Source organism: Helicoverpa zea, chromosome 1, assembly GCF_022581195.2.
Source record: "Helicoverpa zea isolate HzStark_Cry1AcR chromosome 1, ilHelZeax1.1, whole genome shotgun sequence".
Taxonomy (NCBI): domain Eukaryota; kingdom Metazoa; phylum Arthropoda; class Insecta; order Lepidoptera; family Noctuidae; genus Helicoverpa; species Helicoverpa zea.
This window is the reverse complement of record NC_061452.1, coordinates 9,279,176-9,351,264: the sequence shown is the minus strand read 5'-3', so window position 1 is coordinate 9,351,264 and position 72,089 is coordinate 9,279,176. Positions and strand designations below refer to the sequence as shown.

The window sequence follows — 72,089 nt, the reverse complement described above, 5'->3', positions numbered from 1 at the left end:
TATTGGAAAGATTTACCAAAAGAAAATCAAGTTGCTCTTATGTCACAGGCTTTATTTTATTCTGACATGGGAAGTCATTTTACAGGACGCGCGCGAGTGAAACCTCGAAACGGTTTGTATACACGTATGTATAGAACTGAAGTTCAAGAGAGACAACATTTTTGGAGCATACACATAGTAGTAACAAATAGAAAGCTTATACACTGTAGGAATAAATGTAGCGACTCTGAAACGAGTGGGCCGTATGTGTTCTAAAGCCCACCGACTGCACACTTTAACACCACAATATATTGTTGTCCAGTTTAGACGCAGCAATGCATCACAGAATAGAAACAAAACGTATGCTTTGCTTTGCGTGCCAGTTTCATATTCTTTTCATAAAGTTATTCTATGTTTGAGAATGTGTGGTTTGGAGACAGCAGTCCAGTTTTGCTAGTAGAACTTACTTCTTATTGTTATTTGTTCCTCTCTCTTGGCATACATAAAATTATTCACATCTTCATTGATAATATAATACATTAAAATTCACTCTTCATTCCATATTTTTATTCGTTATGGGGAACTTTTAGCATCAAAATCAAAAAGTGTACCATTATATTAAGTTTTAGATAGTAAAAGAATACGCAAAGAATACTTTTCCTACCTAATTTGAATACCAAGATTGATATTTGCCTTTACATTTGCTATACCATCTATCACGCACTCACTGAACTATTTGCCGAAAGGGCTTCTCCATAAAAATGTGATTGGTAAACGACAAAAACCAAGGGAATATGAAATGAGCCTCCAATTGGGAATTTTGGTCGAACTCAAAGTTTTATGAGTTCGCCTCTTCCAACTTTTATTGCTCCAAGCTTTTTATTTTAATTTGCTCATAATATAAAAAAAAGTTTTGATGTGTGCTTGTGTTCGAAATTTGAAATTAATCGACAAATATTGCTTGAGTTTCGTCTGTTATTTTCTTCGATCTTAAACATCTGTGTAGCAGTTGATTAAGCGGTGAGTGTTTAATTTTCGAAGACTATTTGTATTGCCGATGACGTTTTAGACTCTTTGTGGTTCATAAAATGGACATAGTGGGTTTCTCAATCTTCCTCCTGTATGAAAATAATATAACACTATTTATAACTTATCTATAAATAAACATTATTCGTTAGCCCTTCGAGACACATGTCTACATAACCTATTTAGAGTTCCTAAGGGAAAGTTGATACAATAGTAAGAAAAAGATAGTATCTACCTTTGTAAGAAAAATTTCATATTACACGTGTAGGACGCTAGAAGCTGTAGGCAGCGATTCTTTGTAAGACAATAGCAAATTGTATGAAGCTTATGTTCTCATCATGCAAACTAATTTACATTGCAGGCTGAGAGAACACAATAGACGCAGTTTTAAGATATTTGTAGGTAAGACTGAAACTTGTCTTCAGTTTTTATGGCTCGTTTAAGAAATGTAAGCTATATTTTTTCTTTTTGTATCCATGTACATTTTCCAACTTAACAAACTTGTCTTATCAGAGGTTGGTCTAATCTTAGAAGTTCATTAATAAATCGCGCTAACAAAAGTACCCTGAAATCGGCTATTCGTAATAATATAGAAGCTTATGAAACCTGTCAATCTATCGGTAATCTTTACTATGTTATAAAGCTAAAGTCTGCTTGCTTGAACGCGCTAATCACAGTAAATAGGTACCGATAAGATTTATCAAGGAAAGCTTCTACTTAGACTACTTTCTACCAGGGTGCGCGAGTAGCTCCTACGGGACCACTGTGACTACTTGAGATCATCAACACATCAGCCCATTTCCTCTAACTTCTGAATGTAGGCCGCGCCCAACGAACGCCAGCCATCACCGATTGCTATCACAGAACTAAAATAGCAGTCAGTACAATAAATAAGTTACAAAATTAATAATAATAATAAGCCCCGCAGGGCATCTGAGGCGGATGACGGGGAGTAGCGACCCCGCGGGGCTATATATCCGAGTGCTCCAGGGAGAGTATACTGTCCCCCACCTCCGGCTTGCCGGAGTGAAGCATGACGGGGGATAGGTCTCCCGCCTCTTGGCTTGCCTTCATCGGCCGGTCAGAGTGGAGTCGCTAGAGCAAGGTTAGTCCTGCTCGGAGGGTAGGTGCCTCGTGGTAAGTGGCGAGTGGGCCGGTGATGCTGGACCCACAGGGAGCGCGTGATCTGCGTTTAAAGTCCGCCGAGGTATCCTCACCCTTCTCAGCCGCTCATGTCCCTGTTGCCCTCTTGTTGCTTTTCAGTGACTGATTCCCGGGGGCCCAGTAAGTGAGTTGGCAAGTCTCCACCTGCCATTTTAACATGTATTTAATACATTGTCATCGGCAGGTGCCATAGTTCCCGTAGTTTCCCCATTCCTAGTCCATTAGCATCCCATCACAATAGCCTAAGTAGTTTTCATCCATAGTTAGCAATAGTTTAGCACAGAACCGGGGATTGTCCTTGGGTACATTTCTATAGTGTATACAGGGATAATCGTCGGTTTTGTGTTACCATTTCATTAAAGTTGTCTCAAAAGGGCTTCAGCGTGTTGGCTTCGGCCCCACGTTCGCCTTCCAAAAATCCGGGACTCTGTAGTCCCGAGGTCAGAAAGAGACATACAAATAATAATAATACCTGTTGCCCCCTTGTTGCGATTTAGCGACTGATTCCCGGGGGCCCAGTAAGTGAGTTGGCGAGTCTCCACCTGCCATTTTTACGTGTATTTATTACATTGTTATCGGCAGGTGCCATAGTTCCTGTAGTTTCCCCATTCCTAGTCCACTAGCATCCCATCACAATAGCCCAAGTAGTTTTCATCCATAGTTAGCAATAGTTTAGCACAGAACCGGGGATTGTCCTTGGGTACATTTCTATAGTGTATACAGGGATAATCGTCGGTTTTGTGTCACCATTTCATTAAAGTTGTCTCAAAAGGGCTTCAGCGTGTTGGCTTCGGCCCCACGTTCGCCTCCCAAAAATCCGGGACTCTATAGTCCCGAGGTCTGGTAGAGACATACAAGATAATAATAATAACCCCCCCGTGGGGCCACCTTGACGTGGTGGGGGGGCTTAGAGGAGGCATGAGCATTTAATATAGAGGTCGTAACACCTAGACCCAACCCTGGAATAAGGCCAGGAGGTACAAACTTAAAAGTCGCTAACACCTTGACGAACCCTTCCAACAAACGGTCCCAAACCAACCCCTCCAATATGGAAACCAGATCTAAAAAGAAACGTATAGGGCCGCTGCCCGGGGGCGATCGCCGGGGCACACCTGGAGCTGACGCTGGGTGTCTCAGCATGCGATCCGTCAGTGGTGAGGAGTTGAGCAGGCGGACTCCCACCATTCAATATGCTACAGCCGATGAAGAAGTAGATAGGATAAATAGCCCAATAGAACCATTCAGTCCAAGCACCGCTTCTTATGTCCCTTCACTATCGTCTTCCCCTTCCACAATTAGTTTAAACGAAAATACAGTCCTTCAACAACATGTATCATCTGATACGCCTACGCCTGAGGATGTTGTGCAGGAGGCACTCGCCACTGAACCTGCACCCGCCCCAGGCACAAACCGTGCGCGAAAACGGTGGTCAGAAGAAATGAATAAATTCATCTGGCGCACGTACTTAATAGCTACCAAACTAAAAACTAATAACATTTATCTTCAACAGCTTCACGCTGAATTCTCTCTGAAATTCCCTTATATGCAAGCGTCTAGACAAAGACTAGGCGACCAATGCAGGGCTATTATAAGAAATAAATTACTGTCACAAGAAATACTAGACCAAATAAAAGACGAAGTCACCATCTATTTACATCAAAACCACACAGAACCAAATACACAAACACACACTAACACTCAACAACCCAGTGGGCAGAGACGAAGATGGACCACACAACAAAATGAATCAATAATTAGAAACTACTACAAAATAACTGAAATAGAACAAAATAGATCAGCTTATCGTCAGCCCCTTCATCAAGCAGTTATAACAGAACACCCGGAATTAAACGGAGTATCAGAACAGAGAATTTCTGACCAACTCCGCGTGATATTTGCGCGTTGACGACCTCTGTGGCGCAAAGGTCACCAAGCCGGACTGCCGAACCTGAGGTCCCGGGTTCGATTCCCGGTTCGGTCGATATTTGTGTGATGAGCATGCTTGTTGGCCGTGGTCTGGGTGTTACTATATGTATTTATAAATATGTATATATGTAGCTATATGTAGTTTATCAGTTGTGTTAGCACCCATAACACAAGTTAATAAATAACTTACCATGGGGCTAACCGACCGTGTGTGAAAAGGTGTCGCGACATTATTTATTTATTAATTTATTTATAATTAATAATAAAATGATACCAGATCACAGGCTAGACGAAATACGAAATGAAGTAGCGGAAGCTATTAATGTATACAACACCGAAAATCCTCCAGTACAATCACAACACATAGCACAGTCAGAAGATATAGAAGACATACAGTCACAGTCACTACACAACACATCTTTACATTCACTAAATCAAACAAGTCTAACCCTTACTCAGAATCTCGAACCAGAGTCTCATCAAAATCAGTTACCCAATACCCACGAAATTGAAAACATTAGTGATCAGTTTAAAAACGCACTTGACAGGTTTCGTGATATAAATCCTACCGACCGACCTTACATACCAAAACAAAAAACTTCTAAAAAACTAGCCCAAATCGTAGACTTTATCAATAGAAGCATACTACCCGAATATATCACAGCAGACCAAAATTTCGAAATGACACATACCATTACCTACTGCGCAGCCTATACAGCTGCTGTCTGCAACGGGGCTAAAATTAGAGATTCTTATGTTCTACTTAATCCAACACAAAAAAGAATACCTGCATGGCAGAAGAGACTCGAAAAGAAGATAGATGCTTTGAGGAGAGATATAAGTAGAATGACAGAATATGCAAAAGGTACTAGGAGCAATAGGCTAATCTTATTAATAGACACTATAAAGAACAAATATCGAATACACTCACAACATGAAGAGCCGAATCTGAGTAATGAAGACTTTCTCGACACACTTAAACAGAAACTAAACGCAGCTTCGAGTAGGTTAAAAAGATACGTTACATGTACATTAAGAAAAAAGCAAAATTCTTTGTTTGTAAACAACGAAAAAATATTTTATAGGACCCTATCAACTAACACACAAAACAATACAAGCAGAAACACACAAGAGGTGCTAACGCCATCGGCGGATGAACTACATAGGTTTTGGTCAGGGATCTGGTCCGAACCTGTACGACACAATGCTGATGCGGAATGGCTGGACGCAGACGCTGAAATAGTTGACACAATAATACCGATGCAATTCGAGCACATACCAATAGATGTTTTCGTGGGAGTGCTTAATAAAGCTCATAATTGGAAGGCACCCGGTAGTGATCGAATACACAACTATTGGTATAAAAAATTCACCAGGTTACACCCACAACTTCACAACCACATTAACAATTTTCTACAGACACCAAATTCTATGCCACATTTCGTCACACAAGGTTTAACTTACATGATACCGAAGGATCTTAACGACTCCCAAAACCCAGCAAAGTACCGTCCAATCACTTGCCTACAGACAATATACAAGATACTCACAGGATGCATTGCAGAAGTCTTACATAAACACATCACAACAGACAATAATATTCTTGCAGAGGAGCAAAAAGGATGTCGCAAGCGCAGTCAGGGTTGTAAAGAACAGTTAATAGTAGATTCAATAGCAATGAAAATAGCCATTTCTAAGAAGAAGAATATAAATACAATGTATATAGATTATAGGAAAGCATTCGATTCAGTTCCACACAGCTGGCTTCTTAATGTTCTACAACGATATAAAATACACCCGCAAATAATCCATTTCCTTGAAATCTCAATGCAAAATTGGTCCACAACATTAAAAACAATCGGACCCACGACTACTACTACAAGTGAAATTCCGATACGCAGAGGCATCTTCCAAGGGGACGCACTTAGCCCCCTATGGTTTTGCCTTGCATTAAATCCGCTCTCCCATATGCTGAACAAGTCAAAACTCGGTTACACTATTGAAGCACCACACAAACACACAATTCTCACTCACCTCATGTATATGGACGACATAAAACTTTACAGTGACACTACACACTCGCTTCATCGTCTTGCAGACATCACACAGTCTTTCTCGAATGACATACATATGGAATTCGGAATAGACAAATGCAAAACCTTCTCTGTCAGTAACGGTAAAGTCGTCCAAAATAATTACACCCTAGATTCAGGCAACGTAATTGAACCCCTAGAACCACATGCATCATACAAATATTTAGGATTTCAGCAAGCTAGACAAATCAATCAGAAAGAGACCAAAGTAAACCTGAAAAAGAATTTTAAACACCGTCTTAATATTATATGCCGATCACAATTAAATTCACGCAATGCTTCGAAAGCAATCAATAGTTACGCTATTCCTGTCCTTACGTACTCCTTTGGGATAATAAATTGGTCCCAAAGTGACCTAATTAGTTTGCAACGCACCATAAACACAACCCTGACAAGCCACCGAAAGCATCACCCAAGATCCTGTGTGCAAAGAATGACTTTACCGAGACGTGAAGGCGGACGGGGTATTATAGACATAGTCAATCTGCATAACAAACAAATAACAAATCTCAGACAATATTTCTACCACCATTCACAACAATCAACGCTACACGACGTTGTAACATTAACAGACAATCACCTAACTCCACTCAATTTAGCAAACCGAAACCCACAAAAAAAAGAGAAGATTACGGACGTTAAAGAAAAGATTGCCGCTTGGAAGCAGAAGTCTCTACACGGACGGCACTACCACGATCTGCAGCAACCACATGTCGACAAACAAGCGTCGAACGCCTGGCTGCAGCGTGGCGAGCTATTCCCTGAGACTGAGGCTTTCATGATGGCAATCCAGGACCAAGTCATCGATACCCGCAACTACCAGAAGCATATAATGCGGGTCCCTAACCTTCTCACAGACACGTGTCGACGCTGCCACTCAACCCCCGAAACCATACAACATATCACGTCTGCCTGCAGATCACTGGCACAGACTGACTACAAACACCGACATGACCAGGTAGCATCCATAGTACACCAGCACCTTGCACATAAACTTAAATTCATAGAAAGGAAAACTGCATATTACAAATACAAACCGAGCACAACATTCGAAAACAATAGCCACAGACTATATTGGGACAGGACCATCATTACCGACAAGACTATACACTTCAACAGACCCGACATTACATTATTTGATAAAAATAACAAAAACGCTTACCTTATAGATATAGCCATCCCAAATACCCATAACGTCCAACCCACAATAGCCGATAAACTAACAAAGTACCAAGATTTAGCAATAGAACTCAAACGTCAATGGCAGGCACAAACTATACATATAGTCCCGATAGTCATATCATCAACGGAGGTTGTGCCAAAGAGCCTTAAACGCAGCCTAGACCTACTACAGATCCCACAATACATAACCCAAACAATCCAGAAAGCCGTTATACTTAACACATGCCGAATCACGAGAAAATTTCTCACTACATCTTCTGTTTCATCTACCTACTGTATCACCTAAACCCCTGATCACGCTTGGCTAAGGCCCGTGTGACCAGATTCTTCTACCCCCACCAGGGAGAATAAAAAATATAACAAGAAATAATAATAATAAAATGTAGGTTTGTGCAGGCACTATAAAATTAATTCAAATGTGTTGTGGACAACTTAAATTGTTCGATAAATCACTTAGTGAACACTTTAGTACTGCGGAGGGGAGTTTAATAGGCAAAGCGTTAATTCGTCTGTAATATAACCGTAATCAAAACTGAAACTATTCCAAGGGGGTTTGTTATTGTGTGAGATGCTCGTGAAGTAGATGTGAAAGACGATAGTGGAAATAAATATTTTTGGCAACAACTTGAAATATACCATTGATGAAACGTCATCTTAGCAATGGTGTAGGTATTGAAATAAGGTCCATATTGGTTTGGTGACTGAGAAGGAAATAATTATTAATTATTTTCTTTTCCTTTTATTATTTATTTGTTTTTCTCCTCAGCCATGATATCTGTATCGGATACTTACCTACCTGGCATTCTATCATTCTACCGTTTTCTACCGGTTCCCGTAAATTGAAATCTTCCTGAATTACAATAAAAAATGCTGTAAAATACTCAATTTTATATTCCACCCACAAAACATCAAAGATTGACCCCGAAGAGGGACCTTACTTCCGCAAGAAATAAGATATTCTCCAGTACCTAATCCCATCTCTTTAAATATTATTTCAGCTGCGCGTTATTATGATACCCCCTATAAATGAGGAAATGGGGTATGTTATTCTACGACCCACATTCAGTATTTACCTGTGTAGTGAAATTGTAATACGATCACCATCATTTACTCATTGAGTATGGTATCCTTGTTACAACCTTTTTTGTGGTAAGCGTAAATCTATGGTAGAGGCAGGGAGGTTTATCGCCAGCTAATGTTATTTTACGCCCCATTCCTTGAAGAAAAACGTAAGTCCCAATTACCCATAAAACGTATTTACATCCCAGTGAAATGTGTACGATGATAACCTATTCGATGCTTTATCATCAATGTCTATTAACAAAGTTGGTCGTTAATTATGTAGAGATTAACTATTAGACAACATAAGTATTTTTCTTGTTAACGATATATCGGGTGTGTCGTTCATAATCACATTAAATGAAATGCGTTAATATACTGGTTAATATATGTCCATTAACACAAAGAAAAAAGAAAAATACGTAAAAATAAAAAAATGAATTTTTCAAACAAAGTAAATAGAATAAAAATGTGCGAAAATTATAGTTCGGCCATTCAGAGAATGCGTTCCTGACACGTCGCGATTGAACTGACGACGTAACTTTGCAATGGCGTTGCAGTTACGATAAAAATATTTTTGCTGGTTGTTTACCGTTTTAACAATTGAGGAGCATTAAAACAACATTATTATATCAATAATCAATGAATGTTATTACGTCGTCAGTTCAATCGCGACGTGTCAGGAACGCATTCTCTGAATGGCCGAACTATAGAACACCATATAAAAGTCAGTCATTACAAACAACTGTAATTCTCCCTTGAAAACTGACAGCTGTCAACTGATCAAAACATTGATACTCCTAACTTTATCTCTGCTTTACACATGATGTTGTAAATTATAATACGAAAAATGACTCCTGTGGCTAAACCACTAAATGGATTAGGTTATTTTTTTTACAATTCGCCATAGAATATCATAAAGTATATGCGATAGAATTTAATGTGATTGTGAACGACACACCCGATATACCTAAATCAAGAATTATAGTGGAGGGAAACTGTACTTCCTAATAAACAGATGTTACACATTATGCCTTAACTTAGCTTTGTATATAAATACACATTGTATATAAATACATACCCATAAATATGAAGCACATAATGTTATTGTGCGTCGTGACATATCTCAACGTCACAAATGTGGTTTCCACACATGTGAGCCTTAACAAGTGGGTTTCAGGTTGAACCAAACATCCTCACGGTAGATTAAAATCACTGTAAATATTGTCACCGACATCCGTATTGGCACACGGTCCCACAATAGCGTATCAATTGAACTAGACCCGAGACTAGCGTGCTGAGAGAATTTATAAAATCCACTAGAAATGTCACACAGTTCAGTGTAGAATGTGAAAATATTTGTAAACGGATCATAAAGTGAATGTTTTATTATTTAAATGGAGCGTAAAAGTTAATCCTTAGTAATTTGAGCGCATCACAATCTTCATTTGGTTTAGTAATTCGGGCGGGCCCGAGCGGCGGGACAATTAGCATCTGCGCTTGACGTCACAAGTGAAAATAAAGCGCTGCGTGCGCTTTATTGCCCGGAACCAAATACAGTGTTAGACAGTATACATTTTTATTTCGTTGTAAACACGTGTTATGCAACTTCGCTTCATAAAATGTATACGAAATGTTATATTTTGAAGTTTACTGGTTGTAAAATGAAGTTGATGTTGTTTGACTTTCATATCATTTGCATTGATTTCTATTATGATGTGGGGGAGCTGTATATCGCTGTAATCATAAGTGCCTTGATGATTGTGTTACAATGTAATGATTTTTATGTAATTAGTTATTAAATAAGCAAAAAAAAAACAAACAAAAATACAATTACCTAACTACAGTTTTCATGTTTACATAATTACCTATAGTAAAATCATTCAATCTAAAAACAAAGATCTTGAAGATTCAAAAATTATTATTAGAACTGTGCCGTAATCCGATGACGGCTGAAAGGTAGGATAGCGTCCATAATTACATAATGTCAAGATCTTGTCTCTTGAAAATGAGTTATCCGTCTTGACGGGGAGGAACGTGGTGGTCAAACATTTACAACTTTGACGTTCTATCAGAGTAGTAGAAACTTTATAATTGAAAACTTAACTAAGAGCTTTATGGAGATTTATCGTGACATGGAATATTGATTTGAATGCTTTGATCGTAACAATTATAGTTCGGCCATTCAGAGAATGCGTTCCTGACACGTCGCGATTGAACTGACGACGTAACTTTGCAATGGCGTTGCAGTTACGATAAAAATATTTTTGCTGGTTGTTTACCGTTTTAACAATTGAGGAGCATTAAAACAACATTATTATATCAATAATCAATGAATGTAGTTACGTCGTCAGTTCAATCGCGACGTGTCAGGAACGCATTCTCTGAATGGCCGAACTATAGGGAGTTATAAGACCATTATCTAGCTTAGACAGTTGACTGTTGGCTAGAGTAATCGGAGCAATCTGATTGGTTGAATCAATCGCTGTGTAGTAATCGAGATGTGTCGTTTTGCATTTAGAAAACAGACTTCTTATTTCCAATTTTATAACAGCCGCCTTTACAAAACACTCGGAAACAATGCATACGAGTAATAATGTTGTATCTATTCATAAAGTTTCCTTTATAGCTTTGCGTTACACTTCGAACTTTTCTTTTATTCTTATGTTTTTGATTACGACATGCAAATACGCCGTGCCTCGTTAAAACATAATTCTATGCCGCATTTTGTAAATGGATGCGGAAGGAGTACTTTTTGGATCTCTTTGTGGGAATCGTAAATGTAGATATTTAATTCGACATGGTTCTGAACCATGGGTAAGAGAATAAAAGGAATCTCTTCCGTGTATGGGAAAATAGGCAGCTGATACGATACTCATGTATGTTGAGTATGTAATACAGAGTGTTTTTCTATGGCAGCTGGACTCGTCAACAAAGAGTAATAGGTTGCCATGGTAACGTGTGGTTAAATAAGGAAATCGGGTAACAATGGGGTACGGAAAATATTTTATTGAAAAACACAATTATAAATATGTACGAAGAGATTTTGAAACATTTACATTTTCTTATGTTACTGAATCTCCAGTGGTTGACAACTAGATTTTAGACTTCAATTAGATATTCAATTTTAAAGTAAATAAATGTACAAAGGGTTCGTGTAAAATTGAATTATTTTCTAAACTAAATATTAAAATTTGCTTCTTTGAGGCGCAATACACTATTATTACTACCAAACTCGAGTATTAGTGAAGAAAAATATTGGATCACTTATGAGACGAGGCTTTGTCCTCGTTTATCTTGTCTGTCTGTCTGACACGTGTTTACCATTGCTTCAGAAAGACGTTATGATTGATTGTATGTTTATGAGCTTATAGATCCATTATTTTTTATATTACATGCAAATATTTGGTATTTTTTATTGTACAAAAATGCAGAAATTAAGTATTAATTTTTTAATAAAGATTTTACTTTACCCTAGTGTTTTTAAGTGTTATGGTAACTGGCATCCTGATATTATGTAGGTACTGTACTAGATATAAGATAGATCAAATATCATATATAGATCAAAGTCATTGTTATGGTACAAAATGGATGGAATTACGAGATTTAGTCAATATTTTGAAACAAACTTTTTTCCCCTGTTTTTTATTGGTTCTATGCGAAATGGCAGCCATATTTAGGGCAAAATGTGGTTTCGAGTGGTGCTTTGGCACCAGTAGTAAGCTCGCTTTATCCGTTAGGGATTTTAGGAGTGTCATTGAGACTGTGAATTTTTAATTCTCTATTTGGAAAGTTTTTTTTTCTCTTTGTGCCTAACATTGTGGCTTTTATTTACAAAGTTAAGTTACTTTATGGTCATTGTTTTATAACGGGCATTTTTGTATTGGTAGTACCACGGATGACAGAATTCGTGTGTGGAGTTTTGTTATTGTAAACAAATGTCAATTTTATTGGAACTGTGTAACTGATTGCGTTCAAATTCAATCATTTCACATGATTGTAGTGGCTGTTTGCAGAAGCCTTTTTAATTTTTATTTCAACGTGTGAACAGTGAAGTAAATGTTTGTCATAGTGCTTTATAACTCGTTAACCGTGAAGCAACTTCATATTCAAGCCTGAATGTGATTTGTTTGGGGACGATTGGAAGACGATACCTACTGTCGGTATATCTGGAATATTATGAGATGAGCGTGTGAATGTTTTTTTAAAATAAAATATTAAAACGGATGTTACTGGCTACTGACCGTTTATGTTCATTAAATTATTAAATATCAATGGTTTTGATATATTTTTATTCTTTGTTCACAGGTGCTTTGTGTTGCGACGAAGAATACAGACTGGTGCGACACCTGATGACGCGGTATGACGCCTCTGTGAGGCCCGTAGAGAACTCCTCACAACCTCTCCTCGTCACCTTCGGAGTGTCACTGCATCATATCATCGATGTGGTTCGTACATCAGTATAATATTTATTAAAATAAATAAAATATTATTAAGTCCTAGCTTAAAGTCGTGTTCAGAAAGAAAATTGGTTAGCTACCTACCAACACTTATCGACGCGAGTCTATTTTGTAATAGTTACATTTTCTCCTCCCTTTGAATCTGCTTGCTATATTGAACTGTTAACTGAATGGACCATCGGCGCCGGCTACCCGATTTCTTTCTTTCTGTATACGGCGTTACAAGAGTAGAAACAGGCTCACATCCTGCTCCTAAGATACATAAAAGAATTGTCCCCTTATCTGTACTCGTTCAAAGAAATTCAACGTGTTATTTATATACTTAAAGTTCTTTGTGCAAAAGCATTGAAAGAAATCCTTAATATACGAACTGTCTTGAATTGCTTAAAGTTTGAAAACTGCTAAGAGGTTCTAGGTGTAACCGATAATTATCTATGGATCATCATATACTATTTATATTCATATTAACTCTTCTCGTTTCTTGCTAAAAATATTTTTGAAGCGTTAAAAAGACTGACAAAGCAAATGTCTCGAGCAAGATTAGAAAACTAAGATGAGAATCTGCCCACAAAATATTCTTGAAAAGTTATCCCGTGAGCTCACATACTGCTGATGTGAAACTCCGCCCGTCGTTTGAGAAAATTAAAACTGTCTTACGAACTTTTCAACTAATTACATCAAGAAAAATATAGGGTACTGAGCTGTGACTGTGACGAAGTTACATAAAAGGACTCTGTTAATTGTATTTGAGTGAGTATTTTTTAAAGGAATGTGGTGACATTGGTTAGACAACCGGTGGTTTCTCCTGTGAGAATTGGTAAATAGCAGCTTATATGGCTTTTCTAGCATGAGTTATCTAAAGCTTTTTCAAAACCGACTTGTAGTTCCTGAGATGAGCGCCATATGAAATAACTCTTTACCTTCTGTTAAAGACACCCTTTTTCACGAGATATTTTTGTTTTGGCTAAGAGAATGGTTCAGCTATTCCAGTGTTTATGCCGAGATACCTAGGAAGTTTCTGGGGCATTCAGTAGTTTCTGTCTAGGGTTTAGTGCTAAGTTTAAGACAAAAGGTTCGGCTGACTGACAAAATTAGGGTTTATGTACCTTCAAACACCTCTGTCTAACTTTTGGCAGGACTGTAATTTCAGCTGGGTACATCTGAATTTCTGGTATTCTTGTTACTTCACTCGTACCTAAATATTACGGACGCCTAATGTACTCGTAATTTCAAAGTAGAATTGTAGGTACTAATCAAGAAGAAAGAACTGAAATATTTCATTAATAATTCATAACAAGGGGTGTTGGGTTGCCCAGGTAACTGGTTAGAGGAGGTCAGATAGACAGTCGTCCCATTTAAACCCTAGTAGTCTGCCGTTACCGGTTAGACTGAAAGCTACGCTAACATAGTTGGGAAAAGGCTAGACAGAATATAAAAGGAGGTGATGTATGGTAGTGATAAAAAAAATCCCTAAAGTTTATTCAAGTGATGATTTCTATTTACCTACGTCGTTGTGATAATTATAATTTACACAAACAGGTTAAACACAATTAACGTTGTAATAAAGATACAGGTAACGTAATAGCCTTGGGACAAGCTTTGTTGTGGCGGGTTATTGTAGAAATCCTATTAAATTAATGGTAAGAAAACAAAATAATATTCAATTGTTATTCTATTACAGATAAAATATTTGTTTGAAATCCTTAAGTGGTATACATATTTCTGCCAAATATACCCATTCTCAGCTCCCGTGGTGGAAGCAGTTTTCAGAGACGTAATCATTGTCATAACAGACCAAACCAAAGATCCTAGGATTGTTAATTGGAAATTCTTGACCTAATCATTCAGGCATATCCTTGTCAAACTGTAATCCAGGAAGTACCTAATCTGACGATTTCTTCGAAGAAGGATATGTAATATTTATCTAATACGCTTTTTAGGGACGAAAAATTGTCTTAAACACAAGTATTGTAAAAAAAAACTGTCCAAAATACACGTAATAAATAATCTTCAGTGGACAAAGAAAAGACAATCCATCTTAGCCAAACGTATCTTATGTTAGAAAAAGATAAACTTTCAAGTAGAAACACTTTTTGTCTGCTCATAGTTTTTCGTCTATTCACTTTATTCTGATTTAAAAGTACTGGTACTGGGAAGACATTAATTCAATTTAAGAGTAATAAAAAATATAATGGAGTTTGTTTAACCTAATTGTTATAAATTAGGGTAATAAAAAATGAGTTATTACTGTAATTTGTGTTAATTGATTTTATCTGCAAAATGTCGGTGGACATTAAACATTCGATAACATTACCTACCTTTGTTCCTTTTTTAAAGACGTCAAATATCTTCAAATGACCCCTCCTGCTGTGGGTTAGCAGCGGTGAGGGAGTGTCAGACTTTTACTGACTAAAAACCGTCGCGTTTCGTCGTAGGCCTTTTTCGTAAAATCCGGCAGACCTAGATTTGTCCTGGGTTTAAGTTCGTAGCATCTGTTAAACCGTAATGGTGAGATTAAACCGTAGTGTGGTGACAAGGCATAACAATGTTTCTTCTGGTCTGTTCGCTGTAGTAACAAACATGCAAATATTTCTAAAATGTCCGCGAAACTGCAACCTTTGTCCGCGAACATACATATACTAGCAGTGGACGCACACCGACGTTATTTTAGAGGAATCTCGCCATAACAGTTGTACGTACATAAAGCAATCTAAAACATTAAGGAATTACATAGCTTTCTAGGATAGATTTACTAGTTTCTGAGAATCAACATTTACTGACAAACTTTACCTCTTGATGGTGTTAATGAAGATAAATGAGTTGACTTTGATCATGATTTACTAAAACTAAGTACAATCATATATAGTTTTGTTAACAAATATATGAATGTCTATGTGCATTTTCATCCGCATCCCGTGGAAATGCACGAAATGCCCTTTTAGAATTTTCAAATTGAACCAGCAGTTCCCGAGATAAGCGCGTTCAACCAAGCAAACAAACTCTTCAGCTTTATACTATTAGTATAGTTTAGTTTGTTATCAAGATACATTTTTGTCTTATTGTGGTTCTTGACATATGAGACAAAAATACAGCCTTAAGCCACAGCTATTTATAAATACATAGCTACACAATGAAATTGTTTCGTCCTTTGATTCTGATGTCAGTGAAGATAAAAGTTTTTCTTTCATTCGCCATGATGTTTTTAAGCAGTTTTCCTCTTCAAACTTTCCTTGTCTTGAACCCCTGTTAATGCGAGTACGATTATTCAATAAGATTAATTAAATGGCTTTTCTTTTCCGTATTCAATATCATCGTGAGTTGATGCATTTTTATTTAAGTTATTTACATTGCCATCCCATCCCAACATGCAACAAATTCATTACGATTTACATAATTATTACTTAAAAAAACATCTGTATACTAAGCTGAAATAACTGTGTGCTTGAAATAGATTTGAACATTCGTTTTACTATGTGGTGTAGACCAACCCAATAAAAATGTAACCGCTTGAAACTAGTTTACAAAGTATTGTGGTTACATAAAACATTGCAAACACAGACGTTTCATCTCTTTCAACAAGAAGCTTCATCTCCGTTGTTCGTATGCAAAAACCTCGCAAGGAATTACAAGCAAATAGTCTGAAACATGACGATAGTAACTACATTTTGCGAGTAACTCGTGAATTTCCGAACGTTTTTATTAAATTTCTTAGGCTGGTGTATTCGGGCATAGTCTTTCACCTGCCGTGACTTATACGATACTGTAAATGTTAAACAGCTACATGTATAACGTAGATAGGTACTATGTTATGTAAAAATTAAAAATGGTAATGACGTGTCACAAACAAACTAATGAAGCAAAGTCCCAGTTTTAATAAAGCTATTTTTACACATAACTTCTTTGAAAGTCCCACGCCTACCTATGTTATTGTTCTAGGACGTCATATTATTCATAGTTTGTTGTTTCATTTATAAAACATCTAGGTAAGTACAGAATATGATCTGTAGAATTAAAATCTTTATAGCAAGGGTGTAGGAGTGAACTACCGTATCATTTTGGGGAGCATCCCTTATCAACTAATGAGGAAACTAATAACGAAATCGTATGTGTAACATGACTAAGTTTTACATTGCAATAATAATTAATAGTGTAATCCCACTAATAATCACGGAGTCTTGAGTAAATTTCTAATTATATCCCCTCATTTTGTGTTAACATTCTCTCATTTTGGAAAATGGTGTCGTTTTCATTCGCAATTTATCTGTTACGTAATACGACAATGTTGGAGATCACTGGTATAACTCGCGACACGTGTAAAAGATATTATATTATGAGTTAAATATAGAAATACCACAAAAAATAAAAGCTTAGTAGAATTATTTGCGTCAACAATCCTATTTGAGTCCTACATTTCAAATATAATTGCGAAATAATGACGGATTTGACGATGGATTCTGAAATGAAGCCCGTATTTAAGTCAGTTTTGAGTGAGAATTATCACGATGAGTGTAAGTGCTCAATTCATGCTTTATTTGTAGTTCTTTATCACGAATATGTGTTTAAATATTTTGTTTTGTTAAATATTTATGTGATTTACAAGAACGCTATAAAACATTTGATACAAGTTTAAAAAAAATCTTCTTTTAAATGCAAACACCAACTTATGCAAAATATCTCTTCAACTTTTTTTGTGAGTACACCGTCAGTGTTTACATAAGCAAATAAAACTCATTGATTATACTGCACGAAATCAAAGATCCTATACCCTTACTTATCTTTAAACTGTATCTGCTACAGTCTGACCCCGATAGATACTACATATGTCTGGCTACACGTGTCCGCTCCATTGATTGTCTGTCCATCTACACCTCTACAGTATGACCGCTATCGATGACTTTCCTCCTTCGGGGATATTACTTCATTGCCAATTTCTATCCGAGGTAGCGAGCGTTGTTCTTCCCTGCACTAGTGACCTTGAACCTGCCGATCTATCGGCAGTATTCGAGATTCAGTTTCATAAGTCATTGCTTTAGGCTTTAGAAGGACCTACTGTACAAGTAATCTATAGTAGGGGAGGCAAGAGTGCTAAACCGGGAGTGACTCGAGCGTCAATGAGACCTATTAGATTGCGAAGCTACGATGATAAGAAGAAAAAAATGTCCTGACATACACACACTTTCATCGGTGGGTGGAGCGGCTATAAACTTTCAAAAATGTAAAAAAAAACAGTTGCGTGGACATACTCGAGCGCGTCAGATATTAATAGCATGCACGTCGTACGTCATTTTGAAAACATACGTATATTAATCTGACTGTTTCCATGGTGGGGGTGGTCGTAGGTAAGAGTTAAAAATGGGAAAAAAATAATTTTATCGAGCGCGACAGATTTTCAAAAGGGGTGTTAAGTGAACCAAAACGAAGTCTCTTATGCAATAATCTGACGATTTAGACGTGACCTAAACTCGTGGCCATTATTTGAAATTGCAAAAAAAAATCGCCATTTTGAAATACTCGAGCGCGTCAGATTAAGATATATATGGTTCATTTATGTACCCTTAACGTAATCATCTTATAATCTGACGATTATCTGGAGAGACTCGCTTAATCTGACAATGGAAAGTTTTTAAAACTAATAATAATCAATACTGTAACCTAATTTTCTTTGAAAAATTAACACCAATGTCGTTGTTTTTTAATTTTGTTATAATCATTATCTAAGTCGTGGTGGCCTAGTGGGTAAAGAACCAACCTCTCAAGTATGTGGATTCGATTCCAGGTCAGGCAAGTACCAATGCAACTTGTCTAAGTTTGTATTTACTGTCAAGTTTATCTTGGACACCAATGTCTGCACAGCAAGTACTTAGTACTTACAAGACATACACGTTGTAGCACTTTGGTATTCCTTTAAAACTTGAGATATCAATAGATTATTTAGTTTTAACTTTTACACACTTTTTGATCTATATCCCAGAACGGACAAACATTTCAACAAAGCTGTCATAATAAAGGTTATTCTAGATAAAAAGGCCTATCCAATGATATGTATGAAATTGCTATTGGCGGAGTGTACCAATCTGCTCATACATTACATACATTTCTATAATAATTACATTGAATTATAATGACATTGATAAATATACATGTGACATAAACAATACAATTGAATCTATAATAACATGACTTGACGGAATTATCTACGCGTAAATCTTACAAAAACTAATTTTATTCAATTTAATACATATAGATAAAAAAATACGGCTCATCATCATCTGCCTAGCCTTTTTCCCAACTATGTTGGGGTCGGCTTCCAGTCTAACCGGATGACTAGGCCACCACGACTGTATAAAAAGAAGACTATAAAGAGTAATTATAGAGGACATAAATTACAAGAAGTATACGAAATGGCATTTCTCGGTATCACGATAGACAAACAATGCAACTGGAAGGCACACGTATTTAACGAAAGTATCCAATAAAATGAATCGTCTTCGTTAAAAACAGTATATATGCATATTATGTATGTATGACTTCCTGAGATTAGCGAGATCAAACAAAAAAACTCTTTAGCTTTATAATATTAGTGTAGATTATTTAAGACCCAAAATGTACCAACACTTATTGCAAATGAATTGAATTGAAAAAAGAGAGAGAGGAATTGAAACCTGAGAGGAGAATCGGCATCATGTAGCTGCACGCTTTAAACTTTATCGATTAATTTTCCTTACTTCGGCTTACGGGAATCGTCAGATTATATATTTTTCGTGAACGTTGAATTATTCCCTTCAAAATAAAAAAAAAATTAGCCGCGCTCGAGAAAGTCAAGATGACGTTTTTTTTTTACAAGTTTGCTTCCTTCCTACTTCTTATCGTCAATCGCAAATTGTCAGATTAGTGGAATATACACTTTTTAGCATATAACTAACTTACCCTATCTTAATCTGACGCGCTGGAGAATGTCAGATGATATATTTTTTTTTACTAATCTGATCCTTTATTCTAGACACGCGGCTACATATACAGGGCTTATACTTGGTGGAGGTGTTAAATGGGGTAATAGGTACCTCCCTATATACTAATCTGCCGCGCTTGAGTAAATCCCAAAATCCCTTCTAGGCCTCCCCTACTACTATTCGTCAGTCAGTGCCCGAATTACTTTGGATAGAACAGATAAACTAGCAACAAAAGATTTTATTATTTCGGAGTTAAAGTAGGCAATTTGAACCTACTATAATTAATGGTCTCCTAATAAAATATGACACAAATACATACACGTGTTTAATTTATTTAGGTAGGGGAAGGTTGCGATCATTGGACCGCTTCTTTCATTGGACCACTTAAATATTTCGTAAAATCACAACTCCAGAGACGCGTAGGTACGTTAGAAAGCATGTCTTGGGTAGTAAGAGTGGCCCCCCGCAACCTCAGTACCCGCGCGGCAGCCGCCAGTGAGTGACGTGTGTAAATGTGATTGCGGCGCTCCGGATATAAAAAATACGACTAAGAAAAGTTGATGTAAGTATCATAATACTATGATTTAATTAATAGTACATATTTTAATTTGTAGACTGTTTACTTGTATTTACGTTGGAAATAATTATTCTTGTCTGAAGATACTGGTTGTTTTTTTATAACCCAATTTTTACGTTAGGACCCTGTTGCTATCATCGGACTACTAACGTGGCCCTATCATTGGACTGGTCCAATGATAGGAACTTTCTGTTTATGATTTAAATGTAACATTTTTACAAAAACTAGTTGATTTTGATTGTCCCTTGTCAATAATAATAATAATGTTTATTTATGTGATAATAATTACACGTGTATGTTAACGTGATAAATTGTTTCAGAATGGCTACAAAACGAAAGTATTATGCGTGGAATGAAGTAAGCATGAACCTAGCCATTGAATCAGTGCGTAACAATAAAGCAGGTTTGAATGAGGCAAGTAGGATGTATGGAGTGCCTAAAGCCACACTAAAACGAAGATTGGATGGAGTGAATCGAAAGGCTAAGGAATATGTTCAAATAGTAGGATCTGAAGGTGACCTTCCGTCCGAATTGGAAACCGAATTATGTCAACACATCCTTGAGATGGAAAGTAGTTTGTATGGTGTAACACCTTTCGATATTCGGCAGCTGGCATTTGAACTGACAGAAAAGAACAATATCAAAAATCGATTTAACAAAGAGAAAAGAATTGCAGGTAAAAAATGGTACTATGCGTTCATGAAGCGGCATCCACAATTAAGTTTGAGACAACCAAGAGCAACTTCAATGAGCCGGGCTACTGGATTTAACAAACCTGCTGTAACCGATTTCTTTAATAAATTAGAGGCAGTATGCGAAAAATACAACATAACAGAAGCTCAGCGTATCTTCAACGTTGATGAGACTGGATTGTCAACTGTCCAGAGGAAAACCAGAAAAATACTGGCATTAAAAGGTAAGCGGCAAGTTGGAGCTATTACTAGTGGAGAACGCGGTACAAATACTACAGCCGTATGTTGTGCTAATGCTGCAGGTAATTTTATACCACCGCTTATAATATTTAAGCGCAAGAGAGCAAAAGACGAACTGAGGGATGGAGCTCCACCTGGTGCAATATTCGCTTTTAATCCAGAGAGTGGATATATTAACAAAGACATATTTTATTTGTGGTTACAACACTTTATTGAGTCTGTGAAGCCGACACCCGAAAAAAAAGTATTACCTCTGTTAGATGGTCATGCTAGCCATACAAAAAATTTAAAAGCAATAACATATGCCAAGCAACACGGCGTCGTCTTGCTTTCATTTCCAGCACATACAACACATAAAATGCAACCGCTGGATGTCTCCTTCTTCAAGCCGTTGAGTCTATACTATATAGATGAAACTGAAAAATGGTTGCGCCAAAATCCTGGAAGAACTGTGACAATGTTTCAAGTTTCAATGCTATTCGGAAAAGCATATTCCCGAGCTGCATCTGTTGGAACTGCTGCGAGTGGCTTTGCAAAGACTGGAATTTGTCCTCTTAATAAAGATGCATTTGCTGACTACGAATTCATTGTACCTGAAAAAGAAAACGATGAGATTTCACCACCAATTGTGTTAGACTTACAGGATGAGATAGATCCACTAACTTTGAATATTTCTTTACTAGAAGAGAATCTAGACGTAACGGAGCCAATTACATGTCAAAATGAAGCTATGACTGCTGAAACTCAGATTGAAACCTTAGCGGTACCACAGAATATTGATTGTAGTACAGCTGAATCAAAGGAACGCAATTTCGAATTCACAATAAACCAAATATCTCCTGGAGCTAAAAAAGTAGCACAAGAGTTAAGAAAAAGAAGTAAAAAAGCACAAAGTAGCTTGGAACTGACGTCGACGCCTTATAAAACCACTTTAGAACAAGCTATTGTAAGACCTTCAAAACCAAAAAAGCCAAAATTTTCTGCAAAAGAAACTGCATTTTCTAAAAATAAAATAACTGATGAGCCAGAGCCATCAACAAGCAAAGATGCCAAATCAGTAAATATCGAAAAATGGTTTTGCAAAATCTGCCTACTGTGTGCAGTTGAAGACATGATTCAATGTATGATGTGTAAAGCCTGGGTTCATGTAGATTGTGCTTGCGTTAAGAAAACTATTAAGAAGTATTTATGTCCTCAATGCAAATAAGTGTTGTTATTTTTGTTTTTGAAAATTGTTTTTAATTTAAAATGTGATTTTATGATAATTAATCGTTTGCATACGCGTAAAAGTTGATCTCATTATGTGTTAAATTTGATCTCATACTCATTCGTTTAATAATACATCGTTGAAACAACAGATAGGCTTTTTAAAGGGATCATTGTTTTCATAATTATGAACTATTTCTACTATGGGACCAACCCTAAAATCGGGAAAAATAATCAACTGCTTCATACATTACCTTCACAAAACTCGACAAAATGTTTGAAGCAGTTAATTATTTTCCCGATTTTAGGTTTGGTTGGCCCCATAGTGCAAGTTATACATAATTATGAGTACAATGACCAATTAAAAAAAAAACTTATTTGCTGTCCAACCCAGTATAAGCTTTTTTACGATAAGGATAGGTATTTTTAATTATTCTTTTTGATGAAGGATTTCATATTTTTTATTTTTTTTATTGAGTTTTGTTAATCGCCTTGAATGGACCACTGCCAAAAATTTTCTAAGTCCATTGATAGCAACTCAGTGGTCCAATCAAAGCGACCATGGTCCAAAGAAGGCAACGATCAAAGAAATGTTTAACGTCAATTTTCTCACAAACTGTCAGTTTAAATTAGCTGTGAGTGACATATTATATTAATAAATTTGATTGGAAACAAAACCAAAAATCAGTTTTATTTTATCGCAAAAACTAAAAAAGATATGTCGTACGGAAGTTAAGTGGTCCAATCATAGCAACCTTCCCCTACTCTATTCTAAGAATTGCTACTGAACTATGAAGGAAACTGTTTGTAAGTTAGTTTTTCCCTAATGCGAAGTAAATGCCACTTGTGTTGATGTGGTTGAAGCCCTTTTAAGCCCTCAAGCCTTTGGGGTTTGTATTTTGTATCTAAAATACACAGATTGTGATGTGTACTTGTTTAATTTCACTAACCGCCGATTGAAGCTTCATTAATTTGTGTTTTGTTAACACAACACAATATAGCTTCCCTGATATTTTATGCTGAAGTTGCCTAAATAAAGAGTGCTCACAATTTGATCTAAAATAATGTTAATGACCTTGAAAGAGAATAGCATATTGACATTTTGGCTGAAATTTTAAATTACACTGTTCTTATTGTCATTAAATTCAGTACATAAAATGAATACGTAGTAATACTTTCAGACGTGCCCTAACCAACTGCCTGTCTCAGATGCGATTACTCTTTTAATAAGTTTTATCTACCTTATACCTATAGGTACATACGGTACAAAATTTAAATGTTAATATTACATACTTCGTTTTTTACGCTTACATGCTCGACGGTCCCGTACAACATTCCGCAAGTCGAGGGCTAAACAAAAAAGGTTTGTTCCGTTATTTTTAATTTCCACCGCGGAATTTTCTTTCCTCACATTTCAAGCATAACAGTGTTAACATCAGGTTTTTAAAGTAAAGCAAGGAAAAAACTTTATTTTACGGCTTGTAAACAAATTGAAAGTAACCTCGTCGTAAAAAGGTTATTCGAATTCATTTTCAATGAAAACTTATGAATACGATATGCAGATTGCGGAGCTATCTAGGTATGAATAGCAATTTGGAACTGAATACCCTGTTTTCCGATTTGCATGGTTTATTACGGTATTGAAACTTTTATGATTCTATATCATTTTAGAGCTTTTGTGTGTAACTAATTTCAAACTGCATTTGGAATTATAGGTCTACTGTGAATAGATAGGTAATCCGTCAGTGCTTTAGTTTTTACCCCTTACTACCTCGAACCTTTAAGATTTTAAATATGGTTTTGGCATTCCACTAAAATGCCAAAACCATAATGGCTTGGCAGTCGTTACGGGTAGTCAGAAGCCAGTAAATCTGACACCAGTCTAACTAAGGGGTATCGGGTTGCCCGGGTAACTGGGTTGAGGAGTCGCTTCTTGTAAAGCACTGGTACTCAGCTGAATCCGGTTAGACTGGAAGCCGACTCCAACATGATTGGGAATAAGGCTCGGAGGATGCATTCCACTAAATCTTTAAAGGAACGACAGCAAATTATTTTGTAATCTACTTGCAAGATTCAATTTACATCCATGTCATTCTCACACAACATACATAATGTTGTTACGAACTCCTATATAATAGAAACTTGGCTATCTACATACCAAACTATAGTTTGCCAACTTAAAGAGTGAATAGTTAACGTCTTATTTTGACGTAATTCCAGTAACTAAACTTTGTAATTTTGACAACAAAGTGAGCCTGAGAGTTACCGTTCGCTTGAAATTTTAATGTCCTTCTAATAGAATTTTGGAGGTGTCATCAAATAGGTCGAAAATATGTTTCGATCGAGGGTCTTCTCGGAACATTTTAGAGTCAAGAAGCGTAAGAATAAACCAGTAAATCTTGGGAATGGTCCGTGAAAGTCGCGATTAACGATCCCAATTGTTTATTTCCTTACGAATAAATTTCATATTACCGTTTTATTAGGTAAGGTATTTTATTATAATGTAGATACCTATTTTGTTTCCAAACATTATGTTTGGAATTACATGGCGAGTTGGCACCGTGGCCAATTCATACATTAGTGGTTTGGTTAGTCGTCGAATTTACTTGAGCGTCGAATATTAGGAGACCAAATATGATGTCCTGTCGGACTCGAGTCTTACATTAACTTGCTTATGGAATTATCTAGGATTTTATTTGTTTAGAGGTATTTTACTATATACTTACGCAAATACTGACTAAAAACCCACCCAGTTTGTTTGTGTTTCGTGGCTTCAATCCATCTCCATATAATCTAAACCAAGAATACCCAAAAGATAACATGCATATTCTAATTTAAAATATTGCACCGAAACTATTTAATTTGTATACCTGCCTACCTTTCGTTGATAATTATGATAGTAGTCGTACCTACTCAGATGCAAGTACTGAAGAGTTGCTATTATTAATTCAGAGCTACGACGTAGGCTGTCATCATAGTTTTGTAAAACTTCAAGGTGAAACAAAAGGTGTTCGGAAAAGCGTAGCATTCGTAGCACGTAGTAAGGAATGTACCTCATTCTTGCCGACAATCGGAAAGGTGTGATATTACGCCACAGTTTTGATTTTACCATCACAAGTACTCTTTATTTGTACCTATGAAGAGTCTGTTTTCTTGAGGGAAAGTTTGTGTTCAAATAATTCCGTTTTGCCAAATATCCATGATCTTATTGGTAACACGTGGTACAACGTGTTATAAAAGTATTAAAAATAAATACCACAGCTAAAAACATCGCCGGCCCGTGCAAAATGCAAATTCAAATGTAGAAATGATGGATATTATAATAGAGAATTGAGAAATAAAGATCAACTTTAATTTACAATTAAAATTTATAATTACTACATAAACTTTACCAATAATTTCATGACTGTGTTATTAATTTCAATTAATTGTACAACTTGCTAATGACGTCTTTATGACTTCTAAAGGTCTCGAACCCTTATATTGTTACAAATAACAAATTACATTTCATTAGAGCGATTATTTCAAATATGACAGTTACATTTATAATATTAAATTAATATAATTTGGACTAATCAATAATAGTTTGGTCTCCATTATTTTGATAGTAGCTATTGTCTCGCTGTATTGCTCACGTCCCGAAATCTACTTTCTGTAGAATTAAGGAATCTCATTGTACGTTCATTTTGAGATAGGCATTCAACTAGAGAAACAAAGGAATACATTTTTAGTACCGGTATGAGTATCATATAAGTCCGTCATTAAAAATTTAAAGTCTGAAACAAATGACTATTCTATCTTATTCCAAATATAATTTATAATTACAACAACAGAATACCTTAGTTATACTGTAGTCTACCAGCTTGAACTAGGCTTTAATTAATTCCGCATACATTATATTCTTTATTCGAGTGTTATTTTCACCAGCTTCAATATAATTTTCATCGTGGCTGTATAAAATTCGTATTAAAACTTGAGTTGCATTCACGAGGTAGAAACTCCATGTGTTTTTGTTTTCAAGCCATTGAACCGGTTAATCTTTGCTTCCTAGTGAATTATAAAAGAAGGTACCACTTCAAAGATTCTGCTTTTAGGCAAAGGCAAATTAAAGTCTGGTCTAATTTGTTAATATGAAAGTCTGGAACTAATTGCAAATGTAAGGAGTTGTGGAATTATTAACGGTGCTTGCTGAAATGGCTATTTTGATGGACTGAGCAATATATGTTCATTAAACTTTCGTCATAAATCGTCGGTGCACAATTTACTTTATGAGCTACTACTAAATTATAATTACTGGGTCGTGTATCTACTTAAATATTTGGGCACAGTTAAAGTAGAGGATAATGATATTAGAGTATTTTTTTTAAACTTCAGTATCAGATTTTAACTTCGGCTTACAAAAACACCGGCTTGTCATCAAAACTTTACCAGTTTGTCATTGTCAATTCAAACAAATTATGATGAAAAATGAAAATTGATAAATGTTTTTTTTTTTTTTTTTTTTTTTATACAAATACTAGGTACAGCCTAACCTGTCATCATCAATTTAACCAAACCAAATCAAAATTAATAAAATACTTTTTACGTAAATAAATACATAATTCACAACCAGATTGTCAATCGTTAGCGAGTTTCCTAACAAGGATAAAGGCTCCGTTTCACTCATGTTGTTACATAAAGTTAGTTCTAAAATTCGTCGAGTTTGGTTCCGCCTTTTTTCCGTCCAAGTAATGAATGCTTCGCTCACCTAACTACGCGTTTAGCATTGGAACCAACTTTCCATCGTGGTGGAGTGAACATTTGAAACCGAGTCTCATGTTCATATGTGGTTGGACAAGAGTTAAATAGGATTTTGTTTCATTACGAATATATATGTTACGCGCTCTATTAATTTGAGTTACTGAAAAATCGCTTTGTGACAATGTTGTTACCATTATAAAAGGTATTCATAATGTGAAAATGTTCAAATCCAGCTCGTATGAGTAAATAGTATGAATTTGTGCCCGCCTCACCGTAACAGAATCTTATCATAGAATATTTGAATATAATAAAAAAAGTGTTCTCCTTATGTTATTTACTTGCGTCTATAATATACATATTATTATCAATCTACGTCATAATATTGATGTCTGTACAAAGATACAATATGTAATGTATGTGCAGGGAGGAGATGGTAAATCCCTATCCACGAGAGCCTCGGATTGATAATGCGTTAGCTTGATAAAAAATAACATGCGCATAGAACTAGCCAATATTTTGTAAACAAGGTTTAGCCGTTCCATGAATATTTTTCAAAGCGGAAAAGATTTCATATATGAATAATGTATTCGTCCCAACATGATTTTGTCGTTAAGTGCTTATAGATACTATAAATAACTATTAATCATATTATTGATCGATTTATGTAATTGGCTGTTAAAGCCGTGTAAGTCGAATTAATAAATAAATAAATATTGCAAAAATTAAATCATTTTTATAAAGTTACCTAAATAATTATAACTGTCAGTAAGTTGGTCGATCAATAACTGTAGGTCTCAGTTATTGTTTTTAATCAACCCGTCGTGTTCAAATCATCAGTTCGTTCGGTCCATTGTTTATATTACATTAAAAACTGGGCTCTAATATTTGTCTATAGAATGACAGGTCAATAAAAGAAAGTGTCATCATTTTTAAACATTTCAATTGTATTGACATTTTTTAGAACAAACTCACTAATCAAAATGGAAGCTAAGAATTATTTTTTTGTCGTCATTTAAAATTTGTTTTCGAGTTCATTTCCTGTATTTTTTTTTGGAAAGCGAAGTTTCGTGTTCTCTCAGTATTAGCTAAAAGCCTTTGTTTTGTTCGGTCTTTACATCCTTCCTTATCCGATGTTTTGTTCCTATTGTGTGTGTCCGCTTTCTTTACTAACGTCCTCACTATAAAAAGTAGTTTACATGTAGACATTTTAAAATAATTCTGCACGATAAAAACCACTTCTGAATGAATCTAGATTCATATAAGCATAGCTGTGACATAGTTAGGCATATGAACTCATTATGAATTCACAATCCGTGAATACAAAAACAAATACAATAGGTCTGTGGGTGCAACAATGCAATGCATTCACCCAACCATACATTTTATTGTTCCCATTTCTTTCGTCACATATTCATTTCCATTCAATTAATTTATTCATTAAAGCGTTTAGAGCTAAATGCTTTCTCGAGAGCCTGTATAATGTCATTATAAAGCTTTCGCGTCTATAAATAACATTGTATTGATTAAGAAGGAATGTGTTTATTCGGTGTATGAGAACGGAGGGGGAAGTTATTAGGGACATGGAAAATATCTCAAGTTAATTACTTGCGTGACTGACTTTGTGGCGTAACGTTTTGTCTCATAAGTTTCGGGATGCGGCGTTCGATACACCGCAAGCGGTTTAGAAGTCACTTTAATAAATTGCGTCGATTCCAAATTAGTATAATTAATACTGTCTATCATAATGCAAAAGTGACATCAATGTTATTAAAAATGACTTTTTTTCTTCGTCTTAACTAAACAAAGATATTTATTTTCTCTAAAGCGAGGGTCGAAAATCCATATTTTTTTCGGTTGCTGTTGAAAAAAACCAGGAAAAGTATGCGATGTATCCATTATTCGATACGTAGGAAAATTTTAATATCGTCATGTAACAGGATAGGGACTACAACATGACGAGTCGTCTGTGTGACACGATTGATTTTATAATAACGTACCCTATTATCTGTAGGAAAGGTATAATTTCCGTCAACCTCGCATAAAATGTCATTTTGGAAATCTTGCGTCTATTTCGGGACAACAAAGTGTCTATAAACAGGATTTTAAGTACGACGTTTGGTTGTAAATTTTATCTAGACGAATCTGTTGCAAGTTACGATGCGATAGGTGGTTTTATACAGGTGCTACTGTTTGATATTATAATAAAATTTTTTCAGTACATATAGGTATACAGAGAGTAAAAAGTGCGGTAAACTTGGTATACAGGTATACCTTCCGATTTTTTCGAATTCGCATCGCATCGCAGTTTTGTGTGGGCGCCCTAATATAGCACTTAATTTTAAAGCACACTCAGTACTAGAATGGCTCAACGAGAGGTTCATCATGGAATTGACTTGTGCAGAAATGAAGAAAAAAAGCGTAGCTTTTTTATTCGTGTATAAGAAATCTGCAGCGATTTGATCACGTATCCTCATAAAGAACGTGCATGGTGATAATGTCAAAAAAACAAATAGGGGAAAAAGAGCATTTAAAAGGGACTCATAAGGAGGATGTCATAAAAGCAATTCATCATCATTATCCTGTTACCCTGACGTCCGAGACGCTCATTGTTGAACAAACTCGTGAGGCTTTTCCTTGAGCATTTTCCGAGATTCCCCTGAGAGATGACTTCGCTACTGCAACCGAACCCCGTGACCCTTTTCAGAATATATAAAGGCTGAAAGGGTTTCTTTAACCATTAATAAAAAATAACTTAGTTTATGAAGGTTACGATGCATGCCCCTATAAAACTTTCTTAAATCATATCTGCTAACATGATTCATTGTTTTAATAAAAAAAAAATGGTTTATGATAATTTTCTGTACGGGAAACAGAATGATTGATTTCTCAAATATGTTTCTAATTTTCTATTCATTTTTTCGGTATATAGAAGTCGTATATCACGGTACTACATCAACCTTGGGGTCGGTCAGTGCAGAGCTAAGCTACGGACGGCTGCTATGATTTATCTGACATGCTGAATTATTATATAAAATATAGCTGCAACCCGTCGATAGCTCTCATTGACTTAGCTTTCTCTTTTAAATATACAACACATTTTGTGAACTGAAAATGCGGAACATTTAAATGTGTGGTGCATTTATCCCCAATTTTTAGGAGTTAACTGCACCGCAAATCTGAGATGTGTTCGACAGAAAACTTTAGTTTGGTATTCTATATTTTATTTTAATGTGCCTTTAAAAAGGGATTTAAAAATAAAGTATATAAAACTGACTTTAACGAAACAAATAAATAAAATTTCCTGAACATTTCCAAGCACTCATATTCCATGTTAAAAACGGCCTGCGAAATACATTTCAGTGTTTCAAGTATTTCTGAGGGTTACACTCTCTTGAGGAACATGTAAGTTCATTTTAAAGTTTAACGTCGCTTGAAGCTGTAAAAGCCGAGAAGTAAACTCTTTTTAAAAATATAAAAGATTTTTTTTTCATATAAAATTGTTATGTAATGGTTCATACGGCATGGCAGCAGTCTGTTCGTTTAGGCGTAAATATCAAATTATTATAGTAAAGAATTTGTGATTCATGGAAAGAAATATGTGCTAGTGTCTGAATTATATTGTTTTGTCAGATGTAGTAGTATGTAGTACTATGTAGTATTATTTTTTATCTCTTTGTGTAAGTAGGAAGATACGGAAAGCTTAAACGGATATATTCCTTGGCTGGCTAGAGCTTTGCGCATCGATTTTAACTCAGTTCTTTTTTACATTCGCACTATCTCACAAAAGACTTCCTACCTTATTTTATTTTCAAGGTTTTCTACTTTAACATGAGCAAATCTAAGTGTAGTTCCATTTTATATATATATTTTTTTGTATTAAGTACTTGTTTATAGTTTTATACGTTTTGTGTTTTGAAATGGCTGAAGTCTGAATGATTCTTTGATAGGTCGGTAGTTTTTTAGCATAGACTATATAGACTAAAGGTCTGAACCTCGTGGAAAAAAGAGGTTGAAGTAAAAAAGTTTTTCAGCCTAAACTCAGGTAAACGCTGCACGACAGCCTTTTGATTATGCAAATAAATTTTCACAACTCAATTATGAAAATTCCCGTAATTTCAGTTTATACCTAGCTTTATTTAATTTTTAACAAAGCTTTACATAACTTCGGGAATTCTTTTTGACTGAAGCTTTTGGGCGGACTACTCGGAGGTTGTTGATTTTATTTCAGAATATTTCGATATAAATTCAAATTCAATGCTTCATTGGTTAAAACTTTTTGACAAAGGCTTTGCAAGTTGTTTAGTAATTCATAGATAAACATAAACATAATAAAATGTATAATTCAGAAAAGCATTTAAAATAAGAATCCTGATTTTGGCAAGTCACCCTCGATTATTTTATCTAGGCTTGTAGTAAGCAAGTAACGGTTAGAAAGACGACAAACCTCAGAAAAAATATCAAATAATATTTACTTCATGACCTTATTATACTTTTATACATTGTAACAGTAAACTCATAATTTGCTCTCAATTCTTTTCTAAAAACAGAACAATAGACTCAGTATTCAACACACGTATAAGTGCAAAAGGTCGTAAGTGAACACAGTGAAGATATTCGAAGCTTACGCGTCGAGAGGCAGTTAGAGCGGCTTGTTAGCAGTTTAATCTGATAGCATATGGGGTCATGACTGTAACATGATCTGCAAATAGATTAAGGAACGAAACCTTTTTGCGTCTTCATCATGGAAAATAATCATAGATGTATATTCAATAGATCAATACTTTTTTTGTACCTCATAATCATCTCCCGACCCTTTTCCCAACTATGTTGAGGTCGGCTTTCAATCAAAATTTTTGTATCTAAATTAATAGTACATTCCTAAGCAAGTCGCGGTATGTATCTTAATATTTATATACATAATATCTACGAGGCTACCTTGCACTGAAAAAAGCCAGTATCAGAAAAGGTAATTTATTTAGAACATTACTCATTTACCCCCGAAAACGTTTAAGGAAAATACCTAAATGTTTCACACGATTTACTTTAATCTTTCGCATTTGTGCAACAGTAATTCTGGTTAAACTTGGATTGCTTTTGAAACTTCATGAAACAAAAGAAGTGATTTTCCAAGTCGCGGCAATTGCTTTTTTTTATTTTGATATATCGATCGCTTTTCTTTGTACAAGGAGTCGGAATACCAATTTGATGGGTGTATTGAATTACTTAGATTGAAATTACGCATGTAGCTCATTTTCCTCTTTATAAGGCTTCTCGAGTTTTTATTGATTTGCTTCTTTATGGAAATCAGTATTGCGAGCGCCAGGTGTCGCTTATACTGATTAGGTACGAAATGTAATTTATACATATTCTTTATACATGTTTTGTATAGGACTTTGATTGTACAAGGCAGGATAATTCAAGTCAGGTTTAGTATGCTGGCCTCATCTACTTCAAATAAATAATAATTAAGTCATTAGTAAATACCGTTATTAGTCGCAGAACATTATGGAGTCAGAAATGAGTATCTTTTAATGAAGGAATATTTAGTTTTTCCAGAAAGTCAGACCCACCCAAAACAAAAATGTGAAAGACTGCCAAGTTCGATAATATGGGAATGCTTCGCCTATAAAAGAAGTGAGATCTGAATAAGTACCAAGTTCCATACACATACCTCAGTTAAAAATAGTTACTTTTTTAATGATGTTACTTGGCAAGTTTTCATACACCTTGTTATAAACCTACTAAACGCAATGAATCAAGTATTTAATTTTCTATTAAAACTTGCCAAGTAATCATCATTAAAAAGTAACTATTTTTAACTGAGGTATGTGTATGGAACTTGGTACTTATTCAGATCTCACTTCTTTTATAGGCGAAGCATTCCCATATTATCGAACTTGGCAGTCTTTCACATTTTTGTTTTGGGTGGGATTTCATTTATTTTTGTAAGGTTGTTTATTTTATTTTTTTCTTATGATGAAGTTAGTTAAAGAAATGTCTCATTTATACTATTTTTTAGATTTTTTAATATGCACTATGTTTCTTACAAAGAAATGAACTAGATTAACTAAATGGACTAGATTTACCAACTGACTGACATGACATGTTATCATATATTATGTTCGTGGATCAAAGTTACACATTCGTTATTTTCGAAAGTAATTCACACTTGGCCGTTTTCAGATTTTTACTTTACTTTGACTAAATACAAACCTTTGTACCATTCGAAGATATATTATATAAATATAGATAAATTTAGTTCGTTTTAGTTCCTTAGGGGAATAAATTTACACCGGGTATAAAACACCTTCATTATTTTGAAACCGACTCACACTTGGCCATTTTCAGATTTTTCCCTTTAACTTGACATAAAGACCTACCTCCATGCCAAATTTCAAGTCAATACGACCATTGGAAGTGGTCTAGGTTTTTGATGAGTGAGTCAGTGAATAAGTGAATAAGTGTATAGTAAAAATAGCGATTTTCTGACGTCAATATCTCAAGACCTACAATAGGTATATTAATGAAATTTTGTATTTTAGATAAGTGAGGGGGTCTCAACAGATACTAGAAATTTGATATGCGTAAATAAAATAGATTTTGAGTTACAGGGGGGTCGAATTTGGCCCGAAATGGTTCGTGTAATATAACCCACGGCCGGTGTGTCGCTTTTTTGCTCGAACTTGGCGGACACACTGCCGTGTGTCTAGATTAGTGTTGACTTCTTTTGTTAATGAACAAACATAACATTAATTTTGAAAAAATGCAAAGCCTAATTGAAACCCTAAGAAGTTTCAAAAATGTTCATATCAATAAACCTACGTGTCTTTGTTACAGGAAGAAAAAGACCAGCTACTAACCACCAACTGCTGGATCACGCAAATCTGGACAGATTACCACCTCAGGTGGAACACCAGTGACTTCGATGGCATTGGTGTCATCAGAATACCGTATGAAAGGGTCTGGAGACCCGACATCATACTCTATAATAAGTAAGTTTTATCCGACTAACCTACTAATATGTATAATAAAGTTGTGAGTATGTATGGATGTATGTTTGTTATTACTTTACATAAAAACGGCTCGACCGATTTGGTTGAAAGGACATTGTTCAATTTTGGCCTAAGAACCGATGTGAATATAAATTATACTATAATTTTTATTTATTTTTATATTGTTTGAAACATATTTTAGTATTCCACGGACACTTCAAATAAATAAATTCCAAATAAAAAGTAGGGTCACAATTATTGATGCCTTATAAAATGTTTCCGTCAGCCAGTGCTGCCAGTTTCGGAAGTTTTCGGGATTTCGGTAAATACGGATCGAATTGAGAACCTACTTTCCGAAGTCGGTTATTAAAATTAGTTGGTAACACTTTATTCATTTAAATACCTAAACTGACTAGCTAGAAAAAAGCTAGTATTCTGTATAATGTTTTAAGATGGTTTTGAGCGAATCGCGAATTTCTAGCTTGGCATTCGAGTAGGATTATAGTTTTCGTAATTGGCAACACTGGTGTACTTCAGTCAGTTTGCTAGAAGTCAGTTTGATTGGTTTGATTGCTTTGCGACTATCGTTTCTTTTGTGATTTTCTATGCGTTTCATGGTTTTATTCTAACAACTTTGGCTTGATTACGGACTCCGATTAGATTGCGTACTTGGTAGACTCGGCTTTGTGTAAAGAACTGGATTTTACTAGCATTTTCGGATATTGCTCTGTCTGTGATCGAATTTAGTTATATTATAATTACAACAATGGATGCAGAATATAGTATATTGTATAAATTGTGGATCTGCTGGAGGTTCTTTGGTATTAGAAAACGAAGATATACTTCGTTGCATACAACAATGGACTGTTCCCCGTATGGTAAGTGGTCTACGAAAGTGTTTTTCTAATTTTGATAAGAATGTTACTATATACCTACTTATGTTTTCATAAGCACACAATTTCTCGGTTTTCAAATCAATTGCCACAATTGCAAGTTACTTGATATTTACTAATGATTTTTTGTATTTATTATTACAGGTTGAAGCTCATGACCTTATATGTACGACGTGTTGGTCTGAAGCAGTCGAGCATAATAAGATGCAATGCACTGTTGGACGCAATTGTGTACTTTGTAAGAAGCTCCTACCATCAGGCATACTGTTGCAATTGTATCGTTGGGCGTAGAACAGTGGGCTGTTGTGCCCACATAATGACTATTATCTGGTATTTAAGCTGGGCGAGATACCAAAGCTCAGTTCTTAGATATATTATTGAGAAATATTGATGATTAAAAACCTTTAATTGAATATAAATATTGTTTTTATTGCACATCCTCGAAAACCTCTTTCATTGTTATTGGTAAACCTTACTTTAACTGTTAAATTATTTTGTGTGGTAATGACATTTTTAGTATGGTCTGTGCCTTCTTGGTAATAGACCGCGGGTTCGATTCCCGCCTTATGGCATGTAGATAGCTAGGTAACTGTCTAATATAAAAGTAGTAACAATCATTTAAATAAATAATTCTCCATCGTAATAATATCGATATTTTATGAATTGTGGTGAATGGAACTCTTCCATTTTGGAAACTTATGCGTTTTATCACAAATCCAAAGTGGATTCACTTTATATTAAGAAACGTAACGTTGAAAGCAAAAGCGTTTAGGTAGTTGTTTTTCATAAAAATTCTAAGCATTTATGAAAACTAGTCACACGCCCCGTCTTCGCACGGTGGCAATGTAAAACCTTGGTGTAAACCTTCCTCTTGACCTACTCTATCTATTAAAAAAAATCGCACCCAAATCCATTGCGTAGTTTTAAAGATCTAAAGCATTCAAAGGGACAGACAGAAAATGCAACTTTATAAAATGATCATTGTCAAAGAATTATCTTAAACTTGACTATTTACTATCTCTTTTCCTAGTATCTAGTAGAGTAGTCTTTTCCTAGATCTAGAAGAGAACATATAGAGCTGTACATAGTATTGTTGATTTTTTGTATAGTGTAGTTTGATAATACTACTCTGATATTTCACGCAAGCTTGGTTATTTTTTATTTATAACCTCAAAATATTAACTTTTTTCGTAATTATTTTAGTTTCCTGAAGTGTCCGTTCGTGAAAACTTATTTCATAGGATTCCATATAATTTTAAGAGTTTATAGAAGTCACTTTCCATTCGAACGGTTCTTAGGCAGAACATGTATGGAGCCGGAACAATGTCCTTTGGTACCTATGTAGATAGTTGATACCCTGAATTAACACATGGGCTGCTTTTTACCAACACACCATGCGGGCGAAGCTATTTATTAGCTTGTGTTATGGGTGCTAACACAACTGCTGTACCAATAGTTACATATACAACATGTAACGTAATTAACGCACACCCTCAAACACCCTAATTAGAATATTATGTTATAATCATAGTACATACACTGAATTTTTAATTTAACGTGTATATGCATTGTTATTTACTAAATTAGTTATACCAATTCTTGGAGAACTTTTTGGTCATACTACTACGCACGCAAATATCGCGCCGCGCGCCGCTCGACTCGACACAACATAACGAAACTACGGAAAAAGCCGACAATACACGAAGTCTTATTACTTTGAGTTACAGTCTATTTGAATTTGTTTTGACTGTACAGGGTTAATATGACAATAATTTCCGTAGTTTTAATTATTTTAGGGAAAAAAAATTACCTATATTAAAAATGATATAAATCGATTCAGTAAACGATTCTGAACAAACTAATTTCAGGATGTGCGTTAATTAAGTTACATGTTGTATATGTACTTATGGATACATATTATAACACACAGACAACACACATAACTTACCATACAAATGGTGACCGTATCAGGAATCGAACCCTGGACCATCAGTTCGGCAGTCCAGCATGGTGACCATTGCGCCAACGGAATCGGTCGTCGGTCGTAGTTTTGAAAGTTGAATGTTCTAATATTAACTTTTAATCTACTTTAAATCTGATTTGGGAAGTTTTAATTAGGACGTTAATACTGTTTGGAAACTAAGTTTAGATGTTTTAAACATGGTGCTATTATTCATCTAGTGGGTTGGTTTGTTCCGGGTTTCTCCACTTCGGTCAATGTATAGGAAGTTCAGAATTATGTGAAACCAACCTTACGATTAAAAAGTTGATACACTCTATTTACGTGATAGTCGTTTTTTATAGTTATAATATTCAACATAAAGCACCTTTGAGATAAGATTTATAGATTTTGCTACACAGCCATGTTTTTATCGGATAACTGACCAAAACACACGCCTATGTGTACCTACATAAACGGTGGTTATGAGTATCTCAAGCATCAACAGTCAAGCTACTAATTAGGTTCCCTTGTGTAAGACTCTTCTGGTTGTAGTGGTGGAAAGTGTCTCTAGTATACTCGTTGGAGAAAAACCAGTTTACTAATTCAGTTTACAATGAGCATTTATTCTGAAGTTCCACAAATTCGTATGTATTATTATCTAAATCAAACATAAAATCACCACCATTCAATCGCTCACTAAAAAATGCCAACCCCGACCAGCCAAGTCCCGTCTTTTATTCCCCTTCTTTTGTTTTTCTTTTTTTTTTAAATAAACCCGCGTTCCGTCTGACGTCAGTTGTCAGTTGCCAGTTACAATCGAAAGAGGTTTAAACACTATTAAATTGTAAAACCTTACACTCGACCATCCTGATGTCGTGTATGTCCTCATACACGTATTCACCAAACGGACCTTACACTTGGCTGATCGTGTCCTCGAGAAATCAAATAATTTAATAAAAAAATAAAAAAAAATTAATTACAATATAAATATTTGCGATAAGCGTCAAATCAATACATAGAGCTATAATTCTGATTCTAATAATAAAAAATAAAAAAATCTATATTGAACAGAACTATGAACCAACTATTTAAATTTGTTAAATCATTATACCTAAACAAAACTCATTTAATTTACAACTCCAAAAGAATAATAACTTGAAAACAATATTAATACAATTATTATGTTTTTTTTAACTAGGTATCTCGAACTCCATTTTCGAGAAATAATCTAACCATCCAATAATCATAACCGATGATTTGTCTAAACCTATTTGTCTAGGACTTAAACCTTAAAACCATGAACTTGCCTCGACTCCACTTTCAAGGACTTTAATAACCATAAGCTTGCCTTGACTCCACTTTCAAGGACTTAAATAACCATAAACTTGCCTCAAACTCCATTTTCAAGGACTTAAATAACCAAAATTGCCTCGAACTCCATTTTCAAGGACTTAAATAACCATAAACTTGCCTCGAACTCCATTTTCAAGGACTTATTAAATAACCAAATATTTGCCTCGAACTCCATTTTCAAGGACTTAAACCATCTTGACAGGTCGAGGCTCGACTCCATTTCGCCCTCGACCTGGAACAAGATAAATAAAATACAGTAACGGTAAACCGGATTAATTAACTAATTATACTTGAAACTAGTAGGTATGTAAATTATAAAAGTGCATTTAAATAAAAATAGAATAACATGTTGTAATAAAATTAAAATACATTTTAACATTTTGTAGAAAGATGAAATAACATAAAAATATGAATCCCTACTTAATATTATAAATGTGAAAGTAACTCTGTCTGTCTGTCTATCTGTTACGTTTTCACGTCTAAACCACTGAACTGATTCTAATAAAATTTGGTGCAGAGATAGAGTTGACCTTGAGAAAGAACATAGAATTCTTTCATCCCGGACTTTTGAAGAATTCTCCTGGAACCGCGCCATAACCGAACTCTACGCGGGTGAAGCCGCGGCCGGAAGCTTGTTTCATATAAAAACTCAAAAGTCAATCTGATATTCCGCTATTTCATCATCGTTTGCATCATCCACAGAGTCCGTTCCATCATCAACCTCTAAAACTTCTAAAACCCCTAAACGAATCCTTGGTTTTATTCGGTCTATAGCTACGGTAGTTTTCTATACAACGTTGGGTTTATTCGTAGTTCCTGATTCTGAACAACTTTCAATACATTGACCTACCCTATTGCATTTATTACACCGGACTAAGGGCTTTGTGCATTTCTGATAGGGATGTCCAATTTCTTTACAATTGTAGCATCTTATATTCTGATTTAAAGGTCCATTAGAGTTGAATTTATTGTTCGGTTTATCGTTATTTGTCGAGTTCAAGTTGCTGTTATTATTTGAAATTTGTTGAGTTAAACTTTCTTTGTTGTTGCTACACAAAAATTTTAAAAGTTGATCAGGCTCAACACAACGCAATGCTAAGGCACTAGACCTCAAAGTTCTATCGTTAATGCCGTGTATGATGCAATCGACGGCTTTCTTACCCGTTATTTCACATTGGTTTAAAAGCGCCAGTTTTTCGTAATAATAGATTTCAATTGACTCATTAAACTTACACCTACGGTTCAACATATCCTCCAGGGACTGACTAAAATTCTGTTCGCATGGGAATGCATTAATTAATTTAGTCTGCCACTCATTCCAGCTGTAGAGTATCGAATCTAGACTCTCGTACCAGGTTTTAGCCAGTCCTTGCAGTTTCTGCATAGCAAAATGTACAATAGTCTTGTCATCCCAACCATACACAGAAGCACATTCGTTGACCTTCTTCAACCAAACATCCATGCGCTGGCTTTTGTTATAGTTCGGGCAAGATATTTTTATAATCCAAGTTTCTGTAGCTCGAATGTGTATTCTGAGAAGGCTGAGGCTGCAAACCTCCTTTAATAGACTGAATTATTTGTAAAATATCCTTGGACGAAAAAGAAGGACTACATGACCTTTGCAACCGACGCCCGTTGCTAGCAGACTCGCACTGTCTCTCGTCAACCCCGCCGTCCTCTTGTCGCCTTCGACGTGCGCCATGCTGCCGGCTTTCTCTCTCACGCTCTTCCTGCAGGTCTTGCTCTAACAAACGAAGACGTTCTCGTTCTCGCTCCACCGCCACTTCACGCTCCCTCAAGCGTAGGCTGTGGCTCCGGCTGTGGCTCCGGCTATGGCTGTGGCTCCGGCTGCGACTGCGGCTGCGGCAACGCCTTCCACTAAACCGCGTGTGGCCCCGAGACGTGGACTCCAGACGATGATGACTTGCCTCACGTTCGGATCGTTGATCCATGGCCAGAACCTCAGGGAAAAGATTAACAAATTGGTTTAGTTTAAATAAACTTAAAATATTACTTATCTCGGAAACGGTTATTTTAGAACAAAATTAACAAAAAATTTCCCCCTTTTATACACCCTACCATGACGAGGCCCAGATTACAAGAGTCATCTATTTTGTTTATTAGAAATGTTTAGGTCTTGGAAGTCAACTAAAGTAACACAGTCGGTAGGCGACCAATGGCTAGCTAGGTGAACAAAAGAAAATACCAATTTTGATCCTTAATGCTGACACATGTCCTAGTACTAGTATAATTCCAACTAATTCTTCTTCCGTACATATAGTAGTCACCTGGGTTCGAAGTCAAACCCTCTAAATCACGGTTATGGTCATAAAACGTAATAATGCTTACCAGTTAATAGGTAGTAATCACCGTGTTAACAAACATGCGTACGGTTTCGTCAAAATAGAATACCTCATTTGACCATTTTATTAAAATCTCTACATATCATTTTGTTTTATTTACCGGCAAATAAACTATCTTCTTAAACTTAAACCAAATGATAAAATAGTATGCACTTACGTGATATTAGTGGCCTTGGTGATCCCGCTTCTGAATTGTAAGACTCTTCTGGTTGTAGTGGTGGAAAGTGTCTCTAGTATACTCGTTGGAGAAAAACCAGTTTACTAATTCAGTTTACAATGAGCATTTATTCTGAAGTTCCACAAATTCGTATGTATTATTATCTAAATCAAACATAAAATCACCACCATTCAATCGCTCACTAAAAAATGCCAACCCCGACCAGCCAAGTCCCGTCTTTTATTCCCCTTCTTTTGTTTTTCTTTTTTTTTTAAATAAACCCGCGTTCCGTCTGACGTCAGTTGTCAGTTGCCAGTTACAATCGAAAGAGGTTTAAACACTATTAAATTGTAAAACCTTACACTTGTATTTCGATAATAATATGCTTTGTTATTACAGAGTACAGAATCATACAGTATATTAGCATACGTAATGGCTTTGAGATCAATATTTTATCAATCATCTAAATTAACATAATCCTATTTCACTTGACGAGGACCCTCGTTAATGTTTTATTTAATTGCGTTTAAAAACGTTTACCTTTATTTGTTTGATCTTTTTCGAAATTAAATCTCGTATCTTTTGAAAGAAAATTAGAAAGCAATATCAAACTTTTTAGCAGATAATGCGATTTAAATTATATGAGATGAAATTTAAATTAATTTGATTTAAATTGCTTTGTTTATACATCAGTCAAAGTATAAGTTACTAGAGGTATCTGTGAGATGAACAAAAAACTGATAAACGGTGTCTGCAATCCGTTGCCATTACCGTTGAAACTCTACATCGCCGTATTACATTACAAAAGGAAAGAAAAGAAAAATGTCGTCACTAATGACGCGAAAAAAATTAAGTGTTCTTTGTGCGTTCTACGAATTGTGGATCATTACGTATCAGAGCATAGCAGCTCACTGGCTATCCGACAACACGGGGATTAATCGAAGTTATTTATTAAATTAACGACGCCCCACGCCTTCACCTCCCTCCGATATCTTTCTCTTTGTACGTATTTGATTTTATTCGCTTGAGAGTAGGAGATTATGACCTTATTACAAAAGAATGTTATATTAACAAACGGATTACGCATTGGGTATCATAAATAATGCGTTATATCCAAAATGTTGGGATAAGTGGCTCATTAGATCACTGAGCCTTTTGTTTTATGGATGGCACATTATTTTTGGAATCTTGTCTTGTGTTATTTGTTTTAGATGAGGGCTTCTGATATAAATTGTTAATGATTAATCCTATCCCCGTCTGTGAACATAGTTATTGCAAATAAGCAATAGTCAATGATATTATATTCAAACCAGCATAAAAGATGTTTCTTAAAAAGTATTTTTAACTTAAAATCCATGAACATTTTTATAAATCTCAAGCGAATAAATCTGAATAGACAGATTACAGGTACTGAAAACGTCTGTAAATCTGCACTAAAGTACTCAAACAGAATTCACTGAATGCTACTAAGTCCCGTACACAAATGCTTAACTGTGTGAGTAGAGTAACTACATATCTCTGATGCGGCTTATTATTGTATGAAGAGGGTTTAACAGTTGACAGTCGTTTAGCAACTGATGAATTTTGATGATGAGTTTGTACTCAACTCGGGAAGTTATATGGGGAAATTGACATGATGAAAACAGCCTAATATTGTCATTTTAACTTTATTGAAATGTTCAATTTGATACAATTTTAATTCACAAAGATTTAATACAGACATATTCCATTAGTACTCCTACGCAATAACATCGAACGGCTCAGCAAATGGTGCGTACATATTAGCCTTCCACTACAAGCTATTAAGTCGGGAGTAAATGCATAATGTAAATGTGCTATTACCAATACAAAGTGCCAAAAACATTTCGCAGTTTCTGTTCTGGCCAAATAAAGCTTTTGACTAACACAGTTTAGTGAAATTGAACTGTCAGTTGGATTTATTTGCCGTCAAGTGGTTTACCTGGACGTTTCTTGCGGCGTGGACCGATACTTGCCATATTGAGATTGATTTCAGCCTGTTTCAAACTGTAGTATTGGATGTGAAATTATGTGTGTTTGAATTGGTTTATTTGCAGGTTGGTTAAGGTGTTTAGTTATAGTATTGGTGAGAGTGTTTATATTATTGGAGGTTGACTATATACTCAAATATAGAACATATTTATTGTGGTTCTTAAAATAATTGTATTCAGCTTTTTTCGACTGGACTACTAAAGCTTGGGTTTCCTAGGAAAGCGGTGCCGTCATATAGCGGCCGTAATAAAGCGGTGAATGACGTCACTAGAACGTTGTCTATGTAAACAAAATGGGGCGGTTTCCTAGAGAGCGGTAACTGACACCGTAACTTCAAACAGCGGAGCCGCCATTTGCATGACGGCCGTCTTGACGGTGTCAGATAGTTTGGTGAACGTTTTATTGAAAGCGGTGAAGCTTTTTTATACGCACCTGTGTTTTTTTTTTTTTCAGAACAACGTCAAAAATGAGTTCCAACTCTTGGAGCAGCGAGGATGACGAAATTTTAATAGATTTCGTTCGTTACCACGAAGAAATATATAATATAAAAAGTAAAGATTATAGAAAAAGTCGACTAAAACAGAATTGGTGGCGTGAAATTGGAGAAATATTAAATGTTTATAATAATTTAATTTTCATTTTACATTACAGTACTTAATTAGCTACATTTATCTTATTTAAGAACAGCCTAATGATGTGACGGTGTGTTAAAACGGCCGTGGAACTTTCCACATGTCATCACCGTAAAGACGACCGTCTAATTGCGCCCGTAATATTACGGCCGCTATATAACGGCACCGCTTTCCTAGGAAACCAAAGCTTTAGGCACTTCGTCTTCATATGAACGAGGTCCTTCAGAACGGAACTATTTATATCTTAATTAGAAATAGCAGTAACATCTTGTAATGACGATGGACTGCCACCATTTATTTTCATAACTGTTTTACTGTTCCTGGTTTATTTAGGGAAATTGAGTACCGACGTAAACACTGTTCACTTTTTATATTGCACATCAAACTTTAGGTCGCGTCGAAAATAAGTCTAAACCGAAGCTCATACATATACGGGTCACATTCCCAATTTAGTTTAGCATTATAACGAAATCAAATAGCATTAAAAATCAAGTTTGTTCAAAGTCAATAGATCTTTATACACATTTAATGTTTCATTTCGTTTGAAATGTTAATTTAAATTCTTTTCTATTAAAATAAACCTTAATTCAGTACAAGAATAGATTTCGTCGGTTTCGAACGATTTATTAGCTAAACGAACAAAAGTGAATGTTATCTGGCTAAAGTTTGTAGCAATGAGACATCGAGATTTGAAAGCGCCTCGCCGAAGGGTGAATCAGATACCTACCCTCTTCGGCACCGCTACATGTAATGTATTACATTTTAAAACCACTTCCTTCGTACCTGAAATAAAATGAAATAATAATAATGTTGTTTTGTTAAAATTAACATTCGTTTAGTAATGTAAATATGGGGATAAAATATTTTTTCTGCTAGGACTGCGGGATTTTTTTAAAGGGTTACCGCTGCTCTGTTACACAAAAGAACTCGGGTTACTTGATGATTTTACAGCTATCAAGTAGAATAGTTGAAACATTTTGTATAAGTTGCTGGCTAAGCTTATGAAATGTTACTTTTATTTAGAAATACATAAATCATTTTTTAATTTGATTTAACGTAAACAAATGAACGAATATTTAATTAAATTTTCATCAATAGAATTTGGATTGTAATTTGTAATTAATATTTATGAATTAATATAAAATATAAGAGTCATCAGTCTTGTCTATCGGGCAATCTTGGCAGGTCCTGCAATTATTCTCAGTTTAGTTAAAATGATTAATTGAGGAAATGTTTTAGTATTATTTATTAGTTATTAATTACAATAGATTTAGTAGAATTCAGCTAAATCCATTCTAAATAGAAGCTTTATTAATTTTTGTACGTCAATCTTCTGGATAAAATTACCTACGAAAAATATTACTCGTGTTACATACCTATTATAATATACGAGATTTACATAGGAAAGTCCTTAAATATTTTTCATTTATTTTATCGTAACTCAAAATATATAAAACATAATATTCTACATCACGTGCCCATGTATATTTTTACCAAGTTTGCATAAGTATTGCCGCCTAATAGTTTGGAAACTTATAAGTATAAGGATTTCGGTTGGTTTACGGTTCGTTTGGTTAAGACCCTTCCGACCTTATCCTGACTACCATACGGGATTGGTAGGCCTGACCTAATTGTGAAGATTGTATGCCCCGAGGCAAACTTGTTTTAATAATAGCGACTCTTTTATCAAGAGCTTATTTAGCATATTTTTATAGATTTTTGTGGCCCTATTTTAATCATTTCTAACTCTCTTTATTTATATACTTTAAATATAACGCGTAATGATGCGAAATATGCATTTGTGACATTTAAAGTTCTTAAAAGAAAATCTAATTGTTGTGATGAAATAAGTAGTTTGAAACATTTTTAACGAAGAATAAACCTCTTGCTTAATTAACCGCCAGTTTCTTCATTAAAAGTAAAAGCCAAAGTAAAAGTCAAAGTAATGTCTAAAGTAAAAGTAACGGTCAAATTCGTTTTTTCTATTAGTTTTGCTGTCACTTTAGCCTTGAAAAAACGACCGTTACTTTTACTTTAGACATTACTTTGACTTTTACTTTTGATGAAGAAACTGGCCGTAAGACCATAAAGTATTTCACCAGGAAACTGAAAACGTAACTTCCTTGACGAGTTTGAATTTCAAGGTCAAAATCATCACTGTGCAAATAACAGAATTGGGAATTCTATGTGAGATGGTAATCTGCCTTCTGTAACAAATTCACGTACTTCAGAAACGTATCGAAAAGCGGTTCATTTGTTCAAATCGATTTATTCGCTTACAGTTTAAATTACATTTACATAATGGTGGAACTATTTTACGTTTGGTGTTTACCGCATCATTTATTTTATGCCTTAATTTACATATTTCATGTTGCTTCGGAAGTTGAAAGGGAACATACATAATTTAACGCTTATGAGGCTAAATGGCGTGGGCAGAGCAGTTAGTACTGCCAAATATTACTTGAAGTCACGTTTGGTAGACAGGAATGTACAATTGTTCATTTCCATGTGTGTGCTTTGGCACGCAGCGTCTGATTAACTCGACTTCAGTAGGAGCGGTTAAAATAGCCTTGCTTCTCTTGTAGTTTATGATACGTTATAAAACGGTATACGAATTCTACAGAAAAAAACACTGAAATTTATTTTCGTGAATAAGATTTGTACTTAATTATTAGACCTAGTACAGGATGGTAGGTACCCAGTTTTATCTAAAATACTTATCAAAATACACCCACAGTTATAAGAATAGACTATTAGAAAGCGCAATACTCAATATAAAATGTCAATAAACCTACAATTTTGTTAGGTAGCACCTTCATCACAACGTGAATCCGTAATATATTATTTAATTCAACTTTAACCTCTGTCAAAGCGAATAATATAAAATGCCATTAATCACTTATCCCCGATAGCTAAAGGGTTGAGCCATCCCTGTTAGAGTTACATCAACTTGATGGCGTATAGATTGCTAAAATCTTTTGTTTAACCTTCAAAAAGCAGGTAATGCGCCGGGGATTTGTAAAGGGTTAGACGAAATGCTGGTCCTTGAGACTTTGGTCCTTTCGACCCCATTTGTATTTAAAGTCAGCCGTGTTCTGTATATTACATTGGCGGTCAACTGTTTGTTTTGAATTAGCTTCCGATTGTCATGCTAAATATAGGCGACAGGAATACTCCATTAGTAAACGATCTGACTGACTACTTGAAATGCGCATAATTAATGTTTTCATGTTATGTAATTAATTGGCTGAAATAGTTCTTAAAAGAGAATTCATTTAATTAAATGAGGCACACAATACACACAATTTTATTTTCCCTTTTTGGGTCGTTGTGGAAAAAGTCTAAAATAATCTAGTTCCTTCTTTAAATAAAAGAACCCACTACCCACTATAAGTACTTTGGGTAATTTACTTGTAGAGATTTTAATCTAAGCCGCTTTGACTGTGGCCAGACTAGATAAAGAAGAAGCTACTAGGTACACTATTAGGAACCAAATGTGAACCATATGTGTGTGTAGGTACTTAGAAGACAAGTTAAATTATGTAAGGGAACTCCGTGAAAAGGTCTGTCTTGATGAAATTATCCTAAGACCACTAATCCGACAAGATTTGACCTTCATTACTTGGTTTGTCCTTTGTAGGGATTGACGTGTATTCTTCTTGATTGTTACGAAACAAATCCAAATAAAAGCCTCTTGTTCCTATGTATAGAAACAATCACCACCCACGGACATTAAAACGTGGGCGACTATATTTGTCAACTGAAACTTTATAATGTCAATTGACTTTTCCACTCTTGTGTGAAATGTAATTTTCATTATTACACTTTTGTGTAATATATAGTGAAAGGCATGTATTAATACTATGTGTACCTACAATATTTATAAACTTCATCTTAGAATTCACTGGATAACTGCTGCTGTACAAAGGATTTCCGAAAGGACCAGTTAGTCCTTTTAGGAATAGCTACCGGTCCTTTTGAGAATAGCTACCGTCCTTTTGGAAACGCAGTCCGTTTCCATGCCGTCATCGTTTCAGCCGAAAGACGTATACTGCTGGACAAAGTCCTCCCCCAAAGTCCTCCCCACTTGCTCGATCTTCAGCAGCCACTAATTCACTGTGTCCTTAGCTAGATCGTCCGTCTAGCGCCTGGCTAGATCGCCCGTCCATCTAGTGGAGGGCCAGATCCACGCCCTACCACAACTTACAATATTAGCAGACCTTTAAACTGATGTATATTTCCAGTGCGGATCCAAACTATCGGTCAGCAGTGATCAACACGAACGTGATAGTGAAGCACACAGGAGAGGTGACGTGGCTCAGCCACGGCATCTACGTGTCTGTATGCGACATCAATGTGGAGCAGTTCCCGTTTGATGTTCAGCTGTGCACCATGAAGTGGGCTTCCTGGACTTATGATGGTTTTCAGGTGAGAACTGTGTTTTGTTATGTTTTATTTTTTATAATACTTGCGGTGGGTTGCGCCATTTAAGTATAACTAGGCCATTATCAGTTCTCAAATTGTTGATGTGAATAGGTGAGAAGTTCACTGCTGGTTATGGATTGGTTATCATTATAGTTAAATGTTGCAACTGATTCTTAGAATGCCATCGACCTTGTCATTAGATTTTTATACAAAAACTTAGCTATAAATATTGCTTATGTGACAGTAGATACTTTGTATTCTCCAAAAATAGACTATGAACGTAGATTGTGTATATCAGGAAAACCTTCCGTAATTACTCCTGATAGAGATCTATGGGAGAAACAAGACATGGTGCTCCGACCCCTTATAAATAGTGATAAGGGTACGAAGATGTTGATGATGACGAATGTCCGTATAAACTGTATTTTTAAACAATTGATTGATTATGTATCTATCACAATAATAGTGTTATTATAATACTATCTTTGAATTCTAATTCTAAGGTCTTTTTTAAAGCAATCTGGAGTTAATCAAAACATAATGAACTACGTAGGATAACTTCTTATATGTACTTAATTAATTACCTTTGACATTGAAATCGAATTGACATAAGTAATGTTTAAGTGCGTTGAAATTATAACTTATAGCGTATGTAATTAGAGATAGGAGAAAATCTATAAAGCTATCCTTATTGAAACCTAGAGAAACAATGGCCAAACGGCCATTGTTGAGAGTAAATACTCTCATGCGTAACAACAGCTCTATAAATATCACAGCGGAAAGGTAGATGACATGTCTGAAAATGATACAATTATATAGTCTGTGACACGTGAGGCGCGAAGAGGCTGGCAAAACGGTACTAACCCAATAAGCTGTTACCGTCAGAATCGCTGTCACTCCTCACCGATCCTCTCGAAATACATATAGAGAGTTGCTACCTATTTGCTACCAGCAGCCATCCTGATATCAGAATCACTGTTACATGTAAATGCTGAATATCTTCAAAAACACGAGGGTAGCAATTGGTAGCAACTAATGGTAGCTGGTTGTAATTAGGTAGCAATTCTTTATATGTATTTCGAGGGGATCGGTGAGGAGTGACAGCGATTCTGACGTTCAAAATTAACTAGCCGGCACCGAGCAATCCACATTTAGATTATAAACTCCACCTTTATTGACCAAGCTGTTAGTCGGGTTAACTAGACGACAGTTTAATTTCACTTCAGTACAAATATTTATAGCTGCATAATCTTGGAATAACTCATTTGAATATTCCGTGAAAGCTTAACGAGTTTCATAGTTAGTAACTTGTTTACTTGAGCCATTTTGGTTTGATAAAAACTTAAAATTCAGGTAAACGTAGGTTATTATTAAGTCTATTGTTTAGAACAACAAGCAAGTTTATTTCTATCTTAAACAAAATAAATGTTATGTTTCTAATATTTTAAGTTATTGCATAGCTTCTATCGCAGGCCTTGAGCGCGGGGACCAAATCCAGAAATTCCGTAACGAAAAAACCTCACGCTCCCCACTCCGACGGGCACGGAGGTGTGGCTTGAAGGCCGTGCATCGTCTAACGTCCGTGTCAGTTCGGCAGTCTTCGACACGGCGCTGTGTGTCGTGCGATTAGACGTATTGTACGATTTTTGTCAGTGACAGTTGATACAGAATGCTATGCAATAGCTTTACCGTGGCAGTCCCCGAGTGCCACACGTATTTTTTTATGTTGGTTTAACACAATTATTCAGTTTCATTTCATAATATCGTCTAATAAAATCTTGTACAATACTTGTTCTGGCGCGGAAATTAAGAGATTTTAACTTCGCAAAAAATCAAGATTTATAGGAGCAAATGTTTTAATAGTGAAATTTTCCTTTTTCTACCCCGGAAACATGTCTCGCATAAAAATGAGGTACAAAAACAAAAGATGTAATGAGCCTTTTCAATGCTGAAAACACAACGTTTTGCTTAACAATAAATAATGTTTTTTTGCTATTGAACAAAAGAAAATCCCCTCATTACTTGGGATGGGGTTATATACTATTTTTGTAGAAATAAAATCACTAGCCGCGGTTCGGTAAATGCAAACAACGGGTTGGGTTTCTCCGAGTCTTGCATTAAAACAAATAAAGCGCTATTCGGCTGTTACGGATTTCTCAGTTTCGAAATTTACTAAAAGCTTTTTTATAAAGTTTTGTTGCTACGAGCATCAGTCAAGAAATGAAATGGAAACGTGCTGTTGAAATATTATACCCATATTTTGAGAGTTGATATAAAAAGTTTTACTGTTGTGATTCAGGTGCTTTTCTAACTTAAATTATCCAGTTTTTGTTTTCAAAATAAAGTGCTAATTCTTGTATTATGATTACTGAGATTCTTCATCACATTAAACTACATAAAGTTACAATAACAAAAGAAAGTCGACTCGCGAACGTCTAACAAAATATAATAAAAAAGCTAATTTACGTAAACAAAACAAATTAATTTCCGTAAGAAACGAGAGAAGTTAATTTACGTTATCCAGCGGTGAGGACGACATAGTAAAGTAAAAATTGTCAATATTTTGTATTTTTACCTCACAAAATTCTTCGTACGATTTTAGCTGTGGGATATAAAATCGGCTCATTACTTTTGAGCTGTGTTGGACATATTCACTGGGAAAATTGCACATAAGCTGCACGTAAACTGGATCTGGTCTTTCGAAAGTCCATTCTGCATAGTAAGTAATAGGTGCTATTTATTTGAAATATTTTGGTGATGTCTAAGTCACGTCCGTATTCTCATCTATCGAGGCGAAGCGTCAGTGAAAATGTTTAGGATTTATCTCGTATAAGTCGAAGCCAAGTAGGTATCTACTACGTATGTATATACTGGCTCCGAATTGTCACACGTAATGCGTAAACTGATTTTCCAGGGCTTTCTCAAAGAATTTAAAACCTCATGCTTCCTTATCAAAAACACTATAAATTAAGCCTTTATACCGATCGTTAGGCCTGTGATCAAGGACTTCAAGCCCATTTTAGCGGAATTTTCCATCTTCAATATTTGTTATTTGTGCCCCGTCTAATTTCATTTATGAATTTGAATCTGTGATTTTGTCTGACGTTTTAGGAACATCAGCGTGATATAATATTGTTTGCTACAACGAACAAGATTTAGAGTAATCCCTGTTTAGTACCTACTGCTTGTAAAGAGGTCCTAAAGTCTCAAGACATTTGGCCGAGGCAAGAATGATGATGATTACAATCATCCATTCAAGTGCCTTTTCATTGTGGCGGTACACAGGTACCCTCGATGAGCCTAAATGGACGCCTAACAGCTATTAAGTACAACATTATATTTTCTTTACAGATATTTATTTAGCGAATAAATAACACCACAATCTTTATATTTAAGAGGAAGTTCAGGCGTTTGTGAGGCCACGGGCCGACCATGAGAGATCGATTTTTGACCGAACAATACCTTAACCGTTTAATAAAAGCTAGGGTTTTTTACGAGTTTGCACACGATCAAAAATTCCATTGTGTGTACAAAATGAGTATGATGTTGTTTTGATATTTTATGCTTTATCAGAAAGTTAAAAGAGAGAGATCAAATCGAATCTAGGAAGGTTTTCATTACCACAATAATAGTTGATGTAGTGTACGTCATATTTTGTACACGGTGCCAGCTATTTTCATCTTTAGAATGAATATAACTTCTTCGCAATATTACTGACTAACCATTTTGAGTTAGAAGATTTTTAGAAAACCAAACCGAAGTACGAGAAAAGTACACATTTTAATTTGCAACCCCGAAGGAAGCGGCACAGTTCGAAAAGAGAAAACAGATTGGAAATCAAGATAGCAATCCAGTAATTTACGCTGACGTTACCGAATTCTCGATTCTTTTGTACGAATAAATAAAAAGTCCTATGTGTAGGGCGTTTATTGTGAAAAAATGGGGAAGAATGTCATTGTGCGTAATTTTAAAGCGTCGACGAGGCACACAGTTCTTTGGAATATAATGGCTTGGCCCCGTATATTACTACATTTTTCATTAGGTACTCGCTGTAGTAAAAGTATTGTATTCTATATACTGACTGCAGAATAATGAAGCTGTGTTATTAGTTGTATACCAGCAGAATAATTACAAGAATAACTGTAAATGAGGATTGTGTAAATGTACAGCGTGTAGGTATGTGGCGTTATTTTGTTCGTGTAGCATTTTATTAATTTATTGTAAACTAGCGTAACACCCTGTCCTCACTGGCGTAAAATTCTAATTATTTTCGATGATAAAAACAACTTTGGTGACTGCATATTTCACCTGTATTGCAATGTTTTTTTTTTTTGTGAAATGAAAGTGATGTAGATATTTTCAGTTTGAAAAACTTATCACATTTGTTTCGAAATACACGTTGCAAAAACCAGCCTATAAAAAGATCTATCGGATGTATATTTTTTATTCATGAAACATGTATTTCAACAAGCGTATCCGGGTACTTAATAAACTCAATTGGTACTCAGAAGCACGTTCCATAAAGGTTTTAATGGTACCAAACCACTGAGTCGGCATTTCAGCGAATACACCACGTGACGTATGTGGGCTGGCTCGCATATTTCAATTCAAAGCTACGATCGCTACGAATTTTATTTGACACCATTGCCTTTTATAAAAATACAAATAAATTTACTCAACACTTTGAGGATTCGTGATAGGCCTTAATGTTATTGGATTTGACGTATTTAGGTCTTAGCTTTTAGATTTTAAGCTTATCTTATCCTTTGTAAGTAGAAGTGACAAAACAGAGATGAATTTTGTTTCTAGAACTGTAAATTGAGCTAATTTGTATTAAAATTGTTCGTTTTGACGTTTATATCTTTTTATTTACTATCTATATTCTAGGAGTAAATCTATTTTCAAATGAATACCATTAATTTTCAGCTGAGCTATGCCTGTATAATCAACTGTGTAAAATTGGCATGAATGAAAAGGTCCATTTTATCTATCAAACTAAAAATACCCCAAAGGATTGATTGCCTCCCTTAAAAACCTTTCACTAATTTAATGCTTTCTATCGTACCTTATTCAAAAAATACTTGCGAACCAGACCTCTAAGAATTTAAATGACTGATTTCAGATATAAACTGAGCGGTCAAATTCGAGACGAAATATTTTTGCTTCTAAAAAAACTTTTCAGGCTTTCTTGTTTAAAATCTATCTCCTAAAAATTTGATGTCTCTCGGGCCGGTGTTATTTGACTTTTAAATTGGGATGCTATCTCTTTTCGAAATAGATTTTCGTCTTTTATCCACGGTCTGACATTCTGGAAGACTGGATTGGTACATATTTAAGGTTTCGCCAATTTCAAAGTTGTGAAGTTTACGCCTTTGAATAATGCCGCCTCAATTGCCTTACTTAAACATTCTTACTTAAGAGGGCTGTAAGAGTTCTCCACTTGATTGTGGAGGAATTAAAGTTCATCATTCCTTACCGCTGTAGCAGAATAATTACCTACGTTGAGTTTAAATGTTACCTTGCTACTAATCTACCACACATGTTTCTCGTTTGTTCCACTTTTGTCAATAGATATAAACAGTTTTATTAGTATACATATAGGTCTTTCTTGTCACATCTGAGACTATCTTGAATTCATGTGAAAATTTAAGTCAAATGTACATGCCTATAAAAACTATTAAGCGCAAATAGACTGCCTTGTGTAATAATTTTATCTGTGAAATAAATTATTTTTTCTTTGTCCATAGTTGGACTTAAAAAAACAGTTCGACGAAGGTGACACAACGAATTACCAAACTAACGGCGAGTTTGACCTCGTAAGCTTCGAAGCCATCCGCCACGACCAGTACTACTCGTGCTGTGTGGAACCCTACCCTGACATCACGTATATCATCAAGCTACGGAGAAGACCTATGTTCTATGTCTTCAATCTTATTCTTCCTTGTCTACTTATTAATGGGATTGGTAAGTTGGATATTGATCTTTAGATATACCTAGCAGTTATTAAATAATTTTATGGGCTGACAGTTTGCAAACAACGATATTCCTCATTGATTTTTCTCAGCTATGTGAGTTGTGCCAATTGTGGTTTCTGAACAACGAAAATAATATTGTTCGTAACTTTTTATAAATTTACTTTGGTTTTGATGGTTAAATTTTGACGATGAATAATCATAAATATCATGAAAGAAACAATCAAGTTTAACGACCACTTGTTTTCTTCGTATCGTAGGCATCAAGAATCTCAACAATATAGAGTTTCAGAAATTGTAGAAGGCGGATTATTCTACTGGTTAAACTGGGAATTTTATCGTGAATAATAAACATAATATGGCTTAGATAAACAATTAGGCGCTGTCGTATCTAATGAGAAAACATTATCAAACGGTAATTACGTTAGAAACTAAATACATAGGAGCTAAATATTTATTGTTGAATTTTGTTCCCGAGATATCTTTACAAACAATAAGTATTGGCTGAGCGTAATATTCTACATAATTCTGTTTGCTTTTTAAAAGATGTTTTAATGTGATGATCGATACACTTGTGATATGGATTCAGCTTTAACATATTGGCCATTTAACCACGATTTTTCAATAATATATTTTCAATTAAGTAGAAACCTAATAAAACGTACCTCTTTTCCATCAATATTAACGATCAACATTTTCGTAATAAAATATTCACTTTATATTAGAATGGAGTATATTCAAATGAGCCTTTTCAATTCGAAATCAATCACATTGAAGTTGCATTTACATACGTACATAGTAAGTTCACTAGGCCCTGTAGAATATTTATTACTGCTTCTAATAATTATGTCCTTAATTTTATTCAATTTTACTTATTACAGAATTGTTAAAAAAATACTGTTAGTATTTTTCTCAAAAATTTATACAAATCCGAACATTCTTGTAAAACAGAGACTAAATTCAGTCTTAAACCCTAAAACGAAGTACGATTTAAGTACGAAACATCTCGTTTAAAAGGAGAGCAAAATCTTTTCTTTACACGGATTTGTAACAAACTTATTTTGTTCCTACTACCGCTGATTGCCGCAAAGCTCATAGAAGTTCTGCCTTTATACGAAGGAGCTCTTATTGTAATAACATAAATATTATTATGATGATGGAACAAAACAAGAATATATTTGAGATAATCAGGCAGATGTTCAAGTATAATAATAACACAATAAACGCACACAAAGCCTTACTCATCGTAAGGATAATTACATTTTACTGAGGAAATATTTCATGCCTTTGTTAATCGTAATTGTATGAATTAGTGCGCAACACTTTCATGTCTAATTAAAAAGGTTTTATGTGGACGACATGATGGAGTGAGACCAAATGTCAATTAAAAATGACTATGATTTTTAAATAGATAATTTACACAAAGTAAATCAATATTCCGTTCATTTTTATAAAATAGGAAATAGAAAACGAAGAAGACTTTTTTGGTGATAAGAAGAGATTTTTTAACGATTTTTATACCTACTTGGTATCTTTTAATTATAAGACGATAATCACTGGCCCGTTGCTCTTGTACTCGTATGTAGTTATTTCTAAACGGATCTAAATAAAACCTTTTATACTTTCCCACTAGCTCTGCTCGTGTTCTACGTGCCGTCGGAATCAGGTGAAAAGGTGACCCTGGGCATAAGTGCACTTCTGTCTATGACCGTCTTCTTGATGACTATAAGAGACACATTGCCGCCTACGGAGAAAACGCCTCTTATTAGTAAGTTATTTTTAATACCCATATATTTACAGGTATAATATGAACTGTTTCAGAGGCTTATTTGTTCTAGACTCATCCTCATCCTCCGAGCCTTTTCCCAATCATGTTGGGGTCGGCTTCCAGTCTAACCGGATTCAGCAGAGTACCAGTGCTTTACAAGAAGCGACTGCCTATCTGATCTCCTCAACCCAGTTACCCGGGCAACCCGGGCTGCCAAGGATGTTCAATGACAGCCGGGACCTACAGTTTAACGTGCCATCCGAAACACAGTCCATGGTGTCTAAGATATACTTAGAAAGTACATTCAAACTTAGAAAAGTTGCATTGGTACTTGCCTGACCTGGGATCGAACCCGCGCCCTCATACTTGAGAGGTTGGTCCTTTACCCACTAGGCCACCACGACTTTACTTTATTTGTTCTAGACTAACATTTATAAATAACATTAAAAGAGAGATTGCAACTAAAAAAAGAAACGTAGCAATAATCTAATTCAAACCTAAATTTACGTGCTCGACAATTTTAATCATGATTGACTTTTGATTACAATACTGAACTGTATATAAAAATATACCTTCTGTACCTTATTTTGAACATTCGTTTTTCGCATACATAGGTACGATGTTTTCCCAGTTGGGCAGTATGGATTTTGTCGGTATATTGTGTGTTGACTATTATTCTTTTTGACAAGGAGGAAATGTCTATCGGCAGCGATAAAGTACTCGAAACGTTTTATTTCATATCGAGAAACTCTTGCAAAGGCTCTTCAAATACGAGTGATGTCGATGCTTCGATGTACTTAAGATAAATCAAATCTCAGTCATAATTCGAGGTGAATAATTGTTAATCGCTCCTACCATCTCACTCCGAATGATATTACTTGAGGCATCTTTTATGTAATCTTACAAAGGTATTAAGGACTAAGGAATATTTGCATTAAATTAGAATAAATGGTAAGTGGAGTGCGTTTTATAGTTTTATGTAAAGGCTAAGATGACATAGTACCTACTTTGTGTTATTAGGCTGTTATTTATTATATGCACTTGAATAATAACTTTTTAATTATGTAGTTTTTGAATTAATTTCCATTTGTTGTGCTCTGCAATATTCATGTTACTCTTGAACTACATAGAATTTGGATCGCTTTATTGTATCGTAACAAAATATTCACATTTGATTTCTTTTACAGGTTTATATTATGGAGTAAGCACATGCCTAGTTTCGTTCTCAGCGTCGCTCTCAGTCGTCACGCTCAACATATCTTACAGGCGAGTATCATAACCACAATTTTCCCCTAACTATTAATTAACCTAATTAAATCTATACGTATTTTATTGACTTATTCGATCAAACAAAACGGCCACGCAAATTGATGAACAATGTTCAACAAAGCAAATTGCTCAATTTAAGCACGCAATATGAATTTTATGATGAAAAATATTCGCATTTTGTGTAGGAGATTGAATTAATTAAGCTCGTTTTTTAACCAAAAAATTAAATATGTAAATAAAAACGCTGTTGAAACCTGGAACATTTTTGGTATTGGATGAGAATAGATTTTCTTTGATAAAAGCGTTTTATAGTGTACGAAAAAACGCTAAGCGTGTAAGCTTAAAATATAAAATCTAAATTATTTACGGTTACACGTGCATCCTATTTTGTCCGATATGTAACAATAACTTTCGTGATTACAGCACGTCTGTACTTTATAAGTACTGTATAAATCATAAAGATATAGTATAAAGATCATGGCATACATGAACGGCGCGGCACGGTACTACTAACTTGCTGTCACCTTACAGTTGGCTTTTTATATAGACTTGATTTATATGAGATAATTAAAACGTATCAACTATTCAAATTCAAATGACAAATTAATCGCTGGATTGAAGTCACGCCGTGCCTTGCTGTTCATATGTGCCATGTTTTCAAGTGTGTGTGTGTGTTGTGTGAACGTGTGGTGTTGCTCATAGAGGAGTGAGAGGGCAGCCGGTGCCGGCGGTGCTGCGCGAGCTCGTGCTGCAGAGGCTCGCGCGCCTGCTCTTCATCAACCTTGACACTGACGCACCCAAGGTAAGGCCTCGTCAAACAATCACCCCTTTGCAGTCAGCCAATTGAGGTCCCGCGCATGTGTAGTAGTTTTTGCTAGTAGATATATTTAGACTATCGTGAATTTAGTAGTAGCAAAATTCCGAGTGGTTAAGGCCAATACACTGTCAGTGTTTTAGACAATATACAATTTAACGTCTTAATTTTATGTCCATAGAAATTACAGTCGACAGCAACCTAAAACAATATAACCTAGATGTAATAGATCCGGATGCCTATACAATATACCTTTTCAATTTGGCTTTCCGTTTGATACTTAGAACTAGGTAAAGTTATTACTAGAGAAGATGTATCAAGCACTAAACTGCCAACCATCACGTTGTCGTATCTTAATCCGTGTTAGTTCTGCGATACATTTCATTTAGCAAACAGTTCCATAGAGCTGTCAAACTCAAAGGTAATGAATAACAGTGAGGATATACACTGCTACCAGTAATTACAGGTGCCGCAGCCATCACGCAGTGATTGCTAACTAATTTGATGGACGAGTGTTGTTTACCTACTGAACAAACGTTTAGTGTGGTAATGTAAGCTTTTAGCGGCTGTTCAAAAAGGGCCTATGTCCCACTAATTGAGGTTGAATTTTCAATCTAAGTGGATGAATTATAGAGTCTGTTTTGTCGTATAGTAAAATCAAATCCATTTACTTCCTACAAAATCTCAGCCACATTAATTTGTTTAAGTCTATTCGTGCGTAAGCCAGTGTAATGCTTTATTAGTCGATATTTGCTAATTTCTAAGTTTAGGTAAAACGGTGTATTTACCTACACATCTCCTTTGGATTTAATTTATCTACTTTGTATTGGCTAGGTAAGAACAGTATTATGTGGAAGAAAGTAGTATGCTGTAAGCTGTAAGTAATTCGACAGTAAGGACTTTAGCTCATGTTTTTCCTTCGAAATATAATTTCTGTACACGTGTTTTACAAAAATTGATTTCTATTTCGCATATCTATTTTGAGAAGGTCGACGCTTTCAGCAAGTTTAATATTTGCGTTTCTGATACTTTCCACTCATTTTAATGTAGTACCATCCTAACTTTGTTGTTATTTTAACCTCAGTACGAAAGTGCTATTCGTTGGATATCTAAAGCCGGAGTTCATTGAATATTATGATGAATTAATTAACAATATCATGGAGTGCCACTGTGCCAGGATTATGCAAAATACTGAACCAATATTTGTTCATATAATTTATCATGAATTTTTAATTAATCGTTTGATGTGGTGTAAGTAATTAATGCCAAGTTCTAAATAGGGGAAAATTTTGCAACTGAAGATTTTAAAAGGAAACAGTTTTAATTTATGAATATTATTCATTTTGGCTTCTTCCTGAGAAACCCTTCTTAATTAAATAGAATGTGGTTCCATGATTATAATAATGTTTTATCGTTAGATAAAGTGAAATATTCTAGGTAAATAAAAGGACATACCACAAAATACCAACTTGAACGTCAAATCTGAAGTTTCACGAAAGAATTGTACTTGAATATAAACTATTGTCACTTGATAGTATTGGGTGATATTGGGTACAAAATGTCCCGACATAGATTTAGTCTATTTTTCCCCAGTGGCGGCCTAAGGCGTTGATTTTCCTGGAAGCTACCTATGCATACTTACTAAGCTATGTATCACTATTGTAAATACTACCAAGGGACCGCAGTGCCGAGTACAAATAATATTTTGTTCCCACAATTGTCCTTTGAGGAATAGTTTCGCTTTGCGTGAAATCGGCCTCTTTTGGTTTTGTTATCTTTCTTTAGGTAGGTACAATTTATCGTAGTTTGTTTATGTAAAGACAAGGAAATATTAAAAATCCTTTTGTGTAAATAAAGCGTGATTTTTTTAACGCTAAGTAAAGATTAAACAAAACAATTTTAATGACCTTTTCAGCTACGTTTGAAGATAAGGGTTGACCTTTATAGATATAATAAAGCGTCATGTCCCATCCCAAACGGATTGTCTTACGGCATTTCAAATCGGAACCAGGAAAAAAAATAGGCTTGTCGTCAGCAATGTTTTAACAACCATCAATTGCTTCCATGTCGACATATTTTTATAAAATCCAATTCTTCTTATTAGGGGTTCTGAGAAATCTTAACTGCTTCCTCTGAGGGAAAAGTTAGATAGGTACATATTTATCCGGTTATGTGCAATTATTGTTATATTTTACTTTTAATGACCCAAAAGCTTCGGGTAAGAATTATGTTTCAATTCGGTTTGTTCTATGCATAATACGTAAGCAATATTTTATTAAATGCAATAATCTCATCTTGCAAGACAGGGTGCTGTTATAAAGTTTTCGATCTTACGATGGAATAAGAACCCTTGAAAAATATTGCCTGCCTGTGCAGTCACGCGATTAAAATAGGCGGCGAGGGTTAGTTATGCCGAATAAAAAGGGTAAGCCAATCTGCATTCTGTAAATTTTTACTTAACCCAAATAGCAAAGGCATTATCGCAATTTTCTCTACCATTGAACAAAAATCCAATTAATAAATCAGCCCCAGCTTCAATCTAGGTAACTGATAAATAAAAATATATCTGCGATACTCATGTAATTCGATATTTTGAATATGTAAATAAGATTCGATCTTCGGATTTATAAAAACATCTGATATCGTTGGGGACTTTGATTTTGTAATTTGAAGTCGTGAAACTCGTGACCATTAAAAGTTTTTCATAAGCTCAGTGTCAAAGCTGATTTTCTTGTTTAAATTGTATTTCGCTAAGTAAAAGTATACACCACGATATTTGGAATAACTGATAGCTGTCGGATTTTTTTCAATACAGCTGTAATGTTCAGTGGCAGTACTTTAGATTTCAATAACTTACTTCGCAGCAATTTGTTTCTTGAATTTGAAACATAACGGATATTAAACAATGCTTTGCCAATTTTTTTGCGTTCCGGTATGACATTTGGCAACTTCGTTGCTTTGGGCAAAAGCCGGTCAAATTCGAATACTGTACAAATCGAACACTTTGAAAAGGCAGATTGCTTTATTGCGTATGGACATAAATCTTTGTTTTGTTTTTTTCAACGAACTTGAGTGCAATTTTGGAAGTGGTTCAGTTCAGTTTTATTGATATTTGATCTGGAAGAAATGCGTTATTCGATTTCAAACAGCTCAACCTGCATATAAATATGTCTCCTCCATCATTCCGCAGTCGGTATTCTCACGCATATGAACATAGTTCTTAAATATGTAATGTTCTAAATTTAAAAAAAGTTTCTTTATCACTGTTCCTTTTCCCAGGGTGACAGCGGCACGGTGACATCGGGTGGGGTGCAGGTGAACCCCCGAACGGGGTCCCGGCTCAAGACGGAGGTGCGATGCGACGGGGTTCCTCTAGCCCCCGCTTCACCGCGCTTCGCAAGGCACAATCACAACCATCTAGGTGAGAAACGCTCAAAAGAATTATTCTTCAAAAGACTGAAAGATCGTTCCATATCAACAATAAAGATTTTTTGATATTTTAGAATTCAGATATAAGTTTGATTGCGCGATTCCTCGATCAAAACCAATTTTGAGATGAAAATTCTGGTTTTCTACCTTCATTAAAATTCAGCGCCTTAAGTCATTTATTCGGTCGTTCAACATTGAAATTTTTGTACGCACAAATTATTTATTACCTACACCTCACTTCTTAAATAACGATGTTGCTAAAATATTCTCAGAAAAATTATAGTAGGTTATTTTCAGCAAGAGTACACAGAAATGCGCAAGAAGCCGTTTCAAATAGGTACTCCGCATATCAAAACAGCACCGCCTGTTAGATTGTCCTAGGCTACCTTCAACCTTTCATTAAAATTTATTCTGTGAAAACACTTTTGTGAAATATCCTCCGATTTTGTTCCTGTAGATGGATATTCTGTGTCTCCTTCGTGTGGTTTATTGGAATAATATGATAAAGAATTCTCAAGAACGCCACAGTCGTATCCACTATTCACATCTTAAGAAGATTTATGTGGGTTGTCCAAACGCCTACTTGATATTATTGTGGATCATTTCACAATAGGTAGAACATTTTTTTCTAAGAACCTTTGAAAATATATTCATTATACTAGCTTAAGCTCAACGCCACTTACAGAAAAAAAAATGCTTTAGGTAATAGTCTTAAAAACACTTGAATAGTTATAATAATTCTTACATATAAATGAAGTTAAGCTAACACGAGCAAAGTTGTATGTAATAATTTTCTTTTAAACATCTGTTTCCTCCAACATTAGTTCTCTAAGTAGCAAAGGAATATTCATTTCCTAAGGCAAAGAGCACACGTGTGGCTCCTGTCTACCTGTTGATATTGCTTCCTCGCTACAAATTTAATATTTGCACGTGGTGACGTATTTTCTTTCTATCTTGCTCGGAATAAATAGCTAAACAGTTTAGAATGGTTTTAAAGTGGCATTTTGAACTTGTTTAAAGATTTTTTCTGTAGATTTTCTTGTGTAATGATCCACATTTTATATTTTTATTTGAACATGTTTTGTGAAACCGGATTATTTTACGGACCCCATTAGCTTCATTATACGGTGTTCCCTGTCTTTACAAAATAATAATCCACCGATTCCATTACAATTGTGAGCGTGGGCGGATTCTCGCTGTTATGAATACGTATCTACATGGACCAATTAAGATTTTTCCCGTATCCCGTATTTCCGTCCCATCTGGATAGGTACAATTTCAATACTTCTCGAATATCGACACTAGGGCATGCAATTTCGGTAAAACAAAAATTACCGGTAAAAATTCGGTAATAAAAATATTTTTACCGGTAAACCGGTAAAACGGTAATTTTTGTAATTTTTTTAATGTGATATTATAACAATAAGATTGGGTAGTCTTAAAGCAAAAACTAAATAAATATGCAAAGTATAAGGTGGTAAACGTTTTTTGTGACGTAGGCCGTAACAAAAAACATGTCATTACCATCCGTACGCGATGTCGCCGACAAAATGCAAGAGAAACGGCTGCGATGGTACGGATATGTAAAAAGGAGTGACACCTGAGGACATCGGCAGTGTGAATGTGATACTCAATCTCAATAGACCCGGTCAAAGGCGCAAAGGCAGGCCAAAACCGTGGTGGTTGAGTGTCGTAATGAATGACATGAAAATCTGCGAACTCGAAGAGAAAGATGTCTATTCAGGAGGATAGAGCGAAGTGGAAGAAGGAAGATACAGAAAGCCGACCCCGTCACAAGACGGGATAAACGCTAAGAATTACCGTAAAAAAATATATTTTTCATTGAAGTGAAAGCCCTTTTTTATGGTAAATCATCAAATGACAGACTCTTTCTGTCTAAAACCCATGTTTTTTAGTAGGCGTTTTATGGACCAGGGTAGCGGTAACTCTTTCGAACAATCCCGCGGCCCCGGCAGGCCTTGGCCCTGCTGGGCCCCACTGGGTTTGCTGACATCTCCCTGAGGAGCCCGTGGAACAACGCGCGCCGCTGACACGGGTCTGTTGTCTATGCAGACGGTGGAACGATGAGCCACCCGAACTCACCGCCCACAGACCGATGCCTACGGTGGCCGGGAGTCGTCTCTCGACCCTTGGCGCCCGTGGTGTCTTCCTGGTCCACTACAGCGGCTGGGATGAGAGGTGCTACTCGCAGTCGCTCCGCCGTCTCCTTCTCGAGCATGGCTGCTTCGCAGAAGGAGGCGACGGCTTCCCATTCCCTCTAGCTCCGGACCATGGCTTGAACCAGGGAAGGACGCGAAAGGTCGCCGCTGCCTATTGCCTCGACGACAACACGGCGGTACCCTTCCCAGGCAGTGCACACCTGGACTGTGTGCTCCACCGTGTCCTCAGAGCTGTCCGCATGGTGGTGAAGTAAAAGCCCTTGCTCAGTAAGGTCATAGAGTAGGTAAAATAAGCATTAGCTACATTTGTACCTAATATGAGCTGACAGTTTTGAGGAAAAACAGAATAACCGAATGAATACAATTTGTTTAGATTTTATAAATTAAGATGAGAAAGAAGATTTGTATCTAACCTAGAGATAGTTAGGGTCAATTCCCACTGAAAGAGCAGCGGCCGGCAGCGGCCGTAAGAGCACGGACAATGTAAGAGCGCGGCGCGGCGCGGCCCAGCGCGGCGCCGGATTGACCCAGGGTCAATCCCCACTGAAAGAGCAGCGGCCGGCAGCGGCCGTAAGAGCACGGACAATGTAAGAGCGCGGCGCGGCGCGGCCCAGCGTGGCGCCGGATTGACCCTAAGGGTCAATCCCCACTGAAAGAGCAGCGGCCGGCAGCGGCCGTAATTGCAAGGGATTGAGCGCGAGCGCGGCGGGCCGCACGGCGCCGCGCGGCGCCGCACCGCGCCGCGCTCTTACATTTTCCGTGCTCTTACGGCCGCTGCCGGCCGCTGCTCTTTCAGTGGGAATTGATCCTTAAGGACACACAAGTTTACTAAAAAACAGCATCTGTAACACTTACAATACGTTATGTATGCAACATTACATTATATTCAGGTTACATAACAAAGATTTGACGTTAAATGAACAATTGCTATATTTTATCAGAAAAACGTAAAAACCGGTAAATTACCGGTTTCATATTATTTTTACCGGTAATTTAAAACTCGCAAAAATGGGCGATTTACCGGTAAAAACGAAACCGGTTAACCGGTATTGCATGCCCTAATCGACACGCGTTCTACCAAATAATATTTCATCATTCTTGAGGGAATTATGAATCCGTGTTTCTTTTCCATTTCATCCGCGGTTCTTATATGGATAAAATGTCTTTTTGAGAACTTATGTGTATTTACGACAAATATTCATCTTGGTAGTTTGTTTAATATATATATATATATCATCTAACTTTTGTACTGCCGACATTTCTGGTGAATTAAAATGTTATTTGTAATAACCGTATTTTCCGTATTTGTTTTTCTAGCTGACAAACATAAAACAATACTGCTGGCAAGTCAAACAAATGTTTGTTGTCGTGATTTTGAATTTATAGCTCAAAAACACAGGTTTAGGCTGGGCACTATAAAACGACTGGATTGTGATACAAAACAAAATGTTATCGTTGTTGTTCCAATAATTCGTTGTTTATGAAACTCTATTTGTATGTGAATTTGTTTCTAACATATTTACGAATAAGACCCATTCTCACAGCATATAAATGACCGTTTGACTTAAAACGTGAAAATACATATATAAAAAAATCATAGTAAAGGCAGTTGTAAAAATTCACGTTAATGTTGTCAGTGGGCTTTGGTTATAGGTAATAACGGGTTGCGCAAACACGCCCGAAATGCGCCTTCTTAATCTGATCAAGACAACCCGTGCCATGTTAGGTTATTAATACCAAGTCAAAGGATTTAATCAGTGCCAAAAAACCTTCAATCATAGGAACTGATATATATACCTACCCTAAACTATAATATTTACAGTAGGTGCACCAACAACAAACATGGCGGTACCAGGGACGGGTGGCACTACGACGACGCCCGACACTTGCGCAAACACGTGCCCGCGATGCTCGTGCTGTGGCTGCACGCTGCGCGAAGCTGCGGCGCGTCACGAGCAGCGAGTGGCTGCTAATGAGAGATTGGAACGGGCTAATTTGGAGTGGAAACAGGTAAAGGAAAATGACTCTATAATTTAAGTAGCGTTTTTGTCCGTCATTTGTATGCCAAATATAAAAAATATACCTGCTACTTACTTATAATTCGTTCGAACCTTCCACATTAGAAATTGCTTGACCGTGTCAGGGTGTCCACTTGGAACGTAAGTAACTTGGTGCTTAACTGAGAAAAAAAACAATTAGCTTTATAATCCCTTGGAAATGAGTTCTAAACATTAAAGTAGAATTTTAAATATTCAAGTTCATACACCTTTACCTATTCACCTCTAAAATTTATAAATAGCAGATTTGTAATTTTTAACAGCCTTATAGAGGTACATAAAAACCAACATATACCTTTGTACAGCCATGTTGATGATAATAGTACCGTCCCACGCGTTCATGTTTCAGGATAAATAATAGCTTGATCGCACCCGATGACGAGCAACTTAATTTATTTATCGGGAATTTAATAACAGAGTCGTAATGACTGCACGTCAACATTATCGATAAATAAATTATCTTTTTAATTATTATTTCCAGTAACCATTTTAATGAAAAACGTTTAATAATAAATATGAATTGTTTCATCTTCATAATTGCATTGCTTTGCTTACTTGTTTCACTTCCCCTTTGACATCCCATTAGTTGAAATCTACGAAAAAGAAATTGAATTAATGAAAAATGAAGATTTTTTTTTGAATTGCGTAGGCCTCTAGTAATAAATCGTAACTTTTTGCCCACTCTGTATCCAATCAACCATTTGCTATTGAAAAAAAAAGATTAATGATTCTTGATAATTACTTTGAGAAGGGAAAAAATCTGCGGTAATTTAGAAATGTTGGGACGAACTTGTCCGACAAAAGTATTCGCCGATATAACTATAAACCCGCGGTAGGTAGTGTGCCATTGTGACGAAAGGGTTACGTGAAAAGCTCTCAGAAACAATGAAAAATGAAGGGTTTTGTGTTAAATTAAAAACGAGTGAATCGTTTAAAAGCTGAAAGGCTTTTCGTTTCCTAGACTTTTAAAAAGTCGCAATACGTGTACTGTACGTAGTACATAATTGTATTAGTAATTTATAAGAATAAACTGATTTTAAAAAGAGTACTATTTGGATGTAAGTAAGCTGTATAATTCAGTGTTACTTTACTCAGAAAAATGTGCAGAACAAATTAAAAATTATCACTGGATTATCAATGGAGATTTACGCTGCTATTTTCATACGATTTGAAGACACGCAGACGAAATCCCGGGTAAAAGCCAGTATACGAGTTTAAGGGATTAATACTGAAAGACTGGCTTACAAAAGATCCAACCGATTAGCATGTTTTATTATGAAAAAACCCTTGATTTTGAATTCGATACGATATTTTATCATAAATTTTTGAATTACCATAAATATAAATTATACTTGCAAAACACTTTTTCCATCAAGTTAGCGCAAAAAATGTCACGATCAGGCGTAGGTGCTATTTAAAAGTTTTTAAATTGACTTCATTTACGACACACATTTTATGATTGAATAAGCAGTTAAGTGTCTGATAAAGTTGATAATTTTAAATTCCTTCATAATAAACGACAGGTATGTACCTATATTTTATGCTCCTACCTACCTATATTTTATATTTTAAGCTTTTATTTTAAATTTAATTTTAAGTTTACGATTTATGTAATTGGCTGTTAAAGCCGTGTAAGTCGAATAAATAAATAAATAAAAATAAATAAAAATGCTCAATCCTTCTCCGTGCGAGAGGAGGTCTGTGCCCAGCAGTGGGACGACAAAAAGGCTGTAACAGGAAACAACAGAATATATTTAATGGTGTCGTTGTCAGAAACCTAATGAAAATTAAATATAATTACTTAACACAGCATCAACAAAGGAAACAATTTTATGATATAAGAATAGCTCCTAAAAACCTAATCTCTGTCTTATTCCAATTAAAATATATTATGATCTGTTCAAATATTGTTCTTCTCGAAAATAATCTGAGTATGTAAACACTAATAGAGCATATTTCAATTAAGTATGTAGGCTAAACAAAGCAACTCTAAGTGAACATCTATAAATATCAACATGAAAATCTGTGTAAATACGTCTGCTTTATTACTCTAGAATATTCAGCTTTTTATTGGAATAACATGAATAGTTTTTCTCATATTTCAATAATAGTCGACACCCCTCCGTTCCACGCATTCTCATACGGGATAACTCCGAGTTATTTGTAGCGTTTTAATATATGTGATAGCAAATATGAGGAAGAACGTAGATACGTTGTTGTTCACTTTTAATAGTGGAGGAAAATAAATCGTGAAGAAGTAACAGTTGGTATGGAAAAAATATTATTAGGAGCTTTTTTTGTTACTATAGTTGCGTAGTTTCCAATTCCTTCCGAAACAAAACCCTTGATTTATATTAAAGTAATAAGTAACTACATAATCGTTTCATATCTGTATCTCTTATCGGTACATCTCACTCATTAGCTGCTTGAACAATAGGCATGATGACAAATTTTTAAATACCTTTGTATGATGTAGGTATACGTCTATTTTATATGAAAAATTATTAATTTTAAGAAAATGCGAAGTTTTTTTATCAAATAATTGCATTTTTCTCTGTCCACTTTGAATCCGGCGCGAAAACGCTTGTCAGTGTCATGTCGTCACTTGTGACGTCACGACTGAAATTACAAGACGCAAGTAAACAACGCTCGTGCAATAATTAAGTTTTTTGTGTTATTAAATATGAATTCGAAAGTGCATAGGTGTTGTGGGGTCCCCCAGTGTAAGAACACATCCAAAACAACTCCTGATAAGTTATTTGTGTACGTTCCTCACAATAAAAAAATACGAAACAAGTGGCTTAAACTTGCAAGGCGAGATTCAAAAGCAATATTGCCCAGGGTACAACTTTATTTTTGTGAAGATCACTTTGATGTAAGTTATTACATAGTTCTCTAGATTCTAACATAGAAGTTTTTTTAATTAAACTAATACACTTACATGGAAGTTTTTTTTAATTAAACTAGTATACTTACATGGAAGTTTTAACATTTCTAAATTCAGCTGAACAAAAATCTTTATTTGATGCCAAAAACTCTCCCAGCATTATGATATCAATTCTAGGCAAATTAGCGCTGTTTGCCTTGATAAATCCGGGCTCCCTAACTCGCGTTATACACAATTAATTAAATAAAAACAAAGATCGCAGTGGAAGTTCACAATAACGAAATGTGACGTTCGCGCGCTTTCGCGCGAGTTGTTTTGAGAAATGACGTCACGAGCTCTGATTGGTGTTCAAGATATCATGGCGGATTGCCTTATTTCGTAATTTTGTTTTATAAAAATACATATTAATCACATTATTTATAAAGAAAACAATGCGCGTTTTATATTCCAAGCTTCAAGTTTAATTTAATAAATATATTATTTTAATGATTTTTGATTACTGTCATCATGCCTATTGCTACAGTTAATTAAAGAGCACTTACAGTTAGTCGAACGCTTTTATTAATAACTGAGTAACAGGCAGGCAAAACTAGAGCTAAATTCACATCGTCACTCAGATTTTCACTCGAGTATTCTTAATTGATCAATTTATTACGTGCAAACTCGATGCAGTTATATCGAGTGGAATAGAACAAAATGTATCGATGTTCATGCTCGAGCCGTCGGCGTCCAACCATAAATAAAATGTGATGCAAATCGTTTTCGGATGTTCAAATAATCCGTAGCATTTGTTTTTGTAGCGCGACTCAAAAGGATTATTAGAAGGCTTGTCGGCTTATGGTGTTAAAGTCTTTAACAAATTAGCATTTCGAAGTACGACTCGAAAATACACCTAGATAAACGATACTCAATTAAACTTTTAATTGTATGCAAAGACTTTGCGAGTGCAGATCTTTTTGCAGGGTGAACTTTGTGCAATGTAGTTAACTGTTTTGTGATTCGCAGGTGGCTGTAGTCGCTGACCGGGCGCTGCTGGCTGTGTTCGTGCTTGTCACTGCTATTTCCACGGCGGCCATCTTGTTGCCCCAACTAAACAACCTTCACGTCGGCAACACGCCTCTCAAACCCCCCATTTAGAGTCACAGCAACAAACTAGGGTAACTAAAAAAAATCTTCCGCCAACGAATGTGTTAAATGAAAATATGTGCCAAACTCAAACAGTGCCGCACTTTTTAGATGATACTCATAAAATAAATAAATTATTTCTGTAAAAAATATTCGTAATAAATAAGTTTTTATCACACCTGCAAAGATACTCAAGATATTGATAAAATACCTAGTATAATGTGTATAATAGTATAGTGTGATACTTGTTGGAAATGTGTAGTGAATTCTAAAATAAATAATTAATACATTAAGACAGAGTTTGGGATGTGAAAGTTTGAAGAACGGCAAGGTAGACGGATGAGCTGTAAGTTGCTACTGCGAAGTTTGAACTTTAAATGAGCCGACTTTTTTGCTACGACGGACTTCAGATACAGAGCTATTTTCGCCTGGATTCTAAGTTCTTTAGATACCGATAGTAACTAGCAGGTGGAATGGTGAATGGATTACCGTTTTAAAGAAAAAAAAAAATGTTCAAACTTCGAGTACCTAGTAGTGAAAGAATGTACTCGTGTCAATAAAATAGTTCATAAAGTATTAGAAGTTACTTAGGTTTAAGGAAATTTTATAATGTAGTAGGAAAGGCATTTGATTGTGTCGATAGCGTGTTCAGCTATGGAATTTGAATGTTTCTCATATTTTTGTTATTTATTGTAATTTATTTTAAACATTGATACGCACATTATTTTGTTTTTAATTGCTACCTTTGTATGTGTAAATAGTGTGTTTCATGCATCATTTGAATCAGCGATATATAAATATGGCACAAACAAAACTTGACGCTACCATTAACTTTTTCTTCCGAGGATTTCATAGAGAAAATGATGGGAATAGGTGTGCCAAATGTTTGTTATGTAATGTCAATTATGATGTTAAAATGCAGCGTCGTATCATAATTATATTTAAGGTATAATAAAATAAAATGTTCGTTAAAATATGATGATCTCATGTGAAACATGTAGGCAGATTTTGTATAAATTGATTGTTAAATGTATGAATGTATACATAATATTTGAACTTAGGATTCTATTCATACATCATCAGGCGATGTTGAATATTTTAAGCTGAGGATTCATTTATTGCTAATACCTAATTCAATTATCAGCTTCAGAATCAATTTGAGATCTTTAATGACGTGTATTCAGCTCAGTGCTAACCATGTATATGTTTACGAAAATCTATATATATTCTATCAATCTATTGCAAAAATATAACGTAAAAATAACTTTAACATAAATAACATTTTCTCACCTACGCATCACTGGTCGTAGATTGATAGATGTGGAAAACTCATAACATATTCAGACATTTCTTCCTTTCTACAAAGTAAGTAATAAAACTACATTTCTTAATATCTTCTTTAATACTTTTAGCCTACATATGAATAAAGTGTATGTTATATATAAATAAAATAAGCTCAAGGTTGTTGGAAATGAGTTAAATGTTGTAAATATAATAGCGAAGGCAAGTTGTTAATCATTAAGCATATTGATATATTGTACAAAAATTAAGAATAAAGTTTGCCAAAGTGATTACTTATTGCTTTTTTTCCTTCACACTGCTAAAAATATATTATTTCTTTGCTTTTCTTCATAAAGCGTATTTCTCAATAAAGCCTAGTTTTGCTGATATTTTGATTATAAACAGGGTACAAATTACCTTTATTCTGGTCAGTCCATCAATCAACCTCCATCGTCACATAATGACGCTGAACGATCAGAGGGTACTCAATTAACTAATATACCTAATATTATATTCTTTTTGTACTTATTTTTACTACCAAGTACACAAAAAAGATTAATTTCATACAAAGTCACAATTCCCAAACGCGTTCACAGAAACTTGACTTTAATCTATTTATGAATATTTAATGGAGCGGCCTGAAAAAATATGATTTCCGCGAATAAAGTAAGTATCTAATAAAAAAATCAGTAGGGCAGGAATTTTTATAAAGGTCAAAAGAACGTCATGTATTTTGTAAGTTAATAGGTACGATAAGTCTATTTTGATCATCCTTAAATATATATTTAAGCTAAACACAATTGAGTAGAGACGAGCGGTTGGGGCCACTTAATTACCACTATTATCTCGCCATTCGTGTTCTAATAATTTTACAGTATTGTTGTTTTAGTCTTTTCTCTCTATTTGTCTCTACCTAGGTGACTACTCGTCCAAAAAAATCTCATCCGCGGATGAATCCCCACCCTTTTAAAATTGAAGGGGGTTAATTCATCCGTAAATTCGGATGAGTCGACACTTAGTTAATATTAATGTGGTCATTTCCTCCAAGTAGTTTTTCTCTCATACGTATGTCGTTTATTGGTTGGCGAACCTACCAAACAATATTTTTAACAGAAGGTACTATTAATGAAGAAACTGATCTTTTGACGGAAAAACCAGGTAGCGGAAAAGATTATGGAGCCTAATAAGGAAGCCATAATTTCTAAAACTTCAGTGCACAAATGTAATGTAAAATGTATGTGAAGCA

The 72,089-nt window shown here is 35.3% G+C and overlaps 1 protein-coding gene across 1 annotated transcript; it reads left to right on the top strand.

The window, feature by feature from the left end:
- Positions 1 to 12,745: 12,745 nt before the first annotated feature.
- Positions 12,746 to 69,679, top strand: LOC124634608 (neuronal acetylcholine receptor subunit alpha-10-like). The gene is made up of 10 exons (XM_047170255.1): positions 12,746 to 12,877; positions 34,132 to 34,286; positions 47,881 to 48,064; positions 53,809 to 54,025; positions 55,667 to 55,801; positions 56,989 to 57,067; positions 57,773 to 57,872; positions 61,164 to 61,305; positions 65,319 to 65,503; positions 69,443 to 69,679. Exons 1-10 carry the CDS (start codon positions 12,782 to 12,784, stop codon positions 69,572 to 69,574), a joined length of 1,425 nt encoding a protein of 474 aa, XP_047026211.1. The 5' UTR covers positions 12,746 to 12,781; the 3' UTR covers positions 69,575 to 69,679.
- Positions 69,680 to 72,089: the final 2,410 nt, after the last annotated feature.

Coding starts and splice junctions, on each gene's coding strand:
- LOC124634608 (XM_047170255.1), top strand. CDS start 12,782: ATGACGCGGTATGACGCCTCTGTGAGGCCCGTAGAGAACTCCTCACAA. Junction 12,878..34,131: donor TGCATCATATCATCGATGTG/GTTCGTACATCA, acceptor TCTTTGTTACAG/GAAGAAAAAGACCAGCTACT. Junction 55,802..56,988: donor GGAGAAAACGCCTCTTATTA/GTAAGTTATTTT, acceptor TTTCTTTTACAG/GTTTATATTATGGAGTAAGC.